Source organism: Mauremys reevesii, linkage group 2 (genome assembly GCF_016161935.1).
Source record: "Mauremys reevesii isolate NIE-2019 linkage group 2, ASM1616193v1, whole genome shotgun sequence".
NCBI lineage: Eukaryota > Metazoa > Chordata > Testudines > Geoemydidae > Mauremys > Mauremys reevesii.
This window is the reverse complement of record NC_052624.1, coordinates 262,040,174-262,112,262: the sequence shown is the minus strand read 5'-3', so window position 1 is coordinate 262,112,262 and position 72,089 is coordinate 262,040,174. Positions and strand designations below refer to the sequence as shown.

General features: G+C 43.9%; 1 protein-coding gene across 1 annotated transcript; it reads right to left on the bottom strand.

Moving 5' to 3' along the window:
- Positions 1–19,089: 19,089 nt before the first annotated feature.
- SLC30A8 (solute carrier family 30 member 8) lies at positions 19,090–54,843 on the bottom strand. The gene is made up of 8 exons (XM_039526033.1): positions 54,710–54,843; positions 38,290–38,486; positions 28,274–28,420; positions 26,859–27,012; positions 26,478–26,667; positions 25,945–26,050; positions 20,213–20,347; positions 19,090–19,813 (listed from the first exon to the last, which is right to left on the bottom strand). Exons 1-8 carry the CDS (start codon positions 54,730–54,732, stop codon positions 19,668–19,670), a joined length of 1,098 nt encoding a protein of 365 aa, XP_039381967.1. The 5' UTR covers positions 54,733–54,843; the 3' UTR covers positions 19,090–19,667.
- Positions 54,844–72,089: the final 17,246 nt, after the last annotated feature.

Below are 72,089 nucleotides of genomic sequence, written 5' to 3'. Positions count from 1 at the left end.
GGATCCCCCTTGTCCACATGTTTGTTGACCCTTTCAAAGAACTCTAATAGATTAGGAAGACACGATTTCCCTTTACAGAAACCATGTTGACTTTTGCCCAACAATTTATGCTCTTTTAGGTGTCTGACAATTTTATTCTTTACTATTGTTTCAACTAATTTGCCTGGTACTGATGTTAGACTTACCGGTCTGTAATTGCTGGGACCACCTCTAGAGCCCTTTTTAAATATTGGCGTTACATTAGCTATCTTCCAGTCATTGGGTACAGAAGCCAATTTAAAGGACAGGTTACAAACCCTAGTTAATAGTTCCGCAACTTCACATTTGAGTTCTTTCAGAACTCTTGGGTGAATGCCATCTGGTCCCGGTGACTTGTTAATGTTAAGTTTATCAATTAATTCCCAAACCTCCTCTAGTGACACTTCAATCTGTGACAGTTCCTCAGATTTGTCACCTACAAAAGCCGTCTCAGGTTTGGGAATCTCCCTAACATCCTCAGCTGTGACGACTGAAGCAAAGAATTCGTTTAGTTTCTCCGCAATGACTTTATTGTCTTTAAGCACTCCTTTTGTATCTCGATCATCCAGGGGCCCCACTGGTTGTTTAGCAGGCTTCCTGCTTCTGATGTACTTAAAAAACATTTTGTTATTACCTTCTGAGTTTTTGGCTAGCCATTCTTCAAACTCCTCTTTGGCTTCTCTTATTACATTTTTACACTTAATTTGGCAGTGTTTATGCTCCTTTCTATTTACCTCACTGGGATTTGACTTCCACTTTTTAAAAGATGCCTTTTTATCTCTCACTGCTTCTTTTACATGGTTGTTAAGCCACGGTGGCTCTTTTTTAGTTCTTTTACTGTGTTTCTTAATTTGGGGTATACATTTAAGTTGGGCCTCTATTATGGTGTCTTTAAAAAACACCCATGCAGCTTGCAGGGATTTCACTTTAGTCACTGTACCTTTTAATTTCTGTTTAACTAACCCCCTCATTTTTGCATAGTTCCCCTTTTTTAAATTAAATGACACAGTGTTGGGCTGTTGAGATGTTCTTCCCACCACAGGGATGTTAAATGTTATTATATTATGGTCACTATTTCCAAGCGGTCCTGTTATAGTTATCTCTTGGACCAGCTCTGCGCTCCACTCAGGACTAAATCGAAAGTTGCCTCTCCCATTGTGGGTTCCCGTACCCTGCTCCAAGAAGCAGTCATTTAAAGTATCGAGAAATTTTGTCTCTGCATTTCGTCCTGATGTAACATGTTCCCAGTCAATATGGGGATAATTGAAATCCCCCACTATTATTGAGTTCTTAATTTGGATAGCCTCTCTAATTTCCCTTAGCATTTCATCATCACTATCACTATCTTGGTCAGGTGGCCGATAATAGATCCCTAATGTTATATTCTTATTACAGCATGAAATTACTATCCATAGAGTTTCTATGGAACATGTGGATTCACTTAAGTTTTTTACTTCATTTGATTCTACATTTTCTTTCACATAGAGTGCCACTTCCCTCCAGCACAACCTGTTCTGTCCTTCCGATATATTTTGTATTTATGTATATTTTGAATGATTGTGTCCCATTGATTGTCCTTAGTCCACCAGGTTTCTGTGATGCCTATTATATCAATATCCTCCTTTACCACGAGGCACTCTAGTTCACCCATCTTATTATTTAGACTTCTAGCATTTGTGTACAAGTGCTTTAAAAACTTGTCACTGTTTATTTGTCTGCCCTTTTCTGATGTGTCTGATTTTTTATGTGAATGTTTCTTGTCTGATCTGGCCCTTACATTACCCTCTTCCATCCTCTGCTCCTGACTATAACTCAGAGAATCTCTATCAATAGACTCTCCTCTAAGAGAAGTCTCTGTCCGATCCACATGCTCCTCTGCAGCAGTCGGCTTTCCCCCCATCTCCTAGTTTAAAAACTGCTCTGCAACCTTTTTAATGTTAAGTACCAGCGGTCTGGTTCCACTTTGGTTTAGGTGGAGCCCATCTCTCCTGTATAGGCTCCCCCATCCCAAAAGTTTCCTCAATTCCTAATGAATCTAAACCCCTCTTCTCTACACCATCGTCTCATCCACTCATTGAGACTCTGAAGCTCTGCCTACCTAGCTGGCCCTGTGTGTGGAACTGGGAGCATTTCTAAGAATGCCACCATAGAGGTCCTGGATTTCAGTCTCTTCCCTAGCAGCCTACATTTGGCCTCCAGGACGTCTCTCCTACCCTTCCCTATGTCATTGGTACCTACATGTACCACGACCACCGGCTCCTCCCCAGCACTACACACAAGTCTATCCCGATGCCTCGCGAGATCCGCAACCTTTGCGCCAGGCAGGCAAGTCACCATACGGTTCTCCTGGTCATCACAAACCCAGCCATCAAATGTGTTTTTCTAATTCCACTGAAACAAGAGTAATAATAATCTCTGTTTATGGCTTGACCATGGTCATTTTTATCATCGTTCCTGCGTGTGCTTCTCTTAATGATCAGTATGATGGAAAAAATGCAGCCAGCAAAGCAAACAGGTGCCCTTTCCCATGAGTTTCAGTGGGAGTTCTGCACACAGATGCTAAAGTGCCCCATCTGTTAGAATAGAGACCTGGGTCATGCTAGATTATGTGTCTACCTTACTACCACTCTGTGGAAACCAGTCCCCAAATGGCACTCTCAAGGGATGAACTCACAATCCTGGGTTTAGCAGGCCAATGCTCAAACCACCAAGCTAACCCTCCCCCACCACTGTTCCCCTAGCCTGCAGTGTAAGGAGTTGCTTATAGGCTGGAATAGAACATTAGCATTACAGAAGTCTCTACGCATGTTAACTAGTGATCTGATTACATACTCAGTGACAAACAAAATCTCATCATAACTGTTTTGTCTCACTATGTGCATTCAAGGAACCAATGAGTGCATCCTCCCCTATTCCCCTAGGAGAGCCCAGTGTCCCAGGAGAGAGGCAAGGGAGAAGACCAGAATATACACTGTTCCCGTGTGTGCTTAGCAGTGGGCTCACTGATGTTGCAAGGTAGAAGGCATTCTGCTTAAGGAGTCAAAATGCCTGAGCAGAATGCCTCCCAGTGCTCCTACTGGAGCAGGGCAGATCTACACTGTCCCTTACTGTGTGTTCTGCCTAAGTGAACAGGTGAACACTCAGATACATGAGTTACCATGGCACAGAATTTGTGCCCGACTACCACAGTCACTGTAGCAAGCGATATAAGTGCTAAGTACCAACGGCAGCAAAATCCAAGTTGTGCAGCCGTATCCAAGTTGTATCAGTGAATGCAAGCAATTTCAGCTCCCTGAAATTCTATTATATACCTGAGTGACTCTAAGAGCAACCGAAAGCTATGCCCTGACTTTACAGGTCTGGGTAATCACAAGAGAGGCAAAGCAGATTTTCCAGATTCTTTGTGATTGAAAATGGAAAGGTAGCTTGTCACTTACTTGAAGCTGCAGCACCAGCAAAAACAGAGGCAGCAGAAGCAACATTCTGACCAGGCCAAAATTAGAACAACAAGCTTTCTTATCATCTGACGGTTTGGTTACCATTGGATAGTCTCCTCTGGAGGATATTCATAGCACTTCTGATTTTTCAGCTCTAGCTGTAACAACTAGAGCTGGGCAAAGTTAATAAAATGTTGAAATTTCAATGAAAGTTTAAAATGTCAATATTTAAAAATCAGAAAAAAATCACTAATTTAATGCATTTTTCATTTTTTAAAATTTAGTAAGAATATGAGACTTACAAGAATTTTATAATAAAACAGAATGATTTCCTAATACCTGTAGGACATTATTCTTAACATCCAGGTATGTGGCAGAATGCAAGGATGTATTTGATTGTGTGAGAAATACCAGGAATATCAAGTCTTGTCTTCTGATTTAGGTCTCTTGGAAGCCCCAGGAAGCAGCAGAGTTATTGTATCTTTTCATTAGAAGATATTTCTCCCAAGTGCTTACTAGATGTTTGAGTTCAATAAGTGGTAATAAAACAAAAAACACAATTTAAAAAGCCTGAATAGAAATAATTTCCTCATTCAGCTGATCTATTGTCTTTTCACTAATATCTGTGATGTCATAATCCTACTCGTCCTCCAGTGGCCCATAGATTCCTGGATCATCAATGTTTATTTTCAGTAAGTCTTGAAAATAAAGACCGGAAGAAAGCTAATGTTTTGCCCGTATTTAACAAGAGTACCTGGGATGACCTGGGTGATTATAGGCATGTCAGCCTGACATCAATCCTGGGCAAGATAATGGAGTTGCTGATATGGGACTCAAGTAATAAAGAATTAAAAGAGAGTAACATATTTAATGACAGTTTACATCGGTTTATGGAAAACAGATCCTGCACTAACCTGATTTTTTTTATTAGATTACAGGGTTGGTTGAGAAAGGTAAGAGTGTTGATGTAATATAGTTAGACTTCTGTAAGGCATTTGACTCGGTACTGCGTGACATTCTGATTACAAAATTAGAATGATATCAAGTTAACATGGCACACATTAAATGGATTAAAAGCTGGGTAACTGTTAGGTCTCAAAATTGTAATTGGGGAATCACCATTGAATGGGTGTGTTTCTAGTGGGGTCCCACAAGGAGTGGTTCTTGGCCCTCTGTTATTAAATTTATAAATTTATTAATGACCTGGAAGAAATCACTGATAAAGTTTGCAGATGACAGAAAAATTGGGGGAGTGGTAAATAATGAAGATGACAGGTCACTGATACAGAATGATCTTGATCTCTTGATCAGCTGCACACAAGTAAATATGAATTTTAATCAGTGTTCCCTCTAATTTTTCCCACCCATGTGCAGCATGAATTTTGTTATGTGCACCAATACGGAGGTGATGTGGGCTGAGGACGAGATTTAGGGTGCGGGGGGGTCTTTACTGGCCTTGGAAATGATGAATCTATTAATTGTCCCGGAAAAAAATTAGAGGTAGACAAGACTTAAATTTCTAATGTTAAAATAAAAAGCAGACACCCCCCTCCAGCAACATTTCACCCACCTTAATACATCATTAAGAAAAAGGAAACAAGTACTATCTCTTCTCTTTTTGCAAGTCACCTTTAAAATAATTCTGATGGAATCAAACTATTCAGTACCATAGCCAAGACTAAGACTTTTCCCACTTCAAATTTAAGGGCTTGGCTACACTTACAAGTTGCAGCGCTGGTGGAGGCTTTCCAGCGCTGCAATTACACCCCCATCCACACACAGGGGGCAGCGCTGCTGCTCGCCTGTGGCCGGCTGCTGGAAAAACCATCCCGGCAGGGGGGGCAGGGGTGAGTGAGTGCGCTGCGCGCTCAGCAGGCTCTGCAGTCAGCACTCACCAGCACCTCAGCTCTTCCTCCAGGGGATAAGGAGCCATCCCAGAATTCCTGTTCAGCCACTCTGCCTACTGTTTTGCACTTACTGCTCTTCCTCCGGTCAGCAGCCCCTTTAAATTAATTAAAAATTAAAAAAATCCTTCCTGCCAGCCAGCTGTGCAGATCTGTGTCAGTTAATCTTTCCAACCACCAGGTGACCATGCACCTGGCGTGGCACATGGGCAATGGCGAGGACCAATGGCGTGCTAGGGGACAGGGCAGTGCAGAGGGAGCTTGGAGGCACAGAGAGAATTGCTGAATCTTTGAATAGATATCATAGAGCAGATATCATATCCCTGCTGGGGATATGAGGGGGCAGGGCATGGCAGGGAGGTGCAAGTGAAAGTGAGTGAGCCCGCGCTGCGAAGTGCCCCCGATCCTGCCTCGCACCTGCGCCCCCATCTCGGATCTGCCCCCCGGACGGGCCACCCCAGAGAGAGAACAGGGGTGGACCCACATGGGATCCACGATAACGATGGACAGACAGGAGGAGGGGGGAGGGAGGGAGAGGGAGGGAGGAGGAGGAGGAGGCGGAGGAGGAGGAGGGAGGGAAAGGGAGGGGGGAAGGACTGGGGAGGGGGGGACGGGGCCAGAGCCAGGAGAGAGCAGGAGCCAGGAGCAGAGCAAAGCCCAGGCCAAAGTAGCCAGCAGCAGCAGCAGTTGCAGAACAGAGCAGAGAGCGGCTTTTGGGGTTAACGGGTTTTATTTTTGGTGGAAATGTTTCTGGAGGATGGAGGGGTGCATGTGGTTGTGGCTGCATGCGTGCGTGGCCTCTAGCTGCCCGTTAGCCTCTATCTGCTTCATTATCTCAGCTGGGTCTCAGCAGCCGCGTTATCTTTATAGAGTAGAGGCAGTTTTATGTCAGTCCAGGCCAGTCACGAGCCACTGTCACCACATCTGGCGTCGCTGTGGCGTCTCAGCCGCTGTGCGGGCCAGCGGGGGGGGACAGGAAGGGGACACAGCTGGCCGCCCGGCCGGAACAGCGGCGGTGCAAAGAGCCTCTGGAGCCTCTTGCAGGATTAACTCCTGTGAAAAAGAGGATTAACTCCTGTAGTGAATGAGATGAGTAAATGAGAGATAGGTAGATAGAAAGAGATCTCCACCTAGCCTCTATCACCCAACCCCCTGCCATCAAACCCTCTCCCTCAATCACTAGCCCCCTCTTTCATCAGCCCCACCCCTCCTTCACTCTAAGCTTCTATCACTCACCCATTGTGCCCCTCACTCACCATTTCGTGTGTGAAAACGTGTTGTAACAATTTTGTGGTCTGTCAGTGTAACAATCAATCTGCTGAGTTATGTGTTTCATGTTTCATTTCTGCAGTGACCTTGACTCCTTCAGTGGAGTGGACAGACACAGCTGGAGAAAGAGGAAGAAAAGAAGAGAGCAGAAGAAAAAAAGAGAGAAAAAGAAAGAGAGAAAAAAAGCAGAAGAGAGAAGAGAAAGACTGAGAGGAAGAGGAGAAAGGAAAGCATGATCCGAGAGAAAGAGTGGCGAGAGAAGCATGGCAAGAAAGAAAAGCAGAAAAGGCGTGCAAGCGCTGCAAAAGAGAAAAAGCGTCTCAAGGCAATCTTAGCCATGCAGGCAGAGCAGTCCCAAGGACTGTCTCCCCCGCCCCCATGCCCCTGCCCCCCAGTCCCCTGCCCTGCCACAGCCCAAGTCCCCCCTTCAGTTTTCTTTACCACCACACCACCCTCCTTCCCCAGCACCACCATTCAGATACCTCCCACCACCAGCCACCACCAACACCCACTACCACCCCCCTACTACCTCCCCCCCCCAAACTCTCCCTCTGCAGCAAGACAGGAACAGCACAACAGCACATGGAAATCAGGAAGGAAAACAAGTGACACACCACCTCACACCATTCTGTACAGTGTTGTGTGTGTGTTCTGTCCTGTTGTGTTTTGTCTGTCAATAAAACAATTCTTGTTTTTCTTTCAAATCTTCTTTTAATTTTATTTTAAAACAATATATAGCTTAGTAAAAAAAAAAGATACCTTAGAAAGAAAGAGATAATATAATAATAAAATAGAAAGTGGCATAATTCATATACAATAAGGTGTAGAACAGTCTTATGCACAAGTTCAAACATTTTACTCCAAGTCAGCAATCCCAAATTCCCTGTGCTTGCTTGCCTCTCTTCCTCCTCTCTCTCTGAAGCCTCTCTCTGGCTGCCCTCTCTGAACTCTTAGCTCTGCTCTCCTCTGTCACTGCCTCACTGAACTCTTCACACTTCCACCCTTCCTCACCCCTTCATATGGATAGTATATTCTGCCTTCAGGGATGCTTCTTCCCAGCATGCTGCTTTCCAAGCCTTCCCCTTTCCCCCCCAAAAAAGCGCGTCCAAAGCTAGCGGCAGCACAGCCACCACAGTCATGCGGCTGAACTCCACCCTCTCACTCCCGGCTTTCCCTGCTCCTGTATCTGTAGTCTGTCCTGTGGTGCCTCCCCCCAAGCAATCATGCATAGGGGGGTATCGCCAAGCTCCTGTCTGACTGCCTCCTCTGCTCCTCTCTGCATCCCTCCCTGTCTGCTGCTTCCGTTCTGCCTGCATCTTCCTGCACCTTCCTGCATGCCTTTCCTGTTGTCATCCACACGTTCGTCAATGGCATCGCCAGCACAAATCATAGAGACCATAATCGGAATGAAGAAACGCACCTTCCATTTGATGTACTCTGATGCCAGGTGGGATGCCCATAGGAATAGGGGGTCCAGAATGCCCCCCAACAGAGAAGCCATCCAAGTGCCCCTGCATCCACCCATTTCCCTGCACTCCATCCACCAGGTCTTAGTTTCTTGCCATTTGTTTGCCGGCACCAAATCAATTCCAACAAATTTTTCGACCAAACTGTCCACTGTCTGACATGCGAGCTCTGATTCTGCTGCAACTTTTGCAGGGATACAGCTTGCCAGCCTTCCCGTTTCTGTCATGGCTCCACTCTCAATCTTGCTTCGCTGAATGGGGTCTGTGAGGGCACACAGGCACACAGCTTTTAGGCTTTTTTCTTCCTTCAAGTTCAGCAGCATCTGAGCTCCCATCTCTCCCAGACAATCTCACCGATCAGTTCTGCAGCCACTTCCAAACGCCCCCGAGCCCAGCCCAGCGGTGCTGGCGGTGTTGAGCATTTCTGTTGGTGTCACAAGTGGTTTGGCCGGACGTGAGCATCGATGTGATCGATATCATCGCGCGCAGCCTCGCTGTCACTAAGGAGAGAAGAAATCAGACGATCGCTTGTGTCGTTGTCTCGGGCCTTGCAAGAGGGCGCTACAGGCCAGCAGATAAAACCAGAAACCAGCCAGTAAAACACAAACAGACAGACACTGCGCCAAATGTTGCCGGAAAGACAATGGAACCAAATGTTGAAAGAAAGAATGAAATGCTGGAATGGAAGCACAGGACAGGGAATGGAATGACCCACACTCTCCGGCACCCTTCCCGGTGTACGTTCCCCTTCCCACGCCAAAGCAGCGAGGTGTGCCGCTGGATAGCTGCCCAAATGCACCACTCAATACAGCGCCTGGAAAGTGCTGCAAGTGGCCACCACTGCAGCGCTGGTAGCTGTCAGTGTGGCAGCACCTGCGCGTGCTGCCCACACACTGGGCGCATGCTCAGCGCTGAGCCCCCAGCGCTGCTAAGTGTGCTAAGACTGCATTGGCTTTTCTGGCCATCTTAATCTGTTTCTAGCAATAAACTGTTGTACAGCTAAACATAATACCACTCCGCATTGATTACGTTCTTTCAGTAATGTTTTGTTACATAAACTGAGAAAAATCAAATAAACTCCCTCATGTTTTGCTGCCCTATATTTAATAACTCAGCTAACTTTTTTAAAAATATATGTTCAGTGTTGTATTGCTCATTTAAACAGTTAGTGCTTTGGCAAGGGAATGTGGTAAATTAGCTTCTATATGTTATTCAGTGGCAGATCCAGGATATGATTGACTGCTGGGGTTGATCCAAGCCAGCATATCCATGGAGTGAAAATCCTTATGAACCATGAAGATGGTCTTCTCTGGAACAGAAATCTCATTCCACAGCTAATGCTGAAGTAGTTTCCTATCTCTTCTTTCATGGTGAAGTCTGGTGCCATAGGAGAAAATGAGAGCAACCAGCATCACTGCTTCTTGAAACTTTCAGATTGTACAATTCTCTCTGGACCCTAGACTCATGTCAATGAATTGTGACATTCCCAAGTGGTCATTAGCATCAGGGATCAAACTCAAGACATTTGGATATCAAAGCAGGAACCTCTCTTGCCTAAGCTAAAAGAGCCATCTCTTAACTCAAAGCCAGTAGCAAATTCAAAGCTCTAGCTGGTGCAGGCAATAGAAGGAAACAGAGAGCCACACGGTATGTGTGGGTTACACAAGCAATGGTTGGGAAGAGAGCCTGCAATATGCCCTTGATCCAGTGTGGAAGTTGGGCTTGCACTTTGCTCTGTTGTCCCCTGAGACCAGTTGTGCAGCTTCACTCTGAGATGCCTGCCAGCAGCTGCTCCCAAGTAAAATAATCCAGGATAAAATTCAGAAGTTCAATTAAAGGAGATTTTTACTGGCAAATTTACAGAAGTGGTGGGTAAACCATGAAATAAAACAATATGCTATAGACAAATGCTGTATAACATACCACTGTGTTAGAACTTAAGATACACAGGAGGATTTAGGAGATACCTGAAAAATCCCACATGGTGGGGTAGAATCTTTTCCCCAGCCTAGGGGATCTCTCTGTTCCCCTTGAGTATGGTTTCCTGTCCCATGTTGTAGATTGGCGTATTGTCAGTAGAGCTCCATTTTCCTTATTTGCAAAGAGATTGTGAAGGTGCACCATCCATGCAGAACTTTCTCTCCATTCCAAGCATGGAGCATTTACACGGTCAGGTCTGTCATTGGCAGATGAGAGAAAGGACTTGGTTGTAGGACTATAAATAGGATTCTTTATGTAGGCCTCACACAGACCCTGTATTCCCTTCTGGCTACTTGTATCTCCCAGACTAACTGTGCTGCCTGGTTTCAGGACACAGGCTCTCCCTAAGTCCTTGCATGAACTAAGCTATCACGGAAGAAACTATTGACCATGATACAGGACTCATAGCAAACATATTTTTCCCTCCCACCAGACCTCCTTCAGATCCAGCAAGACACACATACCATCACCTTCCAAAACCCATCCTCATAAGTGTATGCTCTGCTCATAGAGGAAGGGTGACTTCCCTTATTCCTCCTTATCTAGTTTAAAAGCTTTGTGTCTAACTTTCACAGGTGCTGAGTACTTGCTAGTCCAATGCAAATCAATGGGCACTGTGGATGCTCAGAAATTCTAGAAATAAGGCCCTTAAATGCCAAACAATACCTTTGAGACAGACCTTTATTTGTCAGGTATCAGACAGTTCCTCTGAGATCAGCCATGAAAAATTAACAGGGATTTCTCCCTCCCTCTTCCAGTAGTAAAACAGCCTTTTAAATACAAACTACACAGGTAAGAGATCTCAGGAATATTGAGGCAGGATGGACTGGTGTGAAGGGTGCTGGCTTAGGAGTTAAGGGATCTAGTTTCTATTCCCGGATCTGTCGTTAACCTGGTGTAGGTCCTTAGGAAAGTCAAGTCGCCTCTCTGTACCATGTTTCCTTTCCAATGCATTGTTGGTCTTCTCTATGGAGACTGTGAGACAAGGACTGTCTCTCAGTGTGTGCTTGTACAGTATCTAGCACAAACCTCAAGCTGCCACATAATACAAATAATATTTAAAGATCATATTGGCTCACAAGTTTAGTCCAACACCAGAACCGATCCAGTAAGAGTTATCTGTCACAGCCAGTGTTGACCTTCTGTCAGACTCCTGCTGTTTAAACTCAGCAGGTGACTAAAGGTTTCTGATTTCTGCTAAAATAATATCTTCCATAAATGTGTGTGATGAATCTGTTCTAGAAGTTCTTACAGTAAGGAAAAGAAAAAGAAAAAGCCCAACCTTTTTCTTTTTAAGGGAACAAATTTAATGATTTCCAATAATGTATTTAATTGGTAAATGTAGTTTAGTAGGACAAGGGGTGTTGTTAACTTTCATTTCACTTTCAGCATGACACTCCAGCGTAATTCCCATTGGATGATCTATTTGCATATTTGGAGGTGAATAGCCTCCTTTGGGTTAGATTATACTTGTTCAGTTCATTTCTGGGCATTTCCCTGATGCTGATCACCATAGTATCTGAGGCCCGTAAAGTTATGTCTACACTGCAAAGAAAATTCTATGGCGCCAAGTCTCAGAGCTTCCTAGGTCAATTTACTTGGTTTCGTGGGGCTCAGGCTGCAAGGATAAAAATAGCAGTGACAATCTTTCCACTGGGGCTGGAGCCCAGGCTCTGAAACCCAGCAGGTGGCAGTAGGAGATGAAATCCAGCTGGGGAGACATGCCCATAGAGAAGAATGCAAGCAGGAGGCAACCAATTAACAATTCCCATGAGACACTGCAATAATATTTCAGACTCAAAATATTTCTGGTTCAGGGCATTCCATTTTTTGACAAAAATATAAAAAAGCAGACACTTTTTATGGAAAATTCTGTTTAGTCAAATACCTAGTTTTCCAGTGAAAAACAGTTTTGACAGAATTTTTTTGACTAGACCTAGTTTTAAAAGCCCAGTTGGGGGAAAATGGGAAGTGGACCAAGTTTGAAAGATTCCATATGTGGGCTGCCGTAAACGTTGGCACTACCATAGAAAACTAGTGGGTGTCAAAATGCTACCAAATCCGAATTCTTCCTTCACACTGGTGACATTTACATCCATTCTGAACTCTCTCTGCACAGGTGTAAGGGACTATGCAAGGTGCAAGACAATGTGGGATCAGAACCTGGGTTGTTGGAAAGATTTTGTGGGGATGCAGAAAGATGAGGAATCATATGGGAGAAACTGAGATGTAAGCCTGCCACGGAGGGCCAGATTCTAATCTTCATCCACAGTAATGGCACTGAAATCCAAGGCTTTACTTTGGATTTACACCAGTGTAAACTAAATGAGAGTCTGGCTGTCTCCTCTTGATCATGTGCTTTTTACTCAAAATCACTTTGCTTTTTATTTTTTCATCTCAAATTCCATCTATTTTTCTGATTGCGCCAATCAGATTATGTTAAGTATCAGCGGGTAGCCATGTTAGACTGTATCCACAAAAACAACAAAGAGTCTGGTGGCACCTTAAAGACTAACAGATTTATTTGGGCATAAGCAGACTCGTTGTTTTAATCAGATTATGGATATTGGAGCAGATTTCGTTAGGACAGGATTCATAGCTGTGTTATAAAAACATAGTTCACACTGGTTTCTGAGTACTCATCAGCATGTATGTAAAACCTGTGTTAGGTTTCCATTCCAGAAGAATACTGCTTTACTTGCACCCTTGCTAGGATATTCAGCTGATCTCCAAATACCTCTGTGCCTGTGATACATTCTTGCTAGATGCTGCCCTTCTGACACAAAGTGGATAATAAACTTTCAAACAAAAATCAGGATTTTGCTAGAATCCACATATTTACTGAGTCAACTGCCCTTTAATGTCTCCCTCCGTTCTTTTAGCATTAAATACTGACACACAGGATCCTCTGGGTAATGAGAAGTAATGTAGTGTTGAATAACCCTTTACTCCTCAAGAATGGTGATGAGGCAGTTAGGCATCTGAGTGCCTTCAATTCCTTTTTGCTTACTGAGGTGGGAAAAGGGTGTTATTTTTCTTAGCTGAAAGAAAACATCAGCAGGCATTAGCGCACTGAACAGCTGCTTCTGTTGAAACTGAACAATTCTTGCCTGCTAGAACACTTCAGTAGGCAATTCTGAGCATTCTCTTGGCCTCTTAAGGTTTTAAATAATTTACATACAAATTAAATGTATAGTCTTTGCTTGAAGTGGGCCAATAAATGATGGCTGGAAGGGCGTATCACCCATCCTAAAGTCACATTATTATCACTCTGATATTGCCTCAGGGCCAGCTGAGCTCCCTATTGTGCTGAGCATTGTACAGACAGAGGGGGAGAAAGTCTCTTCCCTAAAGATCTCACAATTTAAATAGGCCCAGAAGTCAGAGTGATGGCTGGCAAATGTCATTAGTGCATATGGTGGAAAAACAGTAGTGCCTATGATGAAAATGTAGTGCCAAATGTCAGTAGTGCCTATGATAGAAAAAATGGGTGGGGGTTTGTTTAGAGGAAATTAGCTAGATGGAAAGACAAAGGGAGGGAAATGAGGAAAGGGGCAACAGTACAGGGGAGAGGAGAGGGAAAAGGAACGGGGGAGCATGGCGGAGTGAGACTGAGGTGAAGAGAATGTGAGGAACAGAGTGGGTGGGGCTTGAGACAAACAGCCAATTAGCACAGGGGAGAGAGAATGTACAGAGTCAAAACTACGAAACACAGCCTGATGACATCAGTGAAAATGGTATCCCAGACATAAACATTGCTTAATATTTAGGCTGCCACTTGCTTTCATTGGGGAAAAGGTCCTATGACTTGGTCTGTTCTCAGAGATTAGGAATATAGAAACTGCCACACTGGATCAGACTAATGTTCCACCTAGTCCAGTCTCATGTCTACACAGCACACCTTGCAGTGCCGTGGTCGCTCTCTATTGCCGGGAGAGAACTCTCCCGGTGACAAAACCAAACCATCCCAAACCATGCGTGGTAGCGTTATCGCTGGGAGCCGCAAGCGCTATCTATACTGGTGCTTTTCAGTGCTAAAACTTTTGTCGCTCACCAGTGTGTTTGTTACACCCCCGAGCAACAAAATTTTTAGCACGGAAAGCGCCAGTGTACAAAGAGCTTTCCAGCACCAGATGCTTCAGAGGAAGCTCAAGATACTCCCCTCACACCCCATAATGGACAGGTATGGACTAATCTGCACATAGGTGAAGTTTCTTCCTGGCCTCAGTCATTAATGTAGCTTTATGCCTTGAAGCTTGACAGTTTATATCTCTTAAAATATTTTTACATTGTTTAAATGTAATTCCATCAAAATACCAGTACCTGGTTCTTTTTGTCACTGGGGGGCATGATGAAGAGTATAGTTTTCGATGTGTGAATATTTATGGTCATAATGCAAACTCTTTTGACCATCCCCCCTTGCCTCCTTAACCTCAAGCCGTGCAGAGAGGGTTAAGTTTCAAACCCGAAGTTACTATAATAAGTGAAAGAGAGCCACCCAAAACAGTCTCTGTATAATATATGAGCTGTAAAATGAGAAAGATGAGTGTAATGACGTATATAAACTTCAGTGTTACAAACTGAACTTCACAGAAAGTTAGCTAGGTTAAGAATTGGGCCACTGTGATGCTAGAAACCCTTCTGTTTCACAATACCTCCAGGAACGGATTCAGAGACATTGAATATGGGCTGCCTGAAGCCACTGTCCAAAATTAAAGTGGTGAAAGAACCAGGGCTGGATCCAGACCCCAGCATGCCAAGCGCGCGCTTGGGGCGGCATTTTGCCGGCAGGGCGGCAGGCAGCTCCGGCGGACCTTCCGCAGTCATGCCTATGGGAGGTCCACCGGAGCCGCGGGACCAGCGGACCTCCCGCAGGCATGACTGCGGAGGGTGCGCTCGTCCCGCGGATTCGGTGGACCTCCAGCAGGCAGGGCCGGCTCCAGACCCCAGCACGCCAAGCGCGCGCTTGGGGCGGCATTTTGCCGGCAGAGCAGCAGGCAGCTCCGGCGGACCTTCCTCATTCATGCCTGCAGGAGGTCCACTGGAGCCGCGGGACCAGCGGACCTCCCGCAGGCATGAATGCGGAGGGTGCGCTGGTCCCGCGGGTCCGGTGGACGTCCCGCAGGCATGACTGCTGAGGGTTCGCTGGTCCCACGGCTCGGGTGGACCTCCCGCAGACGTGCCTGCGGATGCTCCACTGGAGCCGCGGGACCAGCGCACCCTCCGCAGGCACGTCTGCAAGAGGTCCCCTGGAGCCGCGGGACCGGCGACCGGCAGCGCGCCGCCCTGCTTGGGGCGGCCAAATTCCTAGAGCCGCCCCTGGAAAGAACATTCTGGAGGTGACCAGAGGAATGCAAAGTTAATATAAGCAGAGAGAGCTAGAAATTGGTCCTGGAGTTCCCTCCACCAGTCTCTTTATAGTGGAGTAGTGTTTCTGCAGAGGCTCTCATCCCAAACGAATCAGAAAACATTCTGGAGACAACTCTGTAACAAGTCAGTATCCTGGAAATATCAGAATGGAAAAGGGCCATGGATAAACCACACTTCACTGTTCACACTGGTGCATGAACAAAGTGAAACTGTCAACTGTGTCACCACTTACAATATTCATAGCACCAGATCAGTTTACATCTGAGTGAAAATGGGATCTCATCCTTCAAACCTTAATCAAAATTCCCACTAGTTTTTATCTGATTCTGCAAGTGAATGTTGGGGAAATTCTACAAAACTGAGTTGCTATCAACTTCCTGTTTTAGCTTTTGCTGCAAATGTGTGGTCAGTTCTTCTGGCTGGAAATAAGTGCTCTACTGTAGATAGAAATTAATCCAATCTGGCCTCAGCTCTTCCATATCGCACCTGCCCTGCCTACTATTATCCAGTACTGCATATCTGACTCTCTCTAGGAGGCTATCCTGGATAGCCTATTGCAGAGGTTTTCAGCCTGTTCTCTGTGGACCCATGGCTTGCAGACTATGTCTAAGATTCCCAAAGGGGTCCGCACTTCGATTCGACATTTTTTAGGGGTCTGCCAATGAAATTTTTTTTGAAAATCACTGGTGCATTGCCAGCTCAAAATGAATATGGCTGACACCTGGCTTCTTATTTTCCCTCTCAAATCTTTGCCACCACTTTTCTCCACTTCTCTTTTCACTGCTATTATCCTTCCTATCATCAATGCTCATAACCTTCAGTCAGCTTGAACTCTTTCCTCCTCCTCTTCCCACATATCCTGGCGGTCACAAAATCTTACTGCTTCGTCCTCCAAAACACAGTGACAATCTCTTTGGGGTCCTGCTTGCCAACACACTTGCCCATACCCTAGTCATGCCATTGGTCAGTTGATGTAACCTCCTCTTCTTTAGCCTCTCTAATTCTAATATTACAGAATATTGTTACCAAAATAATCTTCCTTGGCAGACCACACCACTCGCCTGTTCGAACCCCACCACTAACTCCCCTTTGCCCTTAAGTTTCTTGTCCTCACTTCTATGGGCCTACCAATCTCCAGCTTGGCCTAGATCTCCAAACTTGTTCTTGCTATATCCTAACTTCCCATCCTGTTTGTTTCTTTTTCCCACTTCAACTGCCAAGATCTTTTCTGTAGTGCCCCTGGTCCCAATTCCTAATGGGTCAGGCCCACATCCTCACCTCATTCAAATCACTTTTAATGACACTTCTTCTACCATGCCCACAAACACTAACCCAAACCAATTAATTGCCCTCTCAATCCAGGGTTCAAGATGTAGGGGTTCCTTTTAAACAATATAACACATAATCAGCTCAAGCCCCCACCCAGTAACCTGGGAAAATTACACACCACCCCGAAGCAATACTTCCCCACTCGCAAGCACAGAGTCTGAGTGTAGAAAAGAAACTTTTAATAAAAGGAGGGAAGTAACTCGACATGAATTTGGGAAAACACTGCAAATAGGGTTCATAAACATAAACCATGAGCAAAAGACCCATCCCCAAGTAAGTTGGGCAGTGTCCTTTTCCCCTCAGGTTCTTAAGTCCAGCAACCCAAAAGTCTCTTTAGCGTGCCCCTCCCTTTTCTGCACCCCACTCAGTTTCTGTCCTTGGTCAGTGCAGACCCAGAGATCAAAGATGCATCTGCAGAGTTCACCTCCCACCCTAGGTGGAGGTAAGGAGGCACCTTATTTGCTGCACCTCTCCACCAGCTGCCCTGCTGGTCACTCTCTCTGCTCACCGCCTCACCAGCCACTCCTTTGTCAGCTGAGTGTCAGTCACCTTCTGCTGCCACCTGCCTCTATCTGCTGTGACATCTGCATATCAGTCTCTTACTGATTTTTCAGCTCTTTATAGGCTGGGCAGAAACAGTGCCATCTCAAGTGATTTCAGCTCTCAGTGATTTTTCAGCTCTGGGTAGAAACAGTCTCACCACAACTGATTTTTAGCTCTGACTGACCATTTAAAATGACAACAAAGCTTCTAATGAAGTCTATTTAGCTCTATTCTTTGAACAGCAGGGAGGAAGAGATCAAACCAGCCTTGAGACTCCTAGGGAAAGTCCACACACCTCCTGGCAAGGACATCTGTCCCCACCCACCTTACTTTCCCAGGGCTCTGGCATTTGAGCCCCTGGCTTAACAAGGTCCTTTCAGCTGAAGGTGACCCCCCTCACTTGGGACAATTTAAGTACAGTCCTGCTTCCCTGTATTCCTACAATAATTACAACATTTTGGTAACAGCATTTCACTACCTCTGCTTTCAGTACTTAATTGATTTGTGCCCAACACCAGCCAAAATTGATTACTTTGACACTGCCGTAGGTGCTGAATATCTAAGCAGAGCAGGAGCAACCTGTATTTACATAAACACACACAAAGTCTCTCCCCGCTACAGCTAGCTGTCAGGGGAGAATTCATTCAGACCCTGCTTACACATATGTAGCCATTTGTTTCCAATATCCATACTCACTATCTCCAGGCTTCCATAATTAACTTACTCTTGCTTTCACTATAAATATCTCAGTGCTGTGATATTAAACAAGATGCTGATCTTGAGCTGAATCATACAAGCTGGTGTGTGCTATTCCTTTGGAAACAACGGACTTGGTAATTTCGTGTGTAGCCAGTGACACGGGATGGATATCACAGAGAAATGCTTCAAAGGGATTCTGGAACTGGATGCAGCTATTACCTTGCAAGGCAAAGTAAAGGATGGCATTGCCCAGAGGAGAGTGCTTGAGTGGCCAACACGCTGGTAAGGAGCTGACACCCAACCAAGCACAAGCAAGATTCCCTCTTGCTGGTGGCAGGGCGAATCACAGTGCTGGGTACCCTGCAAACAGTCACAGCTGGGGACAACTGAAGAAAGGAGGTGTGCTTGGCGGAAGACTGGGCGAAAGATTGACCTCAGCAAGGAAGAAGCTCTGCCCCCCCAGCGAGAGACTGAGAGGAAAGAGACATTTTAAATTATTGTATGCTCGTAAAGTAGCCCTCAGAGTGCTATTAAATAACTCAAGCATTGGTCATGTACTGCGGAGTCAGCAGAGAATGGAAACTGAGGACAGGTGCTGAAGAACTACCTGAGACCAGTAGGGCATGCTGCATATCCTCAGTTGGGTTAAACACTGAAGCTATATTTTATGTGCCCAAACATAACTTTAAATTGAGATTCAATGTCTTTCTAAAATACACGATGAAGCTCAGTTAGTAGTCATGGGTTTGCTGTAGAAATCTCTGGGTGAAATAATACGGCATGTGTTATGCAGGAGGTCAGACTAGGTGATTCTAATAGTCTCTTCTGGCCTTAATCTGTGAAACAATGGATGCTCTTCTTATCCATATAAACATCCAATCTATCTTTTTCATGACCTCAGTGATACCTTGTGGCAATGAGTTCCACAGATCGGTTATGCATGGTGGCGCAAACCCTGCCCCTTGATGGATTACTCACTATTTCTATACAACTGCTATGGAGGATACTCTCCTAATGCCACAGAAAAATACTTTAGTTGCTGTTGGATAACTGACGTATAGAAAAATTCACCAAATATGTACAGAATGAGTCATTTTGTGGCTATTACAGAATATGCTATATCTCTTACTTTTCTTCGAATACAACACGCAGGATATCCATTATGCACTGATCTCCTTTTTTATCAATATTCTTCATGTTCACTTGCTGTCTCTCCTTTATCCTGAGCAGTGGTGGTGAGTTTTGCTAGGACATTAGTCAGATTTCAACCTGTCATTTAGGGGTAATTAGTCTGTGGATAATTTGAAGGCTGATTATTTTTTTCGTTACCCGTGAATACAAAGAGATACTCTTAAATATTACTTTAACTCCAGCCAGTTGTCTCTCGTCGAGAAAAATGTAGATACATGTTCTCGTAATTGAATGTAACCATTGACTCATATAATCCTGTTGACAAATGTCCCTAATGCTCCATCTCTTCATGGTAAATGGCACCAATGAACAATGGTGAAAGTGCACACTGCACTCTGTGACAGACCTTGTCAGTTCAATTAATTATGGTTTGTTGCCTAGCTGAGTATGTGCAACCAGCGCACAGTGCCCTTTGACCTGTTAAATGTGTAATAATAGGTCAACAAGATGCACTGGCTGCTTCAATCCTTTGGATCTTGACAGAAGACACAGTCGGGCTTCTGATTTGCTTGTGGTTCAATCTGAATGGTGACCGAGTGGAAGGTGTAAGTGTCAAAGAGAACTTGAGTAACTTCTTTCAGGATCTGGCGATTGTCCACTGTGTCTTCTGTAGATGGTGAACAAAAATTATCACACTGCAGAAATGTAATACTTCTAAGAAACATGAGTGACTATTGAAACTATTTGCAAACATTTGGAGTGATTTACTTCTGTTTCCAAGTTACAGTTTAATAACTATATTGCAATTATCTGTTCAGTCTTGCTCAGCAAGCTTGTACCCTATGTTGTTGTAGCTGATGAAAAATTTTCAATTTTTTTAACAACAATGTTCTACAAAAATATTGGGGGGAAGTTGTTGTTGCTTTTATTTGTTTTTTTTAACAAAAAATACATTTGTTTTAATAAGCACCAGATACAGACAAGCAGTTGTATCCCAATCAGGAGAAATTGACTTTACTAGGCTTCAGATGAATTATTATTTTTCTGTTTACAGAAATTTACTGACCTGTGACAACATGAGCAGACAGAATAACTTGATTCATTGTTAAAGACCAGAGATGAAGGTTGTGGATAGACTCCACTTTGTTGACTGCTAGAATTCTCTCTCTCACTGCATCATAATTAAATCCTTTGGGTGTTCCTGTAGCGGAGGAAATATGCCTTTTGATTAAATAAGAACTATATTCAATTAAAGGACACATGGAGAGACCCCCTGAATCTTTACTGAATTAGGGTTGGGTTTTCTTATAAAAACATGTGCCATAGAGTACAACTCTATTTTTCTGTTTACTGTGAAGTTAAATTCTGTCCCCAGTTACACAGTAATTCACTAGGGTGTAACTCAATGGAGCAAGTAAATGCAAATAGATTTTAGAGTTAGGCTTATGAAAGTCTGCTTTTATTTATGGGAGTATGCTGTTTATTAATATTCCATTAATCTGCTTTGACATCTTCAGGGGTATTTATACCATAGTATCTGAGCACCTCACAAGCATTGGTGGCTTTTTATCTTCAATAACCCTGTGAGGTATGGAAGTATTATCCCCATTTTACAGATAGGAAGATACAGAACAGATTAAGTGACATGCCCAAGGTCACACAGGAAATCTGAGATTAGATTTGAACCCAAATTTCCTAAATCCCACTCAAGTACCCTCGTCACTAGACCACTCTTCTTGTCTAATATGAAGGTCAAAGCTTGCCTTTGGGTCAGAGTGCAGGAGTGAGGACAATTCTATTGGAATTAGATATGGGTCTGAACCTCAGAGTCCAAACCAGAATCCAAACTTCCCCAGAGCCAAGTCTTTTTGGTTCCAGGGCTCTGAATTAGGGTTTATATGATTCTCTGCTTGATCCTCTATCTCTGTTGTGTCTAACCTGCTCTGTAAACTTCAAAGAATTATTTTAGGTACGATGTCATAAGACTATGTCAGACCAATGGTTCATATAGCCCAGTATCCTGTCGTCTGACAGTGGCCAATGCCAGATGCTTCAGAGGGAATGAACAGAACAGCTGAGTTATTGAGTGATCCATCCCCTGTCCTCCAGTCCTTATTTCTGGCAGTCAGAGGTTTAGGGACACCCAGGACATGAGGTTGCGTCTCTGACCATCTTGGCTAATAGCCATAGATGGACTTTATTGAACTGGATTTATCTAATTGTTTTTGGAACCCAGTTATACTTTTGGGCTTCACAACATCCTCCAGAAATGAGTTCCACAGGTTGATTGTATGTTGTATGAACAAATACATCCTTATATTTGTTTTAAACCTGCTGTCTATTAATTTCATTGAGTGATCCCTGGTTCTTATATTATATGAATGGTAAATAACACTTCCTATTCACTTTCTCCACACCATTCATGATTTTATAGACCTCTATCATATCCCTCCCCCCCCTTAGTTGTTTCTTTTTATAAATGGAACAGTCACAATCTTTTTAATCCCTCTTCATATGGAAGCTGCTCCATCCCCCTAATAATTTTTGTTGCCCTTCTATGTATCTTTTCAAATTCTAATTTATCTTTTTTGAGCTGGAGTGACCAGAACTACATGCAGTATTCAAGGTGTGGGGGTACCATGGATTTATAGAGTGGCATTATGATATTTTCTGTTTTATTATCTATCCCTTTACTAATGGTTCCTAATATTGCTAAAACTGCCACTGCACATTGAACAGATGTTTTCAGAGAACTATCCATGATTGACTCCAAGACCATTCTTGAGTGGTAACAGCTAATTTAGAACTGTTGTATTAATTTAGATGGAATATATGAACTCCAGGTGTTAGCATAAGGCAGTCACTGTCCAACATTAAACAATGTTAAACAAAGTCTGGGGCTTGGTTTACAGAGGCCTCCGCCTGCTTAGCACCATGGCAAACACACCATTAAAAATCCATTTTATTAAAAATACAGAAAAGAAGAAAAAAGAGTTAATATTTTACATTTCAGATGCTTTAAATAAGACTTTCATTTTAAGAACTTCCCTTGTTCTCTTTCCCTTTAGTTGGAGAGAGTTTTCAAAAAGAAAAACTGCTGTTGTTTAACCGTCGCTTGGATGGAATCAAAGACAGTAATAACTGTCCCTTTGGGGAAAAGAGAAAAAGTTAGTTGAGATGGGCTGGAGATGGCACTGCGGCTGTTTCTTGTTAAAATCAAGTCCTAGAAGGAAAAGCCCCCTTGTTTGACAGTCTCTTAGATCAGCGGTTCTCAAACTTTAGCAAGCCGAGGACCTCAATTTTTATTTAAAATGTTTTTGTGGATCCCCAAGCCACCCTGCTCAGCCCCAGGCCATGCCCCCACTCCACCCCTTCCCCCAAGGCCCCACCCCGATCCCACCTCTTCCCACCCCTGCCCATCCTCTTCCCCACCTCCTTCCACCCCCTTCCCCAAGCATGCCCTGTCCCCACTCCTCCCCTTGCCTCCCAGCACCTCCTGCATGCCGGGGAACAGCTATTCCGCAGTGTGCAGGAGGCATTGTGGGGGGAGGGGAGGGGAGGAATTGATCAGTGGGGCCTGTGGACCTCTGGAATACCCTCACGAACCCCCAGGGGTCTGCAGACTCCAGTTTGAGAAATGTGCTCCCTACAGCATAGGCACCCTGTAGGCACCTAAACTCAGTTGGCACCTACGTTTTTGCAGTATCATTTCCTTAGGTGCCTAAGTTTCTGCCTGTGTGCGTGTGCACTGCAGCCTCACTCTAGGTGTTCGGACGCCTAAGCCTTAGAGTGTTGCAAGAACCAGAGAAAGATAGGTGTTGTTCTACCTAACTTACCTGTGGGGACCAATCTGGCATGTGTGTTCAGAGCTCGCCTGCCATATCATGCCTCTCTAGGTGAGCTCACACAAAATGGAGGAGGAGCTCCCCCTTCATAACATAACCTTTAGTACAGTGTTTGGGGTACTCACCTGGGATGTGGGAGACCCTTTGCCTGAGAGGGAAATGGGATTTGAACAGGGCTTTGCCATCTCTCAGGTGAGTGCACTAACTGCTGGGCTGTGGGATATTCTGATGTGGGCCTCCCTCACCCACTCCTGTAGAAGCTGTTCCACTGTGGGCTGATAATTTTAAAAAGCCATTGGGGCAGGGGGAACTGAATAATGGGTCTCCCATGCACGGCTGGCTCCAGTGTTTTTGCTGCCCCAAGCAGTGGGGGGGAAAAAAGCGATCGGCAGCACTTCGGCGGCAGTTCTACCACTGCCACTTCATTCTTCGGTGGCAGGTCCTTCCCTCTGAGAGGGACTGAGGGACCCGCCGCTGAATTGCTGCCAAAGAGCCGGATGTGCTGCCCCTTTCCGTTGGCCACCCCAAGCACCTGCTTGCTGCACTGGTGCCTGGAGCTGGCCCTGCTCCCGTGCAAATGTCCTAACCACCAGGCTACAGAGTCAGTGTCTTGTCCTCTCTCTCCATTGATTCTTTCATTATTTATTCACCTTAACCCCTGGGCTAACAGGTGTGAGGGAGGTATTTTTGCAAAAAATAGCATGGGTGCCTAAGCCCAAGAGAAGGTTTGCAGCTAAGTATCCCAGAGGGAGGCACCTTCCTCCAGCCTGGATTTAGGCACCAAATTCACTGAGAGAGTGGGGATTAAGACATACCCTTGCTTTGGCATCTCCCGTTGGCTAGTTTAGGCAGGGAGCTGCCTAGCGTGGTGGCTTCTGTGAATTCCATTCTTAGACACCCATCTCCTTCCATTCATTATATAGGGAACGTAGGCACTGAACTCAGGCTTTGTGAAACCCACTGATTTTCTAGGAGCCTAAAATTTAGGCTTTGCAATTGCCATACCTACATTTTTGTGACTCTCACTCTAGATTTCTACCCCATGACAGGTGAACACAGAGGCAACCTCTGGGAAAGCTTTATAGTATGACTATACTGATAAATTTCTTTACTGAAACAAAAACGTATACAAAAAGGAAGAGACAATAAAGACATATGAAGCCATAAGGTATGCAGCGAGTCAGGTTGGTTAAAGCATAGCAATCCAAAAATCTGCATCACAACAGTTCCTCATCCCTTTAAGGCCTATGTCTTCTGTAGTTGATGCAATAGCTGCGTCATATCGCTTAGCCCCAAGAAAGCAAAAACTTGTATCTGTGACTGCTACTCTGACTTTCAGCCTTGGCAAATCAAACATCAGGCCCACAGCTGACACATCTAGGCAGTCTCACTACCTTAATGAAAAGGTGCTTAGAACTGTCCATTTTACCTTGAACTCTAACCTGACTTTGAAAGCTGCCTGGGTTTGCTCTTTCAGATCAAAGTAACCAAAACCTTAGCAGTGTTTTATACCTCTGCTGCTTGATAAAATGTCAAACCTGCAGCACAATTTTTATGATTTATTTGTGGCTCATGATTCATAATGGAAATACACAATGCACAAAACAAAGAATTCACAAATGCCATGGGGTTATGGGAGGCAATGGCATGCATGTGAAAAACAGAGAGAGTTGTAGAAATTCATCATGGTTTCACTAACAAAACAGCAACACACAGATTCTTGGAGAAGATTCAATGGAAAATTGGAATATACATAACTCTGTCATTATATCATCTAAAATAGTTCTAATTAGAATTATGATTAGCATATGCTTCGAATTATGAAAATACTGAAAATTACATCAGTGCACTGCTATGTTTGGACAAGCTACTGTTTGTTATTTAGCCTGCTGTGGGTATTATGCAGTGTGTTAATAAAGGGCAAGGTCCAGCTATGATGGTATGCTTTAAGGAGGCAGAGTGCAAGGGATTTTAGATCTCAAAAGGACTAGACGCATGCTAGAGGGGTTATGCAAGATCAGAAAGTGTTAAAGCATTTCTACGTTTCTGACTGCAGCTGCTGATGGTAGCCCACATCTGATTATATATGTTACCCTAAGAGAATTATACTAGCATCAACATCCTGAAAGCTAGGGGCCAAATTATGTTCTCCAATATGTTCACATAACTCCCACAGCAGAATTGTATGTAAATATCTGAGAAATTGAAATTGGAGAGGGTTACATGAAGAGCAGAATTTGGCAAATTATTTTCTAGGTATTTTCACAGACATGCTTTTTCCTTTGCTGTAGTATAATATACCATCTAGTATCCATCTGAAGTGCTCTACGAGTTTATTTTAAAATACTTTGAGTTCAATTCAGATTTTCTTGTACAACATCTAATACACTAAGGGTCCAATTTTTTTTCAAAAAAGTCAGATGTCCATTTGCACTTCTAATCTGCGTGCACAATTGCCATGAATGCATGTACTGGTTGGCTGTTTGAGCACCCAGATGGCCAGGTCATGTGTAAATGGCTATTTTGAACATGTGTATACCCAGTTTCTGCACACAACTGTAGTAACTTCCTGCAAGATTGTAATTTAGAGATTGATGTTCAAAGAGTCAGGCATACAATTTCAACAATTAACATTTTTTAGATTTCTACACAATGAAAGAATGTATTTCTTCCATGAAGAGTGGTGAAGATTTTTTTAAATAATAAGTGCCTAAAGTTAGTCTCCTAAATGTGTATTTAGGCATCTGGCTGAAATTAATGGGAGACATTCTCTGTCCAACACTTCTGAAGATCAGGGGAGGTATTTAGGGGACTAAATACGGATTTAAGACTCTAACTTGAGGCACCCATTTTTAAACCCCTGGCCAGTGTTGGTAAGTATTCTATAGAGAGACAGAGAGAACAGAATAATATTGATTCCAGAAATAACGACTGTACATAGAGAAGTTCTTACCTTCCATCAAAACAAGCAAAATGTCCCTTAAAATGGTGATGGTTGTTGCCAGCACAAAGATAGAGAACACAAATGTGCAGACTGGGTCAGCTATTTTGTATTCTGGCTAAAAAAAATATAAAGCACATCACTTGATTAAATCCATCACTTTCAGTTTCTGGCTGACATTTTTAACGAGTTAATAAAAAACCAATATAATCCATTTATCTAACACAGTAACCATTGCTGATATTCTCGACCAGTAGAGTCCCAGTACAGCCGGGTTAACAGACAATTTTCTGATTGCATTATTCTAATGATAAAAGAGAGAAAGACACATAACAATAGATTCCTTCTGGCTTAAACCCCAAGATAAAAATTGTTGTGCTCTCAACAGCCATTTTATTCCCAGAAATGAACATAACTGTCCTTGACTAAATTACAATATATATCATTAAGGCAGAGAAAATATGTACATAGCATCTAATGACGGTGTTATGAAAATAACTGCATCATTAATTGCTATGAAGGTGAGTAAACCCAGTAAAACTGACCTTAAAGAATATTATAAGTGCACTAATTAGCACACTAATGCTCTGAAATAGATCTCCAATGGCATGTACAAAAGCTGCCCTCACACTGGCATTGGCCAAAGCTGGCTTCTGTTGAAGAGCTGATATATGTTCATTGGCTTGTGCTCTGTGACTATGTCCAGGCCCGGTCTGGTGCAGAGTCAGACTTAATCTGAAAGAGATACAATGCTGCAAATATCAGTGCGATCATCCTGTCTAAGAGAACAACAAATACTTCAGTCTCACACTCCTTAATGCAAAAGGTAACTTAATGCAAGCGTATGTGTAAATATATGTAGATATTGTCCACTCCAGGAAATCTCAAAATGAGTAAGTATTTTATATACAAAAAAGACAACTTACATGACATTGGCTATCACTGCACAACCAGAAGTAATGAGCATCACTGTAGCTTCAATCTCATAATTTGGTTGCAGCAGTCTCATGGTCGCCAAATATGTCAACACGCCAGTCACCACCCAAATGATTAGCATCGACATCAAAGCACCCAGAATTTCTAGGGGTCAAAACAATTGAATTTTAAGGGCATTTTAAATAAAATGCAAGGAATTGGCTAATGGATTAGCACTAACCCTTTCCCCATTAGAAAGCAGATCTTATGTGTTTGCAGATCCTAATATTCAAATCACTTTGGGATCAAATAAATCTGGTTTCCGCAGGGTTGACGCTTGTTGCAGGCTTACGGGCATGGTTTGGGAATGATGGATTCATACATGTTCCCATGGGCTTGCAGAGTGTCTGCTGGTTCATGAAACAGGAAGGTGACATACACCTTGGGATTTGTGCCCAATTGCCCCAGAAAACACCACGTGAAACTGAAATGAATTGAAGCCTCAAGATGTCTGCAGATATCCAAATGGAGCACACAATTGCACAAACCTTTAGTAGACTGTACATGAATGCAAGTCCTGTTTCTGTACAATGGTGAGTGCCCATGTGGGGGCAGGGCGAGGCAGTGGGGAAGGAAGAGGGATGGGATAGGGCAGGGGGAAGAAATGGGGATGACTGTGAGTGCCAGCTCCTTACTTGTGGGCATCCATGCCAGAGGTGTCCAGAGAAATGGGGGGGGCATGTGTCCCCCCACTAGCTACAGCTACGTGTCGCCTTTGGGGAGGATAAGCATGCTCCAGGCTGCAGCGTGCCCGGAACTGCCTGCAGCTGACAGCTCCTGCCTGCCTGTTCATTGGCTTGTGCTCTGTGACTATGTCCAGACCCCTGCTGGCCATGTCCAGACCTGGAGCTCTCAGCCAAAACAGGAGGCTGCCCTATAAGGCCCATCTCTGGGGGGAGAACTGGTGTGGGGTGGAAATTTGTCCTGCGGGTGGCTTCCCAGCTATGGTTCCCCATGGCTCAATGGTTGGGATCACCCCTGCCCCTGACTGTCCGGGAGCACATGTCGATGGACATGTGCCTGACTGGGCAGCTACAGCAGGCAGGTTGGTGTATATATTGCATGGATGCAGCCCACATAACACATAGAGAGCTGCATACGCGGCCCACAATGGTAAATAGGTTGAGAACCACTGGTCTAATAACTTTGTCTGTAACATTCTCCAATACTATATTCTTTTCTTCTTTGAGGTTCCATGACTTGCTGTTTTCCAGTTTCTGATGTATCCTGAGAGCTTTGAGAACATTAATAGATTAGCCTCACAAACCCGCAGACCGGTGCCTGATCTCAGAATACTTTCCCATGTACATGCTATGACGAATTACCTTTTCTATTTCACATGGTCATATGACAGTACATTTGGTACCTGCTCTGTGCCATCCAAAAGTTAACCTTTTAGTGGAAGGTTTAGATGATAACCACAGTGAGCAAAGGCTAATTAGGAAACTTGTCAAGTCAACCAAGATGTGTGCTGCATCAGTTATCACAGCAAGACTTCCTGAAATTTGTCCACCTGTGTAAAACAAATACATGCATATAATAGGACATGTATCCAAGACCTTATTTGTTATAATAAAACTAAGGAAAACTTCATTTACAATAATAATGTGTGGCATAACTTTAAACTCTTTACAGACTAGAAGAAGTTTTTATCCCATTCATGCATTCAAATATTCCTAGTCCTGAAAAAAGTTGCATCTTAGTTTTATTAAAGCATCCAGTGGCTGGTAAATCTTCAACTTGTTGTAACTCATTAGAAATGTGGTTTAATTGCTATTTTAAAGTGGGAGAACAATTGCAGTCTCAAACATCCTGAATTACAATCCCATTATGCCCCTGATATTTCCTCACAAATCACTGACATTTTTGTCAACACAATATGGCCCCGATCAAACTTAGCAACACTCATGACACAAAAATGGGTAAAGATGGCTTTGTTTGTTTCCTGACCCCAGGATGAGTGGTTCTCTGGCATAATGTAGAGCAAGGGTGGGCAAACACATCTGGGTGGGGAAATTGTATGCAGGACCATGAACCTGGGCTGGGGCAGGGGGTTGGGGTGCGGGAGGGAATGCGGAGTGTGGGAGGGGGTGTGGTGTGCAGGAAGACACTCAGAGCAAGGGGTTGGGGTGGAGGAGGGGGTGCAGAGTGCAGTGGGGGCTCAGGGCAGGGGTGCAGGGAGGGGTGCAGAGTGTGTGGGGGGCTCAGGGCAGGGGGTTGGAGGCTTAGGACAGAGGGTTGGGGTGTAGCAGGGGTTGTGGGCTCAGGGTAGGGGGTTGGGGTGCAGGAAGGGTACAGGGTACAGCAGGGGGCTCAGGGAAGGGGGTTTGGGGGCAGGGTGCAGGAGGGGTTCGGGGTGCCGACTCCAGCCTGGCACCACTTACCTGGAGCGGCTCTGGGGGGGCAGCGGCGCGCAGTGAGGCTGAGGCAGGCTCCCTGCCTGTCCTGGCCCCGCGCCACTCCCGGAAGCGGCTGGCACCATGTCCCTGCAGCCCCTGGGAGACAGGGGGCAGAGGGCTCCACGCGCTGCCCTTGCCTGCAGGTACCTCCCCTGAAGCTCCCATTGGCCGTGGTTCCCCATTCCTGGGTGGCAATCCCGCAGGCCAGATCCAAAGCCCTGACAGGCTGTAGTTTGCCCACCCTTGATTTAGAGCAACCTAAATGGTCCCACTATTGGGGGTAACTTTCCTGGCTAATGCATTACCCCGGTGAAGTGGGCTAGCGAAAGGATCTGAGTCCTCACTTCCACTTCCTTTACCAGAGGCCTGTCTGACCTCAGAGGCTCCTCTTCCACTCTCCTGTGTGACAGAGTCCTCGTAACCCCAACAAGGCTGGGCCCAGGATTCCTAGGGGGCTCGACCCCCAACCTTATCGTGGTCACTTAGGGTAGGGGCTAGGGTGACCCCACTCCGGGGTGCTCTCTCTGCCCTGATGCTTCCCTGACCCACTAATCATTAAATACAGTTCAAAGCAAATACAATTTATTAAGCAGCAATCAATTAAAAAAAATAAGGAAAAAATGAGAAAGGTTAAAGGAAAACACATCAGCCCATTCTGTGGCACAGAGGCAACACAACCAGCATCTCTGGAATGTCAGAGAAGTTCAGTCTGTTCCTCACAAGTCCCAGGCCTCCTTCTCAGGCCCTGGCTGTGCTGCAGGATGCTGCAGGTCGGACACTTGCTCTGGCGGCTCTAGGTGGCAGGACCCTTCTTTCCAGTGTCGTCTCCGCCCCGTCGGAGTTACAATCCCCCTCCAAGTCTGGCCTGCAGGGCCCCTTTGCTGGGGGTGTCTCCCTGTGCGGGGCCCGCTGCCTAGGGTCCCCCTCGCTCTCCCAGCTGCTCACTGCACTCGGCTCCGGGACTGCTCCAGCCCCAGCTCCACACTGCCTCAGCACGACTGCTGCTGCTGCTCTGCCTTCAGCTCCCTGGGCTGCTGCTCTGGCCCCTCTGGCTCTGGTTGCTACAGCTCTGCTCCCAGGACAGGTCTGCTCTGTGGGCTGCTTCTGTGACTCTGCTCCCAGCCCTGACCTGCTTCCTGGGCTGCTTTTCTGCCCCTCTGGCTGGCATGGCTCTGCTCCCCAGCTCAGCTTGGGCCCCTGCTTTCTCCTTAGCTCGGCCCCACTCTGTCTGACCCAAGTAATTCCAGCTCGGGACCCCCCTGGCCTCCTGACTCCCTGATTAGCCTGCCCACCCTGTCAATCAGGCTGACCTGGAGCATTGGCCTCTCCCCATTTCCCCTGGGGACTGTCAGTCTCAAGTCCTGATTTCCCATCGACCCTTCCCCTTTCTTTTAGTACTGGGAGCTAGCCAACAAAAACAAGAGTCCCCTTACATAAAGGCAGTGAACAACAGTAAATAGGATTTAAGGAAGAATCCAATAGAAAGCTAGTATGTTTGGTGCCCTATTTATGTGATATACAGTATAGTATTTTGGGTAGGGGAAGGGAGCGTTACATTTGCCATATTAAACCCATCATTTTTTATATATAGGACATGCTTTAAGCTAGTCACACTATAGACTATAGGCTGATCTAAATTATGCCAGAGAAACTAAAGGTTGCTCTAAATTACACCAGCTGCCAATGGTCACATGGGGCAAATATGGCAACCAGGGATCACAGAGAAGGAACCATTATGTCAGCTCTGAAACTGATGTCTTAGGGCAGGTCTACACTAAGGGCGGGGGTCGAACTAGGGTACGCAAGTTCAGCTACGTGAATAGCGTAGCTGAATTCGAAGTACCCTAGTTCGAACTACTCACCCGTCCAGACGCCGCAGAATCGAAGTCCGCGGCTCCAAGGTCGACTCCGCCACCGCCTTTTGCAGTGGTGGAGTACCGGAGTCGACCCCGGCGCTTCCAGAGTTCGAACTATCGCGCCCAGATTAGACGCGATAGTTCGAACTCCGAGAAGTCGAACTCACCGCGTCGACCCAGCTGGTAAGTGTAGACTAGCCCTTAGTAGCATAGAGCTGTGTGTGGCATAAAACACACAGTAGGGTGGCCATAGTGCTGCTAACACTCAGGGCCTATTACTTCAGTCACATCACACTTTTTTTTTACCCTTTCTGAATCAACTGATTAATTCAGCCATGCCCAACTCACCTATTGATCTTAACCACACCCTGATATGAATACCAGTAAAAAGTCTGGAAAACATTACAAAAAGCAACATACCATTTTCAGACCTTATGAGGAAATCTGACCCCTACAGTATATCTCCTGATTGTCTGTGGTTCTCTTAACACCCACAAGGTGGCAGATACCGGTTCAAATTCCTCTCCACATGGTAGGTGAATCTTGTTAATCTGTATGCATGGCCAGATTTTCAAGTGCTATGTGGCTAGACAACATAGTTACTGTTCAGAAAATAGCTTGCTCCACAGGTGGTGCTAGGCTTAAGTCTTTGTTACCCTGCAGGTGCGGCTAGGTTAAACTGATACAAAGTGATATGTTTCATCTGGCAAACAGTGTTTTCTCCAACAAGATCCTTCCCAGATAATTATACTGTAAGTCACACATATAGGACACAGAACAGTCTTCTGTTCCTTATAAGTGTCATTTACTGCTGCCTACAGGTTACTTCCCAAAATGGAGCAGCAGGGATTCATTGCAGTGAAATGAAAGAACACAACAGAACAGAGATTATCCAAAATGTGAGGGGGCTCTGCAGGACAGCTGGTCCGCAAATGGATTTTTCCATCTGGCAAAAACACCAAAAAAGAGGGGTTTTTTTTTGAAGAAACAAAATCATCCTGAATAGGAACAAGAAGCCAGAATCTGAAGTTTGCCACAAAACAAAATCCCACAAAAAACAAAGCAAAAAAACCCACCACAATCATTTCAGTCAATCAAAATATTTTGATTTGATAAAACCAGAATGAAATGTTTTGAACCTGACTACTTATTTTTACATAAAGCAAATTTCAAAATGAAAGTTTTCCATGCCGAGATGTTTCAACATTTTCAAAATGTTTTTCCATTTTTTCCCCATAACAATATTTTGTCAAATGGATATTATTGCGCAAAAAATGAGGTGTAATCTAAACAGAATTTTCTGACCAAAAACTGTTATGATGAAAATTTTTGATCAGTTTTACTCTGCATGAACATACCAACTTTTCAGTTGTGATACATCACCTAAAGCTGCACTATAGATATTTTCTAGGTAGATATCTATTTAACACAGTGACATGCAACATGTTGCAATTATAAGAAGCTGGAATATGAGATGTTTTTCTCTTAACTTGGCATAAAGACCACAAAATGCTGCAACATCCTTTTACGTTTTGGATACTTTACTTCCATTCTGTGTTTTTTTTCATACAGAATTACAAGACCCCCCCCCCCCCACTCTGCTCAGCTTGAAATTCTGAAAGATGATGCCAAAGAACTATTAGACATATTGCCCAAGCTGATGCATGCCAAGAGGTGTCTCTTTGAAATCTCCTTGTGCTGGTCCCAGCAATGTGGGCATGGCTTCCCTTTTAATTACATGATATAGTTAGGCTTCTATCTACCTCAAGGTGCCAAAATGGAACTGAAATCTTTCAGGGATTGTCCCAAATCCACATTTTGTCATTAATTGCAAATATCCCCATTTGAGCACTCTTCCCTTCATAGATTCTAAGTCCGGAAGGGACAATTGTGATCATCCATGCTGACCTCCCGTATAGCACAGGTAACTGAACTTCCCTCATATATTTCATAGAACATAACTTCTAGAAAAACATCCAATCTTGTTTTTAAAATTGTCAGTGATGGAGAATCCATCATGACCCTTGTTAAATTGTTCCGATGGTTAATTACTCTCATTCTTAAAAATGTATGCCTTCTTTCCATTTTAAATTTGCTTAGCTACAACTTCCAGCCATTGGATTGTGTTAATACTTTTCTCTGCTAGATTGAAGAGCCCATTTAAAATATATGTTCTACATGGTGACGGGGTATACCTGCCTTGCACTGGACAAGTTAACCCCATATTGTGGGCTGAGGAAGCCACACCCTGTCACCACTGCTGGGCATGCTCCAGCTGAAGCCTCAGTATAAAAAGGAGCAGCCCAGCTCAGTCTGGGCTGATCACTAAGGGGAAAGGACACACACTGCAGACTCGTTCTCAGGAGCTGGTGGAGCCCCAAACCATGGAGGCCAGGTGCACTGAGACCCAGGCAGATACCCAGCTGCCCATGGAAGCCAAAGAGTGGATGGAATCAACGGGAGCTTCACCGGCTGATGACCCCAGAAGACCGGTGGACAACTGCACAGGAAAACAGGGTAGGAAGTTGCCCAGGGGAATTAGCCATTTTCCGGTTGTAGAACTGGGGCAAAGTCAGCATGTTTTGGATGGATCCCCGCTGACCGAGTGGTGAATACAGTCACTTCTGACAGGCCCTCCTCCTACGCTGGCTGCAGCCCACTCCCCCCTGGCCACTAGGCCTTACAGCCCTTCATAGGAGGGCTGCCATATTGACTCCAGCCACTGAGCTGTGCAGCTTTGCAAAGGAGGGCCACCATATTGACTCTGGCTACTGAGCCATGCAGTCCTGCATAGAAGGGCCATCTTATTGACTCTAGACATTAGGCCATACTGTCCAGAGGCTAAGGGCAGTTTCTTGGACTCAGATGTGGGGCTGTAACATCCCTTTCCCCTCCCCCTGCCTCGTGACACCCATTTCTTATAGACTGCTTATAAACTGCAATCAAGTCACCCCTTAACCATGTCTTTCTTAGATTCAAGGGACTCAATCCATTTAGCTTATCACTATAATTCATGTTTTCTAATCCTTTAATCAGTCTTCTGGCTCTTCTCTGAACTCTCTCCAATTTATCAACACCCTTCTTGAATTGTGGGCACCAGAACTGGACACAGTATTTTAGCAGCGGTCACTCCAGTGCCAAATGCAGAGGTAAAATAACCTCTCTACTACTACTCAAGATTCTCCTGTTTATGCATCCCAGGATCACATTAGCTCTTTTGGTGACAGCATCACATTGGGAGCACCTGTTCAGCTGATTGTCCACTATGATCCCCAAATCTTTTTCAGAGCCACGGCTTCCCAGAATAGACAACCCAGTTCCAGTTTCTCTGTCCCCTCCCCCGCAGAACCCAGCCAGAGGGCCAGATGCCCATACCCCTCAGCCCAGATACCCACACTCTCTACCCCCCAGAGCCAGCTTCAGGATGTGCCCCCCACCACAGACACTCACATGCACCCTCAACCTGCCCAGTGCCCATGGATCCAGAGGGAGAAACAGCCTGATGCTGGGTCTTGGGCTTATGTGGAGTTTCCTGCACATCGCCTCCTTCCTTCACGGCATGCTGGGAACTGCAGCTGCTGCAAACCCTCCAGCTCCTCCTCCCGTTCCACTGGCAGTGTCTTCTATTTTCAAGCTGGATTCTGCTGGGTCCAGCAGCCTCTAGTGGCGGCCAGCAGCTTTGCAGCCCATTATTGTGGGGGAAAAGAAAATTCTGCACAGAACATTAATTTCTGTGCAAACTCTGCATTGTGCAGTGGTGCAGAATTCCCCCAGGAGTAATCCTCATTTCAGCTGCTTATCTCAGCTTTGCCTACAGGAGTATTTTGCCCTTTAAGAGGGGATGGGAGGATAAAATGTTCTTTATTTTCAAGAGTAAGGCTTGTATTATAGCTATAAAGTTTATTTCTTTGTAGCCATATTCCCAACAAATGGCTTTGTGACTGATTATTACTCACAGTGGTTGTTTATTGCTTTGTATACTACAAAGCAATAGAAATTGTCAGTCACTCAATGGTCAATCATCTAGCACATGCTGTCTAGCCTAATGATTAAAAAAAATAAATATATGGTTCATAATTGCAATAATCCCCATAGACTGCTGTCTGTAACTGCAGTTAATAACTGGTTTGTCAGAGTTTAATGGTCTGAAACAAAATGGTTTTCAAGCCTGTTACTTAGCTGTCACTGCAAAAATCTGAATGATTCATTAAGCAAAAAGAAACATTTTGTTAACATATCATCTGTCCTTCCAATTATCCTCTAGCAATGCTGTATTCACCAAATTTAAGCCTGCTGATTACATAGCTTTGTTAATAAAGCATTACTTCTGTCACTGGAAATTACCGTATGGAGATAAATAGCATGCACCAAATTTCACCCAGTGAAATTCACCTGACCCACAAGCAATTTATGCAAGGAAAGTATGTGTGGGGAGGTGATGAAGAAGTTGGGGAGAAAAACTCTCCCTCTAATGGACAACGAAGGTAGAAGACAGCAGGGCAGTCTCTCAGTGACCACAGCTCCAGCCAGTAGTGTAGACAGAGGTAAACAGAGTTGCCAACTTCTCACTTGGGGAATATGGAGTGCGGTTTAGGTTAGTTTACATACTTTTTTTTTTAACCACTAAACCATTGGCTTCAGCCTATAGGCAAGAGGGCTGGAGAAGCAGACAAGCCCTGTACTTGCATGGGGCTTAAGGGGTACGAGGTCTAAATAAGCATGGATCCCATAGTCCTTCCCTGGCTGTCCTCTACAATACTATGTGGGGCTGGTGTGGAAAAATCCCTTTCAGGTGCACAGGTCTCCCTCCATGCTGCCTCACGCTACCACAAGACAAGGCTGATGTGGCATGTATGGTGTTGTACTGACCTCACACACTACATCTCTCATGCACAACACCACATCTCCAAAATCTCTCATTGATATAGAAGGTGCTTTCCCAGGATTTAGAAAAAATATTTGCATCCACTGCTGTGAGGTACATATATATGGTATGGAGAAAGAGATGGGATTTCTTTTACAGGGGAACATTCAAAGCAGCATCATAAAACTATTTAAGGGCTGGAAGGACAGATTTCTGAGGAAAGATTTAAGGAAATAAATATATATAACTTCGCTAAACAAACAGCTAAATAGAAGGAGGTGAAGGAGGGATGAAAACATAACTGCCCACAAGTATCAGTGAAGTATAAATATCAAGGAGGGAGAGGCATTGTTTAGAGTGATTCCAGGGGCTACAAGTGCTATGGGAAAGAGCAAAGGAAAAGTTAGGCTGACTATCAGGAGACAGGTCCTAGGAGCAAGGCCTCCTAGACTGTGGAATAATTTACTGCCAGCTGGATCCATTTTAGAACTGGTTGGAACATTTTCTACAAAATGAAACTTTGCCAAAAATGCCATTTCATCAAAACTGAAATGTTGGGTGGAGAGATACCAGTTTAGACAATGTTTTCACTGAAGAGGGAGAGAGATCAACTCTCCCACTCTATAGCCTGGTGGTTAGGGTTAGTGGGAGGTGAGAGACCCAGGTTCAACTCTCTGCTTTGCCTAATTTGGGGTAATCTGGATCTCCTACATGCCAGGCCTGTGCTCTAGCAACTAGGCAACACGCATGCCCCTTCCCAAATTGAACAGCTTAGGTTTTGATCTGAATATGGACATTTCAACCTAACTCCATTTTCATGAAAACCTTCAAATGGGTTTGTTTCATTTCCAATGCAGAACAAAAACAACATTTAAAAACCTTCAAAAGTTGCCGCAAAATGGAATTGTTGTCCTCTGGCCACCTCTAATCCACTCCAATGATTGCTCTTTGCCTACAGGGCTTTACTACATCCCAGTTTGGGGTTTTCACCATTTGAACTTGTGTATGGCTGCGAGGTTAAGGGCCATTACAGTTGGTGAAGCAGCAATGGGAGGGGTTTACGCCTTCTCCAGGAACTAACATTCTGGACTTTGTAAACAACCTACAAAACACCCTCCGACACTCTTTAGCCCTTGTTAAAGAAAACCTAAACAATGCTCAGGAAGAGCAAAAGGCCTGGTATGATAAACATGCCAGAGAGCGTTCCTTCAAAGTAGGGGACCAGGTCATGGTCTTGAAGGCGCTCCAGGCCCATAAGATGGCAGCGTCGTGGGATGAGCCATTTACGGTCCAGGAGTGCCTGGGAGCTGTTAACTATCTCATAGCATCCCCCACCTCAAACATAAAGCACTCCAATTCTCCAAAGACAAACCAACAGTCAAATCTGAAGCTTTTAAATCCACCCTGATGTAACTCCATTGACTTCAGCAGGGGCGGCTCTAGGATTTCCGCTGCCCCAAGCACGGCGGCACGCCGCGCGGGGTGCTCTGGCGGTCGCCGGTCCCGCGGCTGCGGTGAACCTCCCGCAGACGTGCCTGCGGAGGGTCCGCTGATCCCGCAGCTCCGGTGGACCTCCTGCAGGCATGCCTGCGGATGCTCCACCGGAGCCGCGGGACCAGCGGACCCTCCGCAGGCACATCTGCGGGAGGTCCACCGGAGCCGCCTGCCGCCCTCCCGCGGGACGCCGCCCCAAGCGCGCGCTTGGTGTGCTGGGGTCTGGAGCCGGCCCTGGACTTCAGTGGAAAGACACAGATGATGAACATGACCCTGGAATTTACTCAAAATGCTTTAAGACTGTTGTATTACACTCATTTTATATCAGATCCTATTGATGGGTGACCCTCAAATGTTTGCAGACCTGCCAGGCTTGGATAAACCTATAAAATCTCTGAATCGTATCCAAAGTTGATAAGGTCTGGAAATAGGAAAGGAGGCTGTCTCATAAGAATTCCAGAGCTTCCTGATTTGAACCAGCCTTAAACTGTCAGGCCAGTCTATTATATGGATTATTCCCTCCATTCGGGATCCAACCTTAATCCTTAAATGACAGTCCCATGAAAGTTTAAAGAAATTCACTAAAAAAGTTAACAGATTTTTTTTTAATTGGAAAAGATTGGGATTAGTTATTTTATCCCACCTGGTTCGCCCCTCTATAATGAAGATCACACTAGGTGCAGAGAGAGTGACAGCAAAAGGATTCAAACATCACTGACCTTGAGAACAATATGAAATTTCCTTGATAGCAAAACACAGTTGTACTCACCTATAATTTCAGCAATCATGAAGATGAGACAAATTATTGATGCTGCATAGAGCTTTCGCTTGGCTTGACATTGTTCTATTTTTCTGCTCTCATAGGCTGTTGAGTGGCTATGGCAGTGGTAAAGTGGATTATCTTCAGCATCCTCTGATTCCTCCTGGCATTCTTCTTTGTTTAAATAATTCTGCTGCAGTCCCATCCTAGGAGATTGAAAGAACCAGAAGATTTCAAAGCTATTTCTATTCAGGGGTACACTCCTGCAATCCCACACCCCTGTGCCTAATCACTGAAGTCAAGAGCCCCATTGAACCTCAGTTGGACTACTCACATGAGAGGTTTACGCACATGAGTAACGGGTACGCAGGGTGAGGTTAGAAGAAATCGTGGATCTTCAGTTTGTTCCGCATGGGATTTCCATTTTTATGCCCTGCTTCAGTGCTCTTTTCATTACACACCTAAGTTAGTCATGCCCAGTGCAGCCTTCATAAGATGTGCACATTATGAGCTGAGCAAAAACAAAACAAAAAGCTCCGTGCAAATGTACAGCATGACTTGCAGAAAGTCAGAACTCGGGCAAATCCAAATCAAATTTAATGGAACATTCTCAACAAGGGCTAGATCCATAGAAAAGTTCAATGTTCTACTCCCAGCAATTTTGATAGGACTATTAGTTTAAAAGGGGCCACAATTCCTTTTTTATGATTGAAAACCTTCACTTATCCCACTCTCCTCAAACTCTAAAATAGCTGAACTGTTTCTCAAACCTTCCAATGCATGCACACCCCAAAAAAAATCCAGCTTCAGGCAGAGACTAAGCATGGAAATTGCCAGCCCAAAAGATAAAAAAGGATGAGTCACTATAAGCAGGGGATGCTTGGTAGCCTGGTCCCCATCTATGCTACTCAAGTGGCATAAAAGGAGCAAACATTCAGCAGAACTTGCTGCTAGAGAATCCCCCCAACATACAGCAGCTTCCTAGTACATTTACAGCTGCCAGAACACCTCAGTCCTGTCCCCTCTCAAAGCCTCCAACATAGGGGATACCAGGGGATGGAAGGAAAGGGGTATGGTTAGGATCCACTGAACTGCAGCTGTCCTCAGCTGCTGAGAGGCCCCTGTGGCCCTTGTGCCAAGCATATTCTAGAGCAGTCCTGAGACTGCTCTAATTTATGGTAGGGGCCAGGTGGCTTCAAGATGGTTTTGTAAGTGCCTTTGTTCTCTACTCCTTTATTCCTGCACTGAGCAAAGCTTGGATGGAATAGACACTGGCCCAAGGGGGTTAGAATAGAATCCACTATGTAACTTCAACTACAGTATTTATTGCTGCAGCAGCTGCTTCTGGTGTAATAAATCCAACAATAAAACTCCCCTGCCATATTTCCTGAATTGCTATTGTAGGAGTGCGGTATGATAACCAACTATTTCTTCCCAATGCTACATATATAAAGTTTATAAACTCATATGCTCTACCAATCTACAGTCTATGAATGTTGATGTGCCACATTACTGTCTTGGAATGTAATGTAATGAAAGTCTTGAAATGTAATGAACTGCCCTATTGTTTCGAGTCTGAAATTAGCTCAGAGATGTGATGCAGACCTGGGTTTAACGGCACTCTGGTAATAACAGATTGTTTTCACATTCTCTGCACCGAAGGATTTGTCGCTGGGATTAATATGTGTCTTGTAGATTGAGTTAAAGGGCCCCTAACTTCAGGAGGTACATAGATCTTACTGACTTTATACAGCTTTTCCTGTGCTGTTTGTGAAACAGTAAACCTGCTGTTCAGGACCAAAAACCCTGAAACTAATTGTACTCATCACATGGATTATTTGATCAAATAACTTTTCCAGTAACAAGTGATCAAGGCAGAGGGACAGATTCTTTGCCCGGGTTCTTCCCCCTTTGTGTTGGCTGAGTGGTGCAGAGGGGCTGGAAACTGGCCATACCTACCCAAGAGAGAACTTCTCAGTGGGAGGAAATCAGCTGGTGGAACCTATGCTCCCTGCCTGCCTGCCTAGCATAGGGGGCAGGTCAGGATGTGAAGTGAAACGGGAAGGTGGGGCATAGTACAGCACAGCTCTTTCAATTCACAGCTGGCATCTGGTCCCCTAGGGAACAAACTAGCTGTAAGATAGAGCAACCTAGGGGCCGCAGTAACTTACATCAGGGCTGGGATACTTTGAAAGTTAAGGAGCTGTAACACTGACAACTTCCCCCTCCCCTGCCTTCACCAAGTGGATTTCGGCAAAGGAGAGACTCTGGTGTAGAGTATCTGTCAGCCCATTTACCAGGAAAGTGGCAGGAATTTTCCTTGCTCTCTAAGTCCAGTAATTATCAGCATGGGTTTGATTTGCTACATATTCTATGCTCCCCAAAGTCAGTTGGTTTTGTTTTTCCCCAGGCGGGGCTTTCTGAGGTGAGCACATACCAGGTCCATGAGTCTCTTTGCTTGCCTAGCCTAGACAACCTAGGCCCTGTACATGTTTCCACAGAGATTATTTGGCAGAGCAAATGGTCAGATTTATTGCCCACTGAGTGGAGATGCTTTTTCCTTGTTTTCTTCTCCTCTTCTCTATTTTCCCAGAACAGCAAATAAATTGCGGGTGAGCCATCTGGGAACAGGACTCACATCTGGTGATGTGTTGCCCTGCCAGCCAGCACCCTGAGGGCCAGCTCTCTATAAGAATCTGCCATTATTTTGTGTTTATATTCATCTGCTTTCTCATGTTCAACTGTGTCACTCGAAACACAGTGTTTTGCTGATGAATTAGACCCAGAAGGTACCACAAATTGATTAATTCCAGATGGCTGAGTTAAACAGTTTCCTCGCTTTCCCCTTGAGCTCACAGCATGCAAGTTTCTCTCTCTCTCTGGAGTTAAATCCCAGCACTCTTCTGTATTTTGTGTGGGAAAAAAATTAATTTTCCCTTAACCTGATTTTCATTGGCTGGCACTGAAAGTTAGAAATATCTTGAGGACTTGAGTCGCAATTTGCTTGGGAGTTTGCTAGAATGGAGATGCCAAAATTACCTCTGCACATTTCTCAGTCACCAAACCCTTCTTATGCTGTCAGGAACTAGGTCACTCTTTGTGCTTTTTTTTTCTTCTTTTAAATCTTCAAAGCACCTTACAAAACATCAGCTAATACAACCTCAGACAATCACTATGAGGTTGGTAAGCACTGTGGTGTAGACCTCGTTGAACAGATCGGTAAACTGAGAGTAAAGCCAAATATTGTCACATTTATGTGTCTTAAATTAGACCCCTAAGTTAATGGCCTGGTTTTGAGAGGCACTGAGCATCCACCACGCCCACTGACGTCAGCCAGAGTAAAAGACAACATAATCTGGCCAAATGTATTAGGAAGACCCTGGCCAACTGCAGCGAGTAACAGATTCCTCAGTAGCAGCTCCCCGCTAATTAAAATAATCTAACAGACAATTTTTTAGATGTGGAGAACAAGAGCTAACAGTGCACAGATCAGTGTAGGCAAACCATAAATCTCCCATATGTGCTAGAGTGAGACACAACCTTCGAGCGTTAGCTCCCTGCACTGACACATTGCAAACAGAGTCCTAAATTAAAACAATCTTTTCTTCCATTTCAAATTCTTTTTTCTTTGTAGGAAAGGCAATAAGGGTACATGTCATGGAGGGACACCTACCGAGTCACACAAGGAAAGAGTGACTACGGGCTGGTCCACACTAAGAAGCGGGGTCGAACTAGGGTACGCAAATTCAGCTACGTGAATAGCGTAGCTGAATTCGAAGTACCCTAGTTCGACCTACTCACCCATCCAGACGCCGCGGAATCGAAGTCTGCGGCTCCAAGGTCGACTCCGCCACCGCCGTTTGCAGTGGTGGAGTACCGGAGTCGACCGCGGCGCTTCCGGAGTTCGAACGATCGCGTCCAGATTAGACGCGATAGTTCGAACTCCGAGAAGTCGAACTCACCGCGTCGACCCGGCTGGTAAGTGTAGACTAGCCTTAAGAATACATTAATACATACCGCAGAACCACTACAAATCATTAACAAGTGCGATTACGGCTTCCTTGTCTTTGTTTTCATGGGATGTGTGCAGTGACTTGCTCTACAACTGACAGGTACAGCTGCTTTCCTCACAGGGCTACATTAGAACTCCAGTGAGGGGAATGAAACCAGAACCAGCAAACTTCCCAGAGAAGGAGCACCTCCCCCACAAAGGGAAATCACGCTTTATCTGTGTCTGAAATAATAATGAAACTACCTTTAGAAATAACACACCAAAACTATATTCATCTCCTTTATGTAGGTACCATGCTGATCTTAACTGGTGTCATCCTAAACTTGGAAGGTTTTAAAGAGATGAGGTGGGTGAGGTAACTTCTTGTCTCTCTAATATCCTGGGCCCAACATGTCTATGACTACACTGCATACAACCTTGGATGTTTCTAAGTCATTTGGGGTCATATTTTCAGCCTGCCTGTTCACAGGTCTCTTCTTGCTTCCTCAATGGTGTGGGTGCAAAACAAAGCAGGTAAATATTTGCAAGCTAGGTTTTGTGGGCTGGCCACATATGAAATTTAACTTCCCAGCTCATAAAATCCACCTAGTCATGGACCAGGATCCTATTGTGCTAGGGGCTGTACAAAGACAGAACAAAAAGACTATTCCTGCCCCCCACAAGCTTACAATCTAAGTGTAAACCAAGAGACAACAGGTGGATGCAGACAGATTGTTTAGTCTGCAGAAGAGAAGAATGAGGGGGGATTTGATAGCTGCTTTCAACTACCTGAAAGGGGGTTCCAAAGAGGATGGATCTAGACTGTTCTCAGTGGTAGAAGATGACAGAACAAGGAGTAATGGTCTCAAGTTGCAGAGGGGGAGGTTTAGGTTGGACATTAGGAAAAACTTTTTCACTAGTAGGGTGGTGAAGAACTGGAATGGGTTACCTAGGGAGGTAGTGGAATCTCCTTCCTTAGAGGTTTTTAAGGTCAGGCTTGACAAAGCCCTGGCTGGGATGATTTAGTTGGGTTTGGTCCTGCTTTGAGCAGGGGGTTGGACTAGATGACCTCCTGAGGTCCCTTCCAACCCTGAGATTCTATGATTCTATGAGATGAACTTGTGTTCGCCCTTTCGGGTTGCTGTAGCTGCCTGTTGTCTCTTGTTGTGTACTTGGATAGTAAATTCTTTGGAACAGAGGCTGTCTTTTCATTGTATGTCTGCACGGTGCCTATGCACAATGGGGCCACGATCCCTAATTGGGGCTTCTAGGAGGTACCACAATACAAATAATAATAATAATAATTAATGATAATAAATTAACTGTCAAGATTATAATCATAGACTTTATATCCACTAATAAAAAGATAAACTCCTCAAACTTTCCCCTCCCGAAAGCCAAGGAAAAGAGAGAGGCTCTGCAGTACTCCCTGATATCTGATTTTGGCCCAAAGAGGGAATGAGTTTGATGTTTAAGGTCTCCTGTGGTAGATGCACAACCACCAAACAGTGCTGCCTACTGGTTAGGCAGGTCTTTGGCAGGGTGTCTCCCTATTGAAAAGCACAGCCTGGTCCTTCACTGCCTCCATCCCAAAGGTTTCCAGTTCTCCCCTTTAGAGCAGAGGTTTTACTGGGGGCTGAGCCCTCAAACTGTCAAGACCTTTTCCAGCTGGTCTTCCACCTTGGTGAACACTCTAGGTGTCATAATGTCCTCTCAGAGTGGTTATGGAAACCCTGGCCCACTCTCTCCACCAGGCTCCAGTCCAAGGCCCAGTGGTGGGAAGCTACACCCGACACCTTGTGGTGATGAGACTGGCCCACTTCCTACCACAGCTCCCTTCAGCTTCCCAGAGTAAATCACTCCAATCCAGTTTCTAACTTGCATACTAAGTCACCTGCTTCTCCTTTGTGGGTTTGCATCGGTGTTGTCAGGTCTCAGGCAATGAGCTTTGGGGCAGAACCTCTGCTCCTTTCCTCTGCCCCCTTCTGAACCGCTCTGTTTCCATTTCTAAAGCCCTGCCTCCAGCTGGTGCAGGCTTTGCAGATATGGCTGGGCTGCCTGGGCCTAGAACTGTTCTGTAACCCCTTGCTCTCCAGTGTGGGGTTTGTATATCCCATCACAGCCCCTCACAGAGAGTGCCCTACCGGCAGTCCTCTCCTTTTAAATGAGACTTGCTATGATTGCAGTTGCCACAGACACAGAATCACTTTCTTGGAGAGGAAGTCTGTAGGCATAAAAGGGGAAGTCACATTTTGAACATCTCTCTCTTGATCTGTGTGGGTCTTATTGTAAAGTGTCAGGTGCTACAGATACTAAGCATGACCTAGATAAAGGGTTTGTTGCAAGGAAAGTGGAAGTGTGGCCAGCTCTTGTCATTTTACCAAGAATCTCATGATATTTTAGTGTTTTTCTTAAAGCCCCAGCTCCTGGAGTCAGGGGATTACATGAGAATCACAGCTTCTATGTAATAAAAAGACATTTCTAGTCCTCACAGTTAGAAAAGAAAGCTTGAAAATGTGCAACCTTAGGGCTCCAAAATCAAGGGACAAATCCATAGGAACCCAAAATTCATTACTTTTGAAATTCCAGGCATTTTAAGGCTATCTCATGATTCTTGGGGCCTGACATGATTTTTGCACGATTGGGGTTGGCATGCTGGTGCTGTCTTCATGGCCACCCAAACCATCTGCAAACTTGGGTGCTCAGTAGAGATGCTCTTTACTAGGAGTTGGATACAGTAGTTTTGGAAGTCTCAGGGATAATTTTGAGAGGTAATTTAACATTAAATTAACCCACCAAATGAGTGCTAAAGCATGGTTGATGACCCCCTTCCCTCCTTTTCCCGCCCCCCATATCAGAACAGCTGCATGGGGTGGTGATGCCTGTGATGCCAGAATACAGGGGAATTCCTGCCCCCTTACACATAGAAGAGTCAGACATGGGACACTAGAGAAGCAGGCTGGAAGCAAGATCAGAGAGCTGGCAATCAAACACATCCACTGGACACAAGACCCGCTTAAAGGGTGTGCAGAGGCTGTGGCCACTGATCAGCAGAAAGGTCTGGCACAAACCGCTCGTTTGAAGAGAAACCCTTGATTCCATGAGAGCTTTCATTGAGCTTCACTTCCGAAGCAGAAAGTTAGGATAGGAGGAACTAAACTTCCCCCACATCTTTGTTATGTAAAATGAGTCCATGTGTAAAAGAGTCATCTCACTAACTTTCCTCAGAGTCCTTAGGACAGACCTTTGCACAGCGGTGTGAGCAGGGTGGGCAGGAATCAGTTACAAGCCTGAGGCCTTGTCTATATATGGCGTTATTCAGAAATAGCTATAGCACTTTAAATTCACACCCCATATTAATCCAAAACAACTTTCAAGTGTCAAGAAGCCTTAAGCTTTCTTCTCAGATCACCTGTTCTTACTGCTTCTGGTATCCCCTGCCTTCGAGAGCCATTTAATCCCTTTTATATTCCTTGGGTTGGCATTGATAGGATTCAGTTGTCCTGACAGCAAGATGGGTTAGTAAAAACAACTCTGCAGCTCTATGCAAAGTTCTAGCACCTGATATCAGGGCAACTCAGCAGAAGAATTCTGCATTTCCACAGAGGATCTTAAAACTTACCTTCCATCATACACATTGTGTATTAGTCTACCCCTTAGGGGTGGATTTGCTCATGCAACTCTAAATTTCAGACTTTCTCAGGGCAACCAAAACTTACTTTAACGTTGTCTCTTTATTTACTGTTCTTTGTAGATTGATGAATCCATTGAGCTAGAATGCTATCCGAAATCCCATTGTAATCAATAGGATTTTGCACAGTGCAATAACTCTAATAAGCATAATAAAATACATAACAGGAAACACATTCATCAGCACTGGATTGGGTCAACAAGTCATTGATATAATGAGAGCGTAACTGTTATACTCCTACACAAATGACAGTATTACCAAGTAGGATATCAAATTGTTCAACTTGCATTGATCTGATGTCCGTATGTGACTCATGTGGCCAAGATTTTCAAGTGACTAGCAATTGTGAGTGCTCAACTTGAGATACTTTAAAGGAACCTGATTTTCAGAGGGTGGATGCTGAGCACTTCGTGAAAAACAGCTCCCTTTAAAGTGGCAAGTTGGGCAAACAAAACTCAAGGCGCCTGGGATCACTAGCGTCTGTTGAAAACCTGGGCCTATAGCAGCAGTTCTCAACCTGCGGCCCGTGGCTACATGCGGCCCAATTAGCACACAGCTGAGGCCCAGCTGTGTGCTAAAGGCCGCTGGGCCGCGTGGCGGGGTCCAGGTTCCGGGATGCCTGGCCCCAAGTAGCGGGGGTCTGGGGTTGGGGCTGCCGGCCGGTCCCGCGGGGTTGGGATCCAGGCTGCCGCCCAGCTGCCCTGCCACACAGCCTCATGTGGCAGGGTCAAGGGTCTGGATTGCCATCTAGCCCCACAAGGCGGGGTCTAGGGTCCCTGATGCCCAGCCCCCCACCCAGGGTTCTGTTCCTGGCCCCACTCTGTGGAAGGGTCTCTAGGAGGGAGGCATAGGGGTCTGTGGGAGGAGCTGTGGTTCTCAACCTGCGGTCCAGGTAACACATTTTGGGCCGCATATGTGGCCCCCAGTGATAAATAGGTTGAGAGCCACTGGCCTATAGCAATATGATCTCTCCAAAACTCAGTGGAGAGAGAGGTTCAGGTAGCCAGACTTCCTAACACAAGTATGATGACCAGGATTTTGTTATCATAATAATAATGGCAGGGGGGGAGGGATAGCTTAGTAGCTTGAGCATTGGCCTACTAAACCCAGTAGTGTGAGTTCAGTCCTTGAGGGGGGCATTTAGGGAACTGGGGCAAAAACCTCTCAGGGACAGTACTTAGTCCTGCTGTAACAGCAGGGGACTGGACTCAATGACCTTTCAAGGTCCCTTCCAGTTCTATAAGATAGGTGTATATCTCCATATTTAAAAAAAAAGGGTTGTAAAGAAGTAGCCAATTTCTCTGCAAAATAAATGCTTTTGAAAGCAATACAGCTGAGTTGTTTCTGCTAAACATACACACAAAGAATTGAAAAATACAGTAATATATCCCCAGGACTAAACTACTCAGTTTATTACACCTAGAAACTGTGCACACAGCCAGTCTATGCAAATATATGCTCATAATATTGTTACCTCATCTTCCCTGCACCTACATTTGTTTCTTTCCTCCACTCTTTTGTATGTTGTCACAGATCCCAATAATAGACAGAGCTCAGTGTAGGCAGCCCCCTGTGCCTCTGCTGAGCCCCACTGATTTCAGTACTTTGCAGGATTAGGGTCAAAGATTATAAACTCCTCAGGGTATGGATTTTCCCTCCACTATAATAACAACTAGTTTGTACATAGAGCTATTCAGCAGTTGATCTCAGAGGAGATTGGCATCATTATCCCCATTTTATATGCAGGGAAACTGAGGCACAGAGCAATGAAGGGACTTGTCCAAGGTCACCCAGCAGGTTAGTGACAAAGCTAGGAATAGAACCCACATTTTCTGAGTCACAGCACACTGCTATATCCAGTAGGCTACACTGCCTTTCATAGCCAATCTGGCAGTCATGGATAGTTTGCTGAATACATCTGCTCAATGTGCAGCAGCAGTTAAAAAAGCTAAAAGAATGTTAGGAACCTTTAGGAAAGTGATAGATACTAAGACAGAAAATATCATAATGCCACTGTATAAATCCAAGGTATGCCCACACCTTGAATACTGTGTGCAGTTCTGGTTGCCCCATCACAAAAAAAATATCATAATTGAAAAAGGTACCTGAAAGAATAATGAAGATTATTAGGGGATTTGAACAGCTTCCATACAAGGAGAGATTAGAAAGACTGAGACTGTTCAGCTTAGAAAAGAGATGACTAAGGGGAGATATGATAGCAGTCTATCAAATCATGAAGAGTGTGGCAAAAGTGAATAGGGAAGTGTTATTTACCCCTTCACATCACACAAGAGCTAGAGGTCACTCAACAAAATTAATAGGCAGCAGGTTTAAAACAAATATAAGGAAATACTTCACACAATTCACAGTCAACCTGTGGAACTCATTGCCATGTGATGTTGTGAAGGCCAAAAGTATAACTGGGTTCAAAAAATAATTAGATAAATTCAGGGAGAATAGGTCCATCAATGGCTATTAGCCAAGGTGGTCAGGGATACCCAGAGGATGGGTATCTCTAAACCTCCAACTGCCAGAAGCTGGGACTAGATGACATGGGATGGATCACTCAAAATTGCTGTGTTCTGTTCATTCCCTCTGAAGCATCTGGTACTGGGTACCCTCAGAGTAAGGATACTGGGCTAGATGGACCATTGGGCTGACTCGGTATGGCCGTTCTTATGGGCTGATACAGCGTCTAGCACAATGGGGTCCCAAGCTGGTGGAAGTTTCTAGTTACTACTGTAATATAAGTAACAAGCACTTGTCCATGAAAAAATTTACAGGTTAAAAAACAAGAGGCGCAGCACAGAACTTGCAGCTCACGGAGGGGAGGGGCTAAAATTGCTTTAAACCACCTCTACGTTGTCCTAAGCCTGGGCTGTTCTGCAACCGTAGCACAATTTAAACAGCCCTGAGGACCTACGTCAATCTCCCAAGACCACGTGCTTTAGCCCCACCCCCAAAATGCCCCATCCATCCCTCAGCCCTTTCCTGGCACACCCTCTAACACCAGGGCTTGTGAGGGGGTGATTGGAAGGCAGCCTGATGGCTGTCTTCAGCAGTTTCTTTGCCAGAAAAATATTCCCTCAGTCAGATCCAGGGCTTTTAGAGCCCCAATGCGAAGCAGCCAGAGGGAGGGTGAAGATCTCCCCCAAGCTGTTTTATCTGAATTGTAAACCACCACTGAGATTCCTTGGTAACGGATAATGAGTCACATAACATATGGGGAGTGGGATTTTATTGCTAATGTATATGTTCTTTTGGACAGCGTCATTTATATTTATGCAGCCATGTAAATAATATTAAACCAATAATCAAATATTTAAAGCACTAAGATACTGTGATGGTGGGCACAGTGGAAAAACACAGAGCTAGATTTTCATTACAGTGGACAGGTTTCCTACCAAGTTTCTGCCCCACATATTTTAAGAGAGCCAAGCAACAAATAACCTGAAAAGCAGTGAGATAATTAAAATGTCAAGAGGTGCTAAACTGTAGCAGTGCTGCTATTTTATTTAAAATATTTGCTGCTCCTAAGCATGAGGAAGAATGAAAATACGTTTCAGGATAAAGGTATTTCCTAGTAGACATCTGTACTCATTTTTTGAAAATTCCAAACAACAAAATATTACCATTTAATTCACACAATTAAATACATTTAAGAATAAATACCCTTCAATTCTCAACTAATATATAGCCCAGTCCTTCATTCCCTGCCCATCAGAGCTTTGGGAGGGCAGGGAATACAGGATATGGCCCTTAATCCATTTACAAGGATTACCAAGTAAAGGCTTGCTCACATAAACCCTTACTCCCATGAGTAATCCTCAATCACATGAGTACATGCATTGACTTCAAGTCCAGTTGGCTAGTCATGTGAGTAAGGTTTTGCAGGATCAAGCCCTTAATGCCATCACATTTCTTTAACACCTAATAGATTATTTAGACATTCAGGCATGAAGAAGCCTGGACTCAAACACAATGTCAATAGCACTATTATGATTCAGCCTAAAAGCACATTATAATCAGTGGGATTTTGCATACTACCATAAATCTACTAAGCATATAAAATACATTGTAGGAGACATTGGCTTCAACGGTAGATTGGGTCAATCCATCGCAGATGCATTAGACGAATTTCTAGTATCTTAAACCAACATTTAATAAGAAAGTTTGGAAGGGGAAAAACCCCCACCAAACCCCAAACAATACCATAGTGCAATGGTATCCCTATATAGAGTCCAAGACTCAGAGAAGTGAGTGCTTCAAATTCAGTAGTAATGTCTGCAGATTAACTGGCTCATTGTACCTTCAAGGGCAAAGCAGTATAAAGTGAAATAGACACAGACAGCTGCGTTACCTGTCTAGAGCTAAGGAGTACTTCTTGGTGCCTCTGTCAGCCACAAGACAAGTTCTTTCGAGACCTTTTGCGGTGGCCATGATGAAAACTTTTTTCCTCAAATGCTCCTTCCCTTTTTGGAAGCAGGCAGGGGTAAAAATGTTCTCACAATGAAGGAGAAATCTTCGCCAAAGTTTTAAAAACAACACATTTGAATAATCTTGTCGATAAATCCACTATAAGGGGAGCTGCTGTCTTACGGCTAGTGCCGTCACCAATTCACCCAACAGTGATTTGCTGGGTTTCTGATATTGGAAGTTTTGTGGCACTTTTTTCCCTCCGATGATATGATGCAATCCTTGTTGCACACATGATGAAAAGCCTACCACTTTGCCCTAGATTGCTGACTCGGCCTGGCGCACGCAAACACACACATGCACAGAAGAAAAGTGATTAAAACAGCCTGATTTGCCTGTAACAGTCAAACCACTGTTTCCCACCCTGCCTGCTCAGCCTGGAAAGAAAAAAAACAACCTCCTTTTGCCCAGGTTGGCGCAAACCTCCTTAATCTAAGTGACTGCTGTAAAGATCCCTTTCTCCCCTCCTTCTCCCCCACTGGAATTTCACTACAAATGTTTAGAAAAAATTTGGGGACAAGAAGAACTATTCATGATTTCAGTTAACAACCTGAAACAGGTTACTGAGATCTATATGTGAACAGAACACAGCTGCATTCCCTTTCTCCTTAGGACTTATTATTTCTTTTTCAGTAGGGCCAACAGGCCTCAACCAGGGACTGGGGGGCCCTTTTACTAGACACTGTACACATATGGTATCTAAAAGACAGTCCCCTACCCCTAAAGCATCGCCTCTTTCCTTGGCTACTTCCATAGCTATAATGCAGCTATCAATGCTCTATTTAGGTATCATCGAGAGTCAGCATATTCGGTCACAGAAGATTTTCCTTTAAAAATAGGTGAGATTTTTATAATTTACATAGATAGATAGATGATCCCACAGCCTGTCACGAGACAAACTCAGCAATAATAAATCCCCCCTTCTGTGTCTGCAAAACAGTGCCCGGAGCAGGAGCAAATGTTCTGGAAAGCAATAAACCTTTAAGGAGGTATTTTTTCCCACTCCATTAGCATCATTCCTGTCTAGTGACAGAAGACGAATATCATCATTATTTATTATTTGCATAACCGTAGCTCCTAGGAGACTTAAATCAAGGACAGGACCCCCTTGTGCGAGATGTTGTACAAACACAAAACAAAATGACAGTCCCTGCCCCAAAGAACTGAGAGTCTAAGTAACAAGTATTTCAGCTTCACTATCACTCTCCCATCATTCATCGCTGTTAACAAATGTGTTTTTCCCCCCAGTACAATTAAATGGGTGGAGACACCATGATAATAAATATTAAATCAATCTAAGAAATACATGAAGGATGCAAAGTGAAGCACTCAGAAGTGAGAAAGGGGCAACCTTCACTCTGCCTCTCATGCATATGTATTACGACCTACTCTTTATTTATAAAATCTCTGGTTATTAGCTCCACAGGATTGGTACATTATTCACCTGCTGCTGACCTGAAGGGGGATCACTTATATCCTCAACCTAAAAGTGATACCTAGGACCTTACCAAATTCAAGGTCCATTTTGGTCAATTTCACGGTCATAGGATTTTAAAAAATCATAAACTTCATGATTTCAGCTATTAAAATCTGAAATTTCATGGTGTTGTAATTGTCGGGGTCCTGACTCAAAAGTGAGTTAGGGAGGGTCGCAAAGGTTATCGTAGAGGGGGTTGCAGTACTGCTACTCTTACTTCTGCGCTGCTGCTGGCAGTGGCGCTGCCTTGAGAGCTGGCCATCGGGAGAGTGGTGGTTGCTGGCCAGAACCCCAGCTCTGAAGGCAGAGCTGCCGCCAGCAGCAGCACAGAAGTAAGGATGGCATGGTATGGTATTGCCACCCTTACTTCTGTGCTGCTGCCTGCAGAGCTGGGCCTTCAGTCAGCAGCTGCCGCTCTCCAACCACTCAGCTCTGAAGGCAGTGCAGGAGTAAGGGTGGCAATACTGCAGCCCCCCTGAAATAACCTTGCGGCCCCCCCTGCAACTCCCTTTTGCATCAGAACCCCCAATTGGAGAAATGCTGGTCTCCCCCATGAAAACTGTATAGTATAGGGTAAAAGCACACAAAAGACCATATTTCACGGTGAGAGACCAGATTTCATGGTCCGTGGTGCATTTTTCATGACCGTGAATTTGGTATGGCCCTAGTGATACCCACAGGTCAGGGCTGATGCACTTTGGTGGGGGAGAGTGGGAAAGTTTGCACCACTGTTCTGCAGAGAAAGGAAGAAACTTTGCCTCTGGGGTTGGCAGTCTACATTTTTACCCATGCACTCAAATCCCACAAAACCTCTAGAGAGATAAAACGAGCGCCTGCCAGATGCTCTCTTTCAGATAAAGAGCAGCACAACTCATCATTTCCAGCCTAACTGCCATGCCTCACACTGGGATTTCCCCCAGAACCCAGCACACGCTCTGTGGGATGGTGGTGTCGTGCATGCTGTACAAGCCTCAATTGATTTTTACAGAGCTAGAGAGCCACAAATTACCTACAAACATATTGTACTGTCAGCTATCCCAGTGTTTTCCCCAATAAATAAGGCAGCACTTGAGCCTGAGAACAGGGAGATCTGGTTAATAATGACTTGGCCATGTTTCTTTACACCTGCTGGCAAACAGAGTGAATAAGTGAACATTGCCTGTAACTTTTGTTTCCATCATTTTGCAAAGGGATCTCAGGCCTCAGATGGATGCTAGGAAAACAGCCAGAGATTATTCACTTTATTTAATCTAGACCTTTGTTTTATGTCTACTGTTGTCTGTGCTGATGGTCATACCTCTTAGGAAGTGGGTTGAGAAGCATGTTATAAAGAAATCTTTTCAGATTTTTTTCACAAAGGCAGGGGTGTTCCTCTTTATACAGAATCCAAAGCTCATCAAGACACAGACAGCAGCTGCCTGTGGAAATTCTGCTTCAGAGAAATTATTCAGACCATCTCAATAAATTCATCTCCCTCTTTCAGTAATAATGCATTTTGTTTTTCTGAGTCTATATTAAAAGTGTCACAAATCCAATCATAGCAATTCTAATGACCCAAGTCAAGGACATTTCTCCAAATTTGCATGCAACAGAGATAAGTGAGACATCACATTGGCTTTTGCAAATGAAAGTCCCTTATCATTATTATCATCCAAAATCTCAGGCAGTAAAAGAAGCATATTCTTGATTCCATTTCAACTCCAATCAAGCATGCTTTAAAATACAAAACTTTCATCCTGTCATGATGGGGGGAGATATTGACAGCTTAAATGTACAGTGCAAAATTCAGTGCATCTGTTAATAGAAAATGCCAGGAAAGTCAATCAATTCTACTCAACGTGAGACATCTTACAGATCATCTGCAAGTTTTTCTTTGCCATTCTGTGTCAGCAATTCATATGGCTCTCTTCAGGATTGCCTTTAATGTGGTGATCCAGGCATTTTCCAGCTTGATTACTGTGATCCTCTTCACCTACTGTAAGTATGGAACTACCTGTTAACCTATGTGGAGCTCTAGTGACTTCAGCTGTCTCTCCATTTAGCTGTCATTATAGGACTGGGGTCTTAGACAGGACAAATCAATAGAAATAGGGGTGACATTTTTGTGTGGCATTGGCAATATAGGGGCCCAAAGTATGAGACTATTAAAGAGAATGTCTCCATCCTGATGTAGTGCCAATTTAAAAATCATTAACAGGATGCTAATGTTTAATATTTTAAAGTACTGAATTTTTAAACATTAACATTTTTCTTCTGATTTCTTTTTTGTAATCAGTGCTCAGAGGATGAAAACTTTTGACAGACTCTTCCACTGAGTTCCCGCACTGCCAGGGCTACCAATGACCCCTCACTTCCACAAAGGCGACTGCCGTCAGCAGCAAGCTATGAAGTACCTATTTTAATTAAAACTAGAGATCAGCTTGAATTGCAAAGTTGGGACACATATCAGAACTTCACCAAAGCCATGGCTGGATTTCAGGTTCTGCAGATTAGTTATAGCGAGCAGCACTCTTTAACCTTTCAGATTGTGGGCTCAGAACATGGCATTCTTCTTTGTAACCACAATCTGGCACCAGGATGGTATGTTACCAAAACAAACTATGGCCACATATAGATATTATGGTAGTCAGTGACCTGACACCTTAAGCAGCAAGAGCACATGCTCCTAAAGAAGCAACTTTGCTGACAGTTTGTAAGTAGCAGGCTCTTATGCCTGATGGGGCCAGTGAATATATGGAGATACAATCCCAAACACAGGTGCTGGAGACTTGCATTTGGGAGTGACCTCAGACACCTGCTTCCAGTACTAGTGGACATCAGCTGGGTTGTTCAGGATGGCTGAAGGGAAGTAGTTTAGCATATTAAGCTGGACACTCAGAGCCAGGCATCCAGGGTCTCAACACCCACCATTGCGGCCAGATTTTCCAGAGATCAGCTTCCATTTAGGCACCTAAATAAACACCAGATTTTCAGAAGCGCTTAACACTCAGCTGTTCTCACTGTGATGCTGACACCCAGATTAGCTTCAATGTGCTCAGCTCTTTTGACAATCTGGCCAGTTCTTTTAGTGCCTACATGGAAGCTGAGCAGTTTTCATAGATCATAGAATATTAGGGTTGGAAGGGACCTCAAGAGATCATCTAGTCCAACCCTCTGCTCAAAGCAGGACCAATCCCCAAATGGTCCCCTCAAAGATTGAACTCACAACCCTGGGTTTAGCAGGCCAATTTGAAGATCTGGTCAGTACGCAGGGGTGTCGTCACCCCAGCCATGTATTCCAGGCTGTTGGCTAGAAGAGAAAGACAGAGGTGTGGCTGAAAAGTAGATGATAATGGTTCTTTCAAATGCTATTGCCATAGCATGTGTCAGCATTTCTTATTAAAATATATTTTTTTCTAAACACTTAATCAGTCAGTCTCTCTCTCCCCCTCGATCTCTTTCCCTCTCCTGCTTCATTTTGCATTGTTATTGCAATGGGGTTTTTTGCTTATTTTTGTTTTTATTGTGTGTGGAGCTGATTGGGGAATTAAGCCTGTAATTGCATTGCTAACAAGTATTTCTTAGATACATTTATTTTTCCTTGGGGAAAGGGACTGTTAGGAAAAGAATATACATGTTTTGGCAGCAAAAGAGATAATTATGACATTTGGTAAATAAGTTATTACCTGGATTTTATTTTAATTGTTTTCTTCTTCTAATAAAATACGGAAACTTTATTGCATTATTTCTTTTATTATCACTTGCAGAATACATTTTGTTCTCATGCAACTTAAATTTGTAAGTACATTTGGGTAGTGAAGATATATTTTACCCTAGATGTTGAGAGCCAGCTTGTTAAAGACACAGGGAGCTGTGCATTATTTCTCACTGGTGCAAAACTAATTGGCTTTTCCCAGCCATTGCACAAATATTTATTTTCCATTTTATCATCCTTACAGTTGCAATTTGAATTAGAAAAGGACACGGCAACCTGGCGAAAGCCTACACAGGTGGCATTGCACTTTAAGGCTTCTCAGCAACCAGGGTTCCTCAAGCCAGTCAGGCTGCTGTTGATGTTTAAACTGTGTCCATTTCACACTGTCCATTTTCCAAAGCATGTTTCCATTCACATTAAATGTCTTGTAAACTTTCCTTTTCAGTAACATCTAATGCCTATGGCCCAAGACTGCTCTCGGTTAAAACCAATGTAAATTGAGGAGTATCTCCACTGAAATCAATGACATTTGCTATAGCATAACAGAGCAGACTTTGGCTCCTAATGCATATACTTGAATGGCCCAAGATCCACTGGGGAAGTTAGAGCCAGATTATGACTGGCTGGGAATCAGTACTAAAGGAGCCAGCCTAAGTTGCCCTGGGGCTCAGAGAGACTACTCCATGCTAGCTTTAGGCACTGGTGGGTTCCACCCTCCTCAGGGTGGCTACCTTCGCTTGCCTCTTCCTCTAATGATTTTATCAGCAAAGGCTAGAAAATTCCAACAAAACAGCTACAATGTAAAGTGAGTGAAGCAGTGGTCCCATAGCAATAGCAGCATAGGTTTACACGATGAAAGACTATAATGCATTGCACATATACAAGGGAGCAGAGTCATGCCTAAAGAGACAACTTTAACCTCGGCCTTTTCTGATTTTTGAGTGCTTCACTTTCCAAAATTAACATGCTTTTACCAGTTTTTTAAAATGGAATTTCTTAGGTTTTTCAAAAAGGAAACATAATAGACAAAATACATTTCATTCTGTGGAGCTATTTGCTAGACAGCACTAGAACGCTCTGCCCTCCATGAAATGTACATACTGGTCCTGAGCCAGTGCTCACTGACCTCCACGTGTCCCAGATTGACTCCAATGAGCTTTGGGTCAGGCTGTCATAGAGGCGGAGCCTTGCTTCACTGAGTGCACACTTTGTGCACTGAATGAGACAGGCGCCCTCTCAATATATTCCTGTAAAGATTGCCTGTGCATGTCTTCACATATGCACCTCAGTAATCTTTTGTTCCTAGTTATGTTCTGGCCCTACCCTGACAGCGGGCAGAAGAAGACTATGATGTCATTCTCATCCGTGTTATGGGAAGACAAGCTACAGCAGATGGGGGTGTTGGATTGTGCCCTGAATATGGCCAGGTTTTCTGATGATCCCCTTGATCTTGGGGGAGATCCTTAGCCATAGGCCAGCAGCCAAACAGGCTGGGTTTCCAGCTTACTAGTCTAACCTATCATCTGGGAATGTCATTACCTCTGAAAGATCATCACTTCATCGGGAAGTCTTGCTAGCCGTGGGAGAGATGGTCTCAGGCAGGGTGGAGAGCACTGAAAAGCAAGAACAGAATTTTAAACTTGCTCCAAGATTCAATAGGTAACCGTGCAATGATGGCAGAACTGAAATAATGTGCTTGTTCTGTACCAGATGGAATTTTGATGACTATGGATTCACCCCCAGGTGTAGTGTGTTTTAATAATCAAAGCTTGGAAGTCATGGATACAGCATTGCCAACCCCAATAATCAATAATCAATCAACAATCATGAGATTTGTTTAAAATCAGGAAGTTTATAAAATATATTTTTGGGTTTTTTTAATTTGTTTTCTGGTTTCTAAACCTTTCACAGAATGCTCAGGTCACATTCACAAGCTTTTCTCTGCAACCAGGAGGGCTAGAAATGTAGAGGAGGAGTGTTTAAAGGTTCTTACATGTTCAGATGACTTCAGGAGCTGGGGCTTTATGAAAACCACCAAATATCATGAGAATTGGCAACACATGAATTCATTGATGTAGCTAGGTCTGCATTCCATAGGATGGGATGCAATCTCCTAGTCAGACCCAGGAACAATGGTGAATTTTGCTGCTGCTATTGGGTGTCTAGCATCAAGGAGCAGTCCAGGACGACACCTCCATGATATGTTGCACACTACAAGCAATAGTCCTAGATCACCCTGAATTTCCTGCTGCTGGTGTGGCTGATTCTGGAGGCCCATGGTAGATAGTGGGATTCATTTGTACCCTGCCAGCATGAAAGAAATGGTGCACTGTAAGCTGGAGCTATCAGGTTGTGACAATAGTTAATGAATTCTAGTTTGGAAAAGCCACCACACACACACACAGTACAAGTTCTAATTTTAATGGCATTTTCCACATGCATATAAGTCATAGCTGCCTACCATATGCCTGTGGCCTGGATGCCTTCAGTCTCTGGGCACCCTTTACATTGTGCATATACAGCATCTGGAAATTAAATGAAGAGTTAAATAATGGGTCTCTCATGGCTGGGGCATAGTGAAAATCATACAGTGATTTCTTATAACTTTTTAATACAATAAAGTTAAAAGAGACTGAATTCTGGTCTTACGATATGATCTTTTCAGCTTGGTCCCAAGTCAGCAACAAATAATTCATAATCCTTTATTGTAGCATTGTCATGATGACTGTAATCAAGTCCCTTGGCTACCTGATGATATCATGGATAGCATGAAACTGGTAAATACTGATATTTTTCTATTTAATATGACATTTGAAGAGTCTATTAAAAGCCTGTTGATACATTTGGCACCAGCTTCCTGTTTTCAATGTATTAAGGTTCTGGAGTTACCGTTATAGCATTATCATTTGAGCTGATATAGTAAAATAAGAGTTAGTGTCTCTGTAGCAAGGGTGTGTGGCCTCCCTCTGATATTGAGAGGGAGGAACCACCACCCACCCCTTGGTGGGTGAAACGAGGAAGGCCAGGCCTGCCACATGGGAAGCGGAGGGGTGGGACAGGACGTACAAAAGGCAGGCCCTGCAGCTTAGTTGGGCTGGAGCTGCCAAGGGAGACAGATGTTCCCACCCGCTGCTGGAATGGGAACCCAAAGAGAACCTCTGCTGCACCAAGGACTCACCAGACCTATGAGAGCTGCCAGACACCCCAGACACTGAAGAGCTGCTGGGACTATCACTGGGGGTGTACCCCAGGGAGATGTACCCCAGGATCCAGGTATACCATGAGGGGAGGAAGGAAGTAGCCCAGGGACAACTGATTCTAGTCCAGCTGCATTGCTGCCTGAATCCAGGTCATCATGTTGTGGCTGGATTCCCCGCTGACTTAGTGCTGGAACCCTCTGCCCCCGTCAGGGCCCTGGGCCTTACCCTCTGCTGCCAACCCCACCCCTAAGGTGGCAGCCTCCCCACTGTTGCCTGATTTTATGGGAGATTAATAATATTGTTTATATAATATGGGTTATAGGCTCACCAATTAATCTGATCAAAAGAATTTGCAGAGACCCTCGAGATATATGACAAGGAAACTCACACTGAGAAGAAAAGGCAGCTCTAAGCCTTTTATTGAGATAAATAGAATAGTAATGGAGTAGTAATCAAATAATCAGCCAATTACAAAAGCAATGATATTGTTCTAGCAGTACATGCGGTATTATATGCTATAAAAGATTCTCGATTAATATATTTGCACCCTTCCTTGATAAGAGACAAAGGACTAGCCTTGCCTCTGGCATGTCAAGTGAGTTTGGTGGTCAAGGTTCTTCAAGTCTTGAGTGGGAGGCAAAGAACTTAGAAGAAGCTGGAGCTAAAAGCTATAGAAAGACCTTCTTCCATGTCCAAACTTAACTTCCTCACCCACAAAATGTTAGGGTACACTTTACTCTATAGGCTGTCATGCTCATGCATCTTCATGACATATTCGTAACTATTAGAAACCATCAGCTCATTCTCACCTCTGTTATTTCTGTCCTAACCGGTTATTTCCATGTTCTTTGTGGTGTACCGGTTAAGTCTGAAAAAGGCCATGAACTTGGGTGGTCTCACCTACCAACTTGCTTTAACCTGCCCACTTATCTATGTGAAAGGTCACAAACATATATACTGTATGCAAGCAAGCAACCAAGCAAACTAGCTCTATAGGCTACACCACGGAAGGCCAAGAGGCCTGTGTTGGTCTACAGTCTGCCAGAGCTAGTACATCAGACTCTTTACTGCTCGGCCCTGCTTGAGGGCCAGACCCCCCTAGACTGTTTGGCACCCCACCCTACCTGAGAGCCTGGGCCCCTAGACTCATTACTGCTCTGCCCTGCCTGAGGGCCAGAGCCCTAGACAGTCTGGGGGTTCACCCTGCCTGAGGGCCAGAGCCCCCTAGACTGTTTGGTGTCCTGCACTGCCTGAGGGCTTGGCTCCTAGACTATTTACTGCTCTGCCCTGCTTGAGGGCCAGAGCCCTAGACAGTCGGGGTTCACCCTGCCTGAGGGCTTGAGCCCAAGAGTCTGATTACTGCCCAGCCCAGCTCAGAGGGCCTGGATGCCAGTGACAGCTAATTTCCCCCTTTTCAGATTGCCTTTCTAGGAACGGGACAGCAAGGGGGCATGGCTTCCATCTGAGATTGACAGGGAAGGATGGCCACACACTCCTACAGTCTCCATGATAAAAATAACTCCCCATCACACCCAGGAGTTTCCAAACCTAGATTTAAAAAAAGTCATTGCAGGCTGACATTGGGCAGGGAGGTCTCAGGGTAGCAACACATGTGTTATTACAATAGTCAGATGCACCCTGCAGCCTAGAGCCTGTGCACCACATAAATCCACTTAAACACTAGAAGTAGGGCTCTAAATGCTGCATGGCCCTTAGGCTGGCCTTCCACCTAGGGAGGAGTGCTACCCAGTTGAAGTAGGTGCCAAAGTACAGATTTAAGTGCCTAGCTGGTGAAAAACTTTGGAAATTCCCTCTACCAATTAACCCCCAGCTCCTCTCACAGGCTAAAGACAGTTGCAGGTAGGGTCCCATGAGATTACTTTTCCTCAGGGAGCCATATTCGGATTGGTATAAGGGAAGGCGTGCAGGAAGTAGCCCTCAGCTTTTTCCTTCACAACTATGTATGAAAACATGGGAGAATTTTCAGAATGCCTCCATCCAATTGCCTTCTGAAACCCTACCCTTTGTGCATTTCAGGTGGGAGGTGCATTCCATATATGCCGTCACAGAGTTCCCAATCCCCTCTGTGGGGTTTTCCTGCAGAGGGATTTATTTGACGCCAAAGGACATACCTGTAAAAGGTCAAAAGATTTCAATTATTTTTCATGGGAAATTAAAAATAAATAATCATGTCCTGTAATTCTTTTTTTAATTTTTTGACATTCATGAAACCCAAACCCAGGAATTGTTTTTTGTTTTCCCCAAAAGCTTTCATTTTCCAGTGTTGGTTAAAAAATGGAAAATTATAACTAAAATGAAAATTTTCTGTGAAAAATTTTGTTGTGGTCAAGAAGCCATTTTCATCGGAAAAACAATGTTTTGATGAAAAAATTGCACCCTGCTCTGATTACATCATCCACCAATGAAATGTAATCACCTATGGTGAGGCAGCTTTTGAACAGCCATAGAAACATTTAGTTTAAGATGGGGACTGAAGCAGTATCAAACTCAGACAGTAGTAATTTCTGGAAAGCAAAATGTTCTTATGTCAAATACGATAGACCATGACAGTGCTTTTAACTTCCACTTTGAATGTCCTAGTCTGCATTGTTCTGCGTCACAAAGAATTTATCTTTATTTTTTGTTGTAATAATGTCATTATGGCTAAGCAGTGCAACATTTCATCCTGTGACATTGCAAATAACAATGGTTCAAGCCTGCTATATTAAAGGGCAGCATATAGTGCATTCTAAGGCTAAATCTACAATTGGAATAGTTGTTGTCCTTTAATATGGCAGTTATATAAGGAACAGCCATAAAATATCGATTTTCCTAACACCAAATTTGCAATAGTTTTATGTTGTTATAAACTTTTAAGTGCTGTGAGAGATAATTTATAGGCTCTATATGCTACAGTTAGAAAATCCGGTGATAAAAATGAACTATTGATTTCAGGAGATTCTAATTTAGGTTAGCTCACTTAAAAGCCTAATGAACTAAAACACTCTGCAGAGCTCATATTTTGAATGACTTATCAGGGGTTTTAAAAAAAAACAAAAAACCAGCCACCTTTGCCAGCAATAGCTAACTGTAGTAGCAACCGAAGTCCCATACTTTTGCTGGGCAGGGCTTTCACAAATAATTCAGGTAAGTATTTAACAACTATTTTTATTTATTATTTATATTATGGTAGCACCCAGAGATACCAGATAGGATTGGACCCCATTGTAGTGTTCCTAACACAGGCACATAATAGAAGAGAGTCTGAAGAGCTCAGAATCGAATTGTAATGGTAGCTTTGGACGATCATAGTTTGGAATGTTGCATCAAAGATGCACAGTGAAGTTAGAAGACAGAACATTTTTTCTGTCAGTAGCATGCAGTGATAGACATTTACAGACTGAAGGATCCCAAACCTTCCTACTGGTACAAGATGTTTGTATATAGCTCTGATTAACTAAGCATGAAGGAATAAATCTTGTCCCCCTTTAGCCCTCAGTGAGGAAGTATGGCACAAAAGGTAGCAGAACCAGCGGAATTCTGCTGTGCACAAGTGGAGGCTGGGATCTGAGGGGGAACCAGAGGAGGACCATGCAACCTCATAGTATCATGGCGCTTTGTTCTGTAAGGACTGCATTTGAACCAGAAGAACAGGGGTTTTGTGAGGGGAGGAGAGGAGAGGAAGTGGTGTGGTCAGTGGATCTGTGACTTCATAGATCCAACCAACTAAATCCTTCTATGCAGATGGCAGCCTACTGCAGCCCCAAGGTTTAGAGCAGTTCCACTGATACTTTGCAGCCTGGCATGGAGAATTTCCTCCTCCTCAACTGCCATGGTCCATCCTTTCTCAAAACCCAGGGATAAGGGAGAGAAGCTGGGTAGTTTCTAAGGGGACAGGAGTCAGCTGTGGGAGGGAGTATCTTTGCCACTAGAGAAGCCAGAGGTGAGTCAGAAAGGAGGTAGGCAGACAAACACAAGCAGAGGGATCTAGAGTGCAAGCACACCCAGAGAGTCTCCACTCCAGCCTAGGTAACTATATTGGCCAATAGAGGGGAGGAGCCACCACTCCATTCAGCATGTGAAATTGCCTATGGCAGTATTGTAGGGTTGCCAACCCTTCAGGATTGTCCTGGAGTCCCCAGGAATGTGTTGAAACCTCCAGGAATACGTCCAACCAAAATTGGCAACCCTCCAATAGTGTCAGTGCTACAGTCATTTAATCAAAGACACTGTTCCTAAAGTGTCATTTTTGGGTGGTAGATACTTTGGAATTAACAGGTTGAAATTACACCATTCATATGAAAACAGATTTTAGAACCTTACAATGACCATAAACTTAATTGCATTCTTATACAGCACTCTGCATTCCTACATCTCAAAGTGCTTCACCAAAGGAGGTCAGTATCTTTACTTCTGTTCTGTAGAAGGAGAAGCAGAGATGTGAAGTCCTTTCCCCACGGTCACACAGCAGGCCTGTGGCAGAGCCAGGAATAGAATGGAGTTCTTCTGCACCCCAGTCCATTGCCTTACCCATCAGATCATTCCTTCCCTCTTTTCCCTCTGGAGAATTCAATTAAAGGATTGCAGAATTCAGGGGACCTGGATGGCTCAGAATATGCAGAATGAGATACAGAGTTGTAAGTTAAGGCATATTTTAGGTCATTTAGACATCTCAATATGTGACTGTACACACAGATCAGGTACAGAAACCTTTAAAGATCTAAATTGTGTCCACAAATAACTGTGAATGCAAAACTGCAAGTGGCAAAAGGGGGGCCTAGTTAAGAGCAGGCTGAAAATGTTGTACCAGTATAACTAGTCCTGTTAAGGGTGTGATTTTTTTTTTAACCTAAAATAGTTATACTTTACAACCTGTAGTGAGGCTGCAGCTATGCCAGGATAAAGGTGCCTTATACTGGTATAGCTTATTCCCCTTGTATAATAAATCAGAGCCAAGACTTTCCCAAGTCATTACTGGGTGCCTCACCTGAGACTACTTAAAGGGGCCTGATTTGACCAGGTCCTTTTACAGTGACTCAGAAGTTGGGCGCCCAAAATCACTAGTCATTCCTGAAAATCTTGGCGCCATGTATTTATAACAGTCATAAAAATTGTTAGGGGGCTTATTCCTTTACCCTCTCACTTCCCTGGTCCTTCTCACATGAACAGAGAGAAACAATACCCGAAGTCCAAAGGCGCAAACAATTCGATGTTTATTGGGGTGAACTTCCAGCAGCATGATTCAAGTTTCCTTCCTCAGTGTCCCCCTTCCCAGCTCTGACACCACAGAGCCTTGTCTGTGTCCCTGTTTCTGTTCCCATCCCCTGTTCCCATTTCCCCCTTTAGCAAAACATGATCCCAATTCCCCCACTCCCAGTCCCTGTTCCCATTTCCCCCCCGACACACACACACTTCCTGATTGACTGCAGACTATATAGTAAAACTTGAATTCTGCTTAGCTATACCTTAACCAATCATTTTACTAAAATTTAACTAACCAATCCCAACATACTGTAACATGGTTATTTAACCAATTATACCCCACCACCTTAATTGGTTTACACCCAACAAAATTAATTATACAGCAGACAGAAACAATCACAGAACCAGACAGAGACCATGCAAATAAACATACAAAACAATACAGAAGTGAGGATTTCACAACTACATTTATACAGACATAAGGGTTTTCCAGCTGTGTCTATTGGTAAGTGAGTTCTTGCTAGATAGGATGTTATCAAACTAAGTTTCCTTTTACATCTTCTAGGCTCTTCCCTTTCTCTGGAGGTGATAGGAATATCAGGACAGGATTGTATTCCTAATAGGTCTCTTTCTATAAGTCTATAATATATAACTAAACTATTGTCATATGTAAAGTAAACAAGGTTTTTTAAAATGTTTAAGAAGCTTCATTTAAAATTAAATTAAAATGCAGAGCCCCCTGGACCGGTGGCCAGGACCTGGGCACTGTGAGTGCCACTGAAAATCAGCCCGTGTGCCGCCTTTGGCACCCGTGCCATAGGTTGCCTACCCCTGGTCTAAATAGATACTTGGGGCAAGGACTATCTATCTATCTATCTATATCTGTACAGTGCCTATCATAACAGGGTCCTGGCTTGGTGGGGGACACTACTGAACATGACCTCTTCAACATCATCCATATGCCATGTCACATTCCCATGTTATGTGACTGTGTCATGAAAACCCTATGCAAAAGTAATGCATCCCATGAAAGGCGGAAGAGTACAGTTGCCATAGGTGCTTTGGTCCTGATTCTCTTCTCACTCACACCAGTTTTGGCATTATGGGCCACATCTTCAGCTGGTATAAATCAGTTGTACCAGCTGAGGAACAGACTTCAGTAGAGTTACTCCAGATTCAGGGGCGGCTCTAGGCATTTTGCCGCCCCAAGCACGGCAGGCAGGCTGCCTTCGGCGGCTTGCCTGCGGAGGGTCCGCTGGTCCTGCGGCTTCGGTGCCTGCGGGAGGTCCTCCAAAGCCGCGGGACCAGCGGACCCTCCGCAGGCAAGCCGCCGAAGGCAGCCTGCCTGCCGCCCTCGTGGCGCCGGCAGAGCGCCCCCCGTGGCTTGCCGCCCCAAGCACGCACTTGGCCTGGAGCTTCCCCTGTCCAGATTTATGTCAGAACAAGTAAGAACAGAACAGGAGCTTGAATTCCAGATCTCTTCTCTTTTGTATGTTTAATTTACCACGTTAACAATGAATTAACCTGGGAGGATTTGCACTGAATTTACAATGGGTTTCTTTAGACTCTACAGCCTGGTATGTTAACATCATCTTTGCTATCCTGGCTTAACATTGTGAGCCAGATATATTCAAAGAAAGAGCAGTTCCTGAATCTCCAGAGGGTAAATGATTGGAAGAGCTGAAACTCTAAGTTTTGTCAAAGATGTGGGGAGGTTTAGTGGAAAAAAATTAATCTTGAGTAATTATTTTTATTGTTAAAAATCTGAACAGCAAAGTAGCTATGGCAGTCAATTTCCCTTACCCACAGATCAGTTCTAATCTCCTACCTGCCTATTGCGCAGTTCTTCATTTAAAATTGAACATATTTGTTACGTTCTTGCTGGAAAGGTCCTTTATAGCTTCCTTTGCCCTTTTCAGAGGTAGCAGCAAAAGGCTACACAGTAGCTGACCAAATGCTATAGGAAAAGGAAAATTAGGAACTTTCTTTCCTCCCTACCTCCAATTATTATTAAAAGCAGTAAAAGTAAATGATCAGTCTATCGTGTAAATGAAATGTCCATAAAATCATATAGATTATTACATTATATCAACAAAGGGCACAAGATAAATGCAGTGAGACCTCTAGGGAAAAATGTCCATAAACATTTATGAGCCTAAATAATTTTTAAGATGTACAAGAAAGTGCCTAAGGACTGACCGGCATAGCTATAGCAGAATAATTATACCACTAAAGCTATGTCAACACTCTATTCTAGAATGAATGTGACTTCATCCCAGCATAATTAATCTGCTTTAGGGTAATTGTTGAACTATGGAAGTGGACTAATCATACTGGAATAAAATATATAATATAAGGAATGGCCACAGTAAAGGAGATCAGAACTTCTGGTCTCCCTGAACACAAGAACAAGGGAGCATTCAATGAAATTAAAAGGTGGGAAAATTCAAAACTGATAAAAGAAATTCCTTCACACAGTGCATAGACTGTGGAACTCACTGCCATAGGAAGTCATTGAGGCCAAGAACTTTGCAAGAGTCAGAAAAGGTTTGGACATTTCTGTGGATACCAAGAATATCCAGAATTATCATAATTAATTATAAGAAACCTTTTGGAAGAGTTATTAAATCTCATGCTTCTGGGTTTAAGCCAATTCAAAACCAGAATGAAATCTAACATTAGGTGGGGGGAGGGCAGATTATCCCACATCTGCCTATTATGAGATTCTCACACCTTCTCTCTGCAGCATTTGGTACTGTCAGAGACAGGATACTGGACTAGATGGATATGATGGCTGATCCAGCATGGCAGTTCCAATGTTCAAACAACTCAAGAGTTGTTGGACCAGCAGAGGCAGTGAATTCCAAATTCAAGAGATCTCCACTGAGAACCTTTGGCCACCAGGCCCACAACGATGAACATCAAGGGAACACTAGTCCCAGCTGAACTCAGCTGCCATGCTGTTCCCAGGGAGATGCTACTCACACAGCTAGGGTCCAAACCAATTATAACATACTTCAAAGTCAACACTTGAATTGCACCTGGAAGCAAATAGAAAACCAGAGCAGCTGTCACAGAATAGGCCCAATATGTCCCTTACTGTGAACGGTGCTATGCAGTCAGGCAGCCACATTCTGCACCAGCTGTAACTTCCATCTCGTTTTCAAGTGTGTCCCTATGTGGAGCATATTACATTGATCCAATGCAGAAGCTACAAAAACATGGATGATAGTAGCATGATGTCCAAGAGGAAAGGCTACAGACGTCTCAGCAGAGAGAGATAAACTTAAAAGAACTTACCACCACCTCTGCTATGTGTAATTCCAGGAGGAAATGAGAATCCAAAACAACCCTGACTTAAAAATTCTTGAATGATTCCTTTCTTGAATCCTCCAAAGAAGGAGAAGTGTTTAATTGCCACTAAAGAGGTTAGCAAGATAAAACAAAGATAAATCAATTTCTGCTCTTAATTACCGCAGAGTTACTCTGGAATAATTCCACTAACTTCATTGGAGTTTCTCAAGGGTAACAGAGCAGAATTTCACCCATCCATGTTATTAGCATGGAAATGGACCGTCCCAGGTTTGAAGTGAATGTGCAGATTGCCCATATGAAGGTGTAAAGTTAAACTGCACTCTCAGACAACAATATATCTGGAGTCACTCAGTTTCCATTATGTCACTCCAGCCACATATGTTGTGCTCAGTGAAAAAGGTGACATTTTGCAAAAGAACCGTGAGTGCAATTGCATACTGGCACTCCTGGTACTATCGTGTACAGGGCTTTCCTGTCAGCCTGGCCTTTGAGCATATGGGACCAAACTCTGCTTTCATTTACCCCTGCAAGATCCCCCTGACACACTGGGTGTGAGAGGAGAATTCTCCCCTCTTGGGATTGTGTGGGTGTCCACGACAACAGAACTTGGCTCACTGTGTGTAGCTTTCTCTCCAGTGCTTTTTCTTTTGCATGATACTGGGAGTTTTGCCTGAGTAAGGACTGTGTGTAATACTTGTCTTGGATTCTGAGGATTAGATGATAGATTACCCTATGCGAATATACAAGGGGGGAAAGGCTACAAAGATCATTCATCTCTTTGTACCCCATACCAAGGCCAATCACAGTCCTAGTCTTGATGCTCGGAACATCCAAGAACAGGGAGAGGCTAGCATGCTGCTGGCACTAGAAACCCCAAAGGAACTGCAAAGGGAAACACTGATGAGCCCATGGCTTTGTTCTTCTTCTGCATTAACCAGAAGAGCTGATCCTGGGCAGGGGGAACCATACATTTTACCTTGTTAGAGGGTTTATCAGTGGCTGCTGCCATGCATATTCTTTTAGTGCTCCCAGATGCCTTGTACCTGAATCTGGGGTGATCCAAACCACCCACCTATATGCACAAAATGGAGCCTCAAAAGAGCTGTCTGTGAGTCTATGTTCCCTTATTAGTTTCTGTGATGGTGCTTTTACTATTAAATTTCTTCCTCCAAAGAATTCCTTTGTGCTTTCAGTATACGTCATCATGGAACTGAGGCTCTTTGTTAAGGGCTTAGCTTGCTAGACAAAACCAAGAAGCATATAAGCCTGATGAGATAGCAATTTTTCCACTTAATTATGGCATGCCTGCACCAGACAGTAATAGAGACGTTATAGATTAAAATGAGTATTTCAGGGCTGGGAGATAAAGGGCTGCTCATCTCACACAAGGATGTAAACTAAACTTCCTAACCTAAGTAGAGTGCTGGTTATCACAAATATAAAGGCCTGTCTGTATTTTACTAATAATTCTTTTATATGCAACTCTCAGACTCCTAGGACTGTATATCTCCCCCACCGCCTCTGAGAATGCTAGTCATGCAGCTGCTGATCTCTCAAGACTTTCTCCAAGACCTACTAGCATATTTATTGTTACATTTAATGGAAAAACATATGGTGTTCACAATATTTTTGGATCCCACTTTATATCCCCTTCCACCAGCCTTTAGAAGACCTTCAATTCCACCTTTTATCTTTATCTATGTAACTAGGTGAAGCTAATGTCTATGCCAAGGGGTCTCAGCATGGGGGGATGTCAAAAGTTTCAGGACATCCTGCCCATCCACATTTCTAAATGGAAGGAGGGTCCTGGTGAGACGGGAGGGGAGGTCTAGGTATGAAAAAGGGGGTTGCTATGTGTAAAAGGTTAAGAATCAGAGATCTAGGCAATGCTCCCCTTTGAAAGGAGAACAGACTGGCGCCAGTCTTCTCACTCACCTTTCCTAACCAGAGACCAAACTAAAAACCATTGTAACTTTACTGGAGTGTGTTCTGATTTCACTTACATTGATGAAACTCCCATTGGCCCTAGTGTGAACCATCTCAATGAATACATGTAATCTCTGTTTACCTGACAACTCATATCCTATGGCTATCAGCAGTAGTCTTATTTTAGATCCTGCTTGTTGGAAACTTAATGAGACAGGTGTGTGAAGATCGAGAACTCTTTTCAAATTTACATTTTATTGGTCAGGAGAAAATATCTGTAATAAAGCTTTGAAAGATTTATTTTCCCCCTCTGTTCCCTCCTTTCTAAAGTGCTCAGAGATCTGCTGATGAAAAGTGCTATAACAGCCAGATATTATATTAATTTATTATTTATTATTTATTACTTTATTATTAAAACAAAAAAATACAGGAAACATAGTCTGGTACAGTATGGCAATTCCTATCTGTCAATCTATCTAAATATCTACTCATTGACTGTCATCTGTCTACTTATAATAGCTGGTTGAAAAAATTCAAATTTCAAAATGTTTGTAAATTAAAAACACAGGACAAATTTTGTGCAATATCTTTTGTTATTTTTCCGCTTTTCCTAAACAGCTCTACTATTTAGCTATCAAGATATTCATGCTGTACTCATCATCATGGTACCTGAATCGAGAATTTACTCTGTAGCTGCATGACTACAAAGAACTTCCCATGTGTTACCATCCAGCAAACTATGTCCATTCAAGACATCATGGCAACAGCACAGACAGAGCTTGTGTCCTGAGTCTTTCCAATTACTTCAGTGAGGTTTGGATCTGCCTCAACAACAGAGGCCATTTGAACTAAAAGTGAATCTTCTTCAGCTGTTGCAGTATTAGGACCTCTTGTTTAATCATGGAAAACAATGGAAGCTGACGGTGTTCAGCAATAGAGGTGGGTGAATAACTGCTTTTTTTGGTTGGGTGGCAATTCCAAAAAAATTGAAAACACATTGATTTGGATTGAACTTGAAAATTTAGAATTTTGGGTAACTCAAGAATTGAGAAAGTCTATTCTGGGTCTGTTCCAGGTCTGGGGGGGATGTTGAATCGGGGTCTCTCATGTTCCTGAGAGTGGGCTAAAGTTTACCCAGGGAGGTTGGGGGTGGGGAGACAGCAGCATCTGCTACTTCACTGCCTCCTCCACCACCACCCTCCTCCTCCTCCTCCTTCTTCTCTCTCCCTCTACCCATTTTTTTTTAAATAGCCAAAACTATTAGTGTCAAATTCACAAATAGTTCAGGCCGACTAAAACTGTATTTTTAATTTTTAAAAAAACCAACAATCTATTTGTCCAAAAAAAATTGCCCAGTTTTACTCAGCACCTTTTAAGAATATATTGGAGACATAAAATGCACAAAGAAACTGTTCTGGGCCCTTACTCCACAATATTGCCACCTCACTACAGTAATATTGTAAATACTACTGTAGTACTATTATAATACTACAGTGACACTGCATGGCCTCTGGGAATTAGTAAGTGCATAAAGTTCCAATAAGACTATCAGTAGTTACCAAAACTAATTGCTATCTGATGTCAGTAGCCTGTATGAAATAGGTTGATGGCCAGAGAGAAGTGCCTAGTCGACAGGCAGGCTTCCAGATTCCAAAGCCGTCGTTATAACTGGCAGCCTCAGCAGAGTGACGGAGGATTGAATGGGCATGGAGACTGAAACACACAAGGCGGTCCCTGCTGATTCATATGGATAAACATTCTATTGTCTCTTTTGTGGCTCAGAGTATTTTAGACTCCAGGGTGGTGAATTCAGCATCTTTTGTGCACACATACCAAAAAAAGGGTTATAATTTTGTAAGGATAAGGGTAAAAACACTAGTGTTAATATTTAGCTGACTGAAAAAGTCACTCGTGCTTGCAATGTTGTGGTAGCCATGTTGGTTTCAGGATATTAGAGAGACAAAGTGGATGAGGTAATATCTTTTATTGGATCAACTTCTGTTGGTGAAAGAGACAAGATTTCAAGCTAACATCCTGGTTTCCAGATTTAAGGAGGATTATAACTACTTCACCTATGAAAAACATGTTCTTTTCCATAATATAAGCAATTGACCAGTAATATCAGGTTGAATTTCTGAGTCATCTTGCTCCATTTCCAATGGGTCCTATTGGGTGGTGATTCAAATGCCTTATAAGGCTTATTTCAACATAACAGCCTGCCTTGCTCCCCTGCAGCTTCCACCTGCTTGTCTTTATGAAACTTTTACTGTAGAAATACTGTTAGTTGCTGTGCTGTATAATGTTGACTGGCGCTCTCTCTACGCACAGCTTCCACATTATGGACCATATTATAGTCTCGCTTACAAAAGTTTAACGTGACTGAAATCATTGGGTTTGCACAGATGTGAGAGGAGAATTTGGCTCTGTCTATCTCCACTCATTCTATGATGGAGTCATTGAAGACCGTAAAGTAACTTGGGAAAGAAGAGTTATTATCAATGATTAACTTACAGCCTAGACAGCTTTAATTGCTTTCAGAGGAGTTATGTACTGCTCAGAGAGAGCTTTTCCACATTTTACTGATTTTTATTACCTGTACTCAAGCTGACCACATCAGTGTACTGCTCTCTGGATTTCCAGTGTCTCTTTTACACTACCTGAGTTTTTACAATTATGCGTATCTTCTGCCTTGTTATTTATCGAGACAAGGTGAGGGAGGTAATATCTTTGTTTTACATTCTACAAAATGTTTGTTTTATATTTGTTACTTATCGTTATCTTAAATCCCAAGGTGTCCATTTTATTTTGTCCTAATTACTGCTTATGTCTTTTTATAT

What these genes read in the sequence shown, in the direction of transcription:
- SLC30A8 (XM_039526033.1), bottom strand. Translation starts at nt 54,732, where the DNA reads ATGTCCACTAGTACTGGAAGCAG. An exon ending in TTTTGGATGGCACAGAGCAG is followed by an intron (nt 27,013 to 28,273) that starts GTACCAAATGTA and finishes TTTGACCCCTAG; the next exon opens with AAATTCTGGGTGCTTTGATG. An exon ending in CACTTATAATATTCTTTAAG is followed by an intron (nt 26,051 to 26,477) that starts GTCAGTTTTACT and finishes TATTTTTTTTAG; the next exon opens with CCAGAATACAAAATAGCTGA.